General features: G+C 46.4%; 1 protein-coding gene across 1 annotated transcript; it reads right to left on the reverse strand.

The window, feature by feature from the left end:
- Window positions 1-36,535: 36,535 nt before the first annotated feature.
- Window positions 36,536-37,728, reverse strand: LOC123185912 (zingipain-2-like). The gene is made up of 2 exons (XM_044597721.1): window positions 37,222-37,728; window positions 36,536-37,131 (listed from the first exon to the last, which is right to left on the reverse strand). Exons 1-2 carry the CDS (start codon window positions 37,673-37,675, stop codon window positions 36,536-36,538), a joined length of 1,050 nt encoding a protein of 349 aa, XP_044453656.1. The 5' UTR covers window positions 37,676-37,728.
- Between the last annotated feature and the right edge of the window lie 34,361 nt (window positions 37,729-72,089).

The raw sequence follows: 72,089 nt of genomic DNA on the forward strand, positions 1-72,089 counted from the left end.
AAGTGAAAAACCCAAGTCTGGACCTAAGCCTGAAACTGAGTGCTTCTACTTCAAAGGGACTGGTCACTGGAAGCGGAACTACCCCAAGTAATTGGCGGATAAGAAGGATGGCAAAGTGAACATAGGTATATTTGATATACATGTTATTGATGTGTACTTTACTAGTGTTTATAGCAACCCCTTAGTATTTGATACTAGTTCAGTTGCTAAGAGTAGTAACTCGAAACGGAGTTGCAAAATGAACAGAGACTAGTTAAGGGTGAAGTGACGATGTGTGTTGGAAGTGGTTCCAAGATTGATATGATCATCATCGCACACTCCCTACACTTTCGGGATTAGTGTTGAACCTAAATAAGTGTTATTTGGTGTTTGCGTTGAGCATAAATATGATTGGATCATCTTTATTGAAATACGGTTATTCATGTAAGTTAGAGAATAATTGGTGTTCTATTTACATGAATAAAACCTTCTATGGTCATACACCCAAAGAAAATGGTTTGTTGGATCTCGATCGTGGTGATACACATATTCATAATATTGAAGCCAAAAGATGCAAAGTTAATAATGATAGTGCAACTTATTTGTGGCACTGCCATTTAGGTCATATTGGTGTAAAGTGCATGAAGAAAATCCATGCTGATGGGTTTTTGGAATCACTTGATTATGAATCAGTTGATGCTTGCGAACCATGCCTCATGGACAAGATGACTAAGACTCTGTTCTCTGGAACAATGGAGCGAGCAACAGATTTGGTGGAATTCGTACATACTGATGTATGTGGTCCGATGAATATTGAGGCTCATGGCAGGTATCATTATTTTCTGATCTTCACAGATGATTTGAGCAGATATGAGTATATCTACTTGATGAAACACAAGTCTGAAATATTTGAAGAGTTCAAAGAATTTCAGAGTGATGTGGAGAATCATCGTAACAAAAATAGAAGTTTCTACGATATGATCGCAGAAGTAAAATATTTGAGTTACGAGTTTGGCCTTCAGTTAAAACAATGTGAAATAGTTTCACTACTCATGCCACCTGGAACACCACAGTGTAATGGTGTGTCCGAATGTCATAACCGTACTTTATTAGATATAGTGCGATCTATGATGTCTCTTACCGATCTACCACTGTCGTTTTGGGGTTATGCATTAGAGACAGCTACATTCACGTTAAAAAGGGCACCATCTAATCCGTCGAGACGACACCGTATGAACTGTGGTTTGGCGAGAAACCTAAGCTGTCATTTCTTAAAGTTTGGGACTGCAATGCTTATGTGAAAATGTTTCAACATGATAAGTTCGAACCCAAATCAGAGAAGTAAATCTTCATAGGATACCCAAAAGGACATGTTGGGTACACCTTCTATCACAGATCCGAAGGCAAGTTATTCATTGCCGAGAATGGATCCTTTCTAGAGAAGGAGTTTCTCTCGAAAGAAGTGAGTGGGAGGAAAGTAGAACTTGATGAGGTAACTGTACCTGCTCCCTTATTGGAAAGTAGTTCATCACATATATCTGTTCCTGTGACTACTACACCGATTAGTGAGGAAGCTAATGATGATGATCATGTAACTTCATATCAAGTTACTACCGAACCTCATAGGTAAAATAGAGTGAGATCCGCACCAGAGTGGTACTGTAATCCTGTTCTGGAGGTCATGTTCCTTGACCATGACGAGCCTACGAACTATGAGGAAGCGATGATGAGCCCAGATTCCGCGAAATGGCTTGAGGCCATGAAATCTGAGATGAGATCCATGTATGAGAACAAAGTATGGACTTTGATTGACTTGCCCAATGATCGGTGAGCCATTGAGATTAAATGGATCTTCAAGAGGAAGACGGACGCTGATAGTAGTGTTACTATCTACAAAGCTAGAATTGTCGCAAAAAGTTTTTCGACAAGTTCAAGGTGTTGACTACGATGAGAGTTTCTCACTCGTATTTATGCTTAAGTCTGTCCAAATCATGTTAGCAATTGCCGCATTTTATGAAATCTGGCAAATGGATATACAAAACTGCATTCTTAATGGATTTATTAAAGAAGAGTTGTATATGATACAACCGGAAGGTTTTGCCAATCCTAAAGGTACTAACAAAATATGCAAGCTCCAGCGATCCATCTATGGACTGGTGCAAGCATCTCGGAGTTGGAATATACGCTTTGATAAGTTAATCAAAGCATATAGTTTTATACAGACTTGCGGTGAAGCCTGTATTTACAAGAAAGTGAGTGGGAGCACTACAGCATTTCTGATAAGTATATGTGAAAGACATATTGTTGATCGGAGATAATGTAGAATTATTCTGCAAAGCATAAAGGAATATTTGAAAGGATTTTTTCAAAGAAAGACCTCGGTGAAGCTGCTTACATATTGAGCATCAAGATCTATAGAGATAGATGAAGATGCTTGATAAGTTTTTCAATGAGTACATACCTTGACAAGATTTTGAAGTAGTTCAAAATGGAACAGTCAAAGAATAAGTTCTTGCCTGTGTTACAAGGTGTGAAGTTGAGTAAGACTCAAAACCCGACCACGACAGAAGATAGAGAGAGAATGAAAGTCATTCCCTATGCCTTAGCCATAGGTTCTATAAAGTATGCCATGCTGTGTACCAGACCTATTGTATACCCTGCCCTGAGTTTGGCAAGGGAGTACAATAGTGATCTAGGAGTAGATCACTGGACATTGGCCAAAATTATCCTTAGTGGAATAAGGATATGTTTCTCGATTATGGAGGTGACGAAAGGTTCGTCGTAAAGGGTTACGTCGATGCAAGTTTTGACACTGATCCAGATGACTCTAAGTCTCAATCTGGATACATATTGAAAGTGGGAGCAATTAGCTAGAATAGCTCCATGAAGAGCATTGTTGACATAGAAATTTGCAAAATACTTACGGATCTGAATGTGGCAGACCCGTTGACTAAACTTCTCTCACAAGCAAAACATGATCACACCTCAGTACTCTTTGGGTGTTAATCACATAGCGATGTGAACTAGATTATTGACTCTAGTAAACCCTTTGGGTGTTGGTCACATGTCGATGTGAACTATGGGTGTTAATCACATGGTGATGTGGACTATTGATGTTAAATCACATGGCGATGTGAACTAGATTATTGACTCTAGTGCAAGTGGGAGACTGAAGGAAATATGCCCTAGAGGCAATAATAAAGCTATTATTTATTTCCTTATATCATGATAAATGTTTATTATTCATGCTAGAATTGTATTAACCGGAAACATAATACATGTGTGAATACATAGACAAACAGAGTGTCACTGGTATGCCTCTACTTGACTAGCTCGTTGATCAAAGATGGTTATGTTTCCTAACCATAGACATGAGTTGTCATTTCATTAACGGGATCACATCATTAGGAGAATGATGTGATTGACTTGACCCATTCCGTTAGCATAGCACTTGATCGTTTAGTTTGTTGCTATTGCTTTCTTCATGACTTATACATGTTCCTATGACTATGAGATTATGCAACTCCCGTTTACCGGAGGAACACTTTGTGTGCCACCAAACGTCACAACGTAACTGGGTGATTATAAAGGTGCTCTAGAGGTGTCTTCGAAGGTACTTGTTGGGTTGGCGTATTTCGAGATTAGGATTTGTCACTCCGATTGTCGGAGAGGTATCTCTGGGCCCTCTCGGTAATGCACATCACTTAAGCCTTGCAAGCATTGCAACTAATGAGTTAGTTGCAGGATGATGTATTACGGAACGAGTAAAGAGACTTGCTGGTAACGAGATTGAACTAGGTATTGAGATACCGACGATCGAATCTCAGGCAAGTAACATACCGATGACAAAGGGAACAACGTATGTTGTTATGCGGTCTAACCGATAAAGATCTTCATAGAATATGTAGGAGCCAATATGAGCATCCAGGTTCCGCTATTGGTTATTGACCGGAGACGTGCCTCGGTCATGTCTACATAGTTCTCGAACCCGTAGGGTCCGCATGCTTAAAGTTCGGTGACGATCGTAATTAGGGTTTTTGTGTTTTGATGTACCGAAGGTTTTTCGGAGTCTCGGATGTGATCACGGACATGACGAGGAGTCTTGAAATGGTCGAGACATAAAGATTGATATATTGCAAGCCTATATTTGGATATCGGAAACGTTCCGGGTGAAATCGGGATTTTACCGGAGTACCGGGGGGTTACCGGAACCCTCCCGGGGGTTATTGGGCCTACATGGGACATAAGGGAGAAGAGGAGGGCCGGCCAGGGCAGGCTGCGCGCCCCCTCCCCCCTAGTCCGAATAGGACAAGGAAGGGGGGGCAGCTCCCCCCTTTCCTCTTTCTCCCTTCCTCCTTCCTTTTCCAACAAGGCAAGAGGGGGGAGTCCTACTCCCGGTTGGAGTAGGACTCCTCCAGGCGCACCCATAGGGCCGGCCGCACCTCCCCCTCTCCCTCCTTTATATACTGAGGCAAGGGGGCACCCCATGACACACAAGTTGATCCTCGTGATCGTTCCTTAGCCGTGTGCGGTGCCCCCTTCCACCATATTCCACCTCGGTCATATCGTAGCGGTGCTTATGCGAAGCCCTGCGTCGGTAGAACATCATCACCGTCATCACGCCATTGTGCTGACGAAACTCTCCCTCAACGTTTTGCTGGATTGGAACTTGAGGGACGTCACCGAGTTGAACGTGTGCAGAACTCGAAGGTGTCGTACGTTCGGTACTTGGATCGGTCGGATCGGGAAGACGTATGACTACTTCCTCTACGTTGTGTCAACACTTCCGTTGCCGGTCTATGAGGGTACGTAGACAACACTCTCCCCTCTCGTTGCTATGCATCACCATGATCTTGCGTGTGCGTAGGAAATTTTTGAAACTACTACGTTCCCCAACAGTGGCATCCGAGCCTAGGTTTTATGCGTTGATGTTATGCACCAGTAGAACTCAAGTGAGTTGTGGGCGATATAAGTCATACTGCTTACCAGCATGTCATACTTTGGTTCGGCGGTATTGTTGGATGAAGCGGCCCGGACCGACATTACGCGTACGCTTACGCGAGACTGGTTCTACCAACGTCCTTTGCACACAGGTGGCTGGCAGGTGTCAGTTTCTCCAACTTTAGTTGAACCAAGTGTGGCTACGCCCGGTCCTTGCGAAGGTTAAAACAGAACCAACTTGACAAACTATCGTTGTGGTTTTGATGGGTAGGTAAGAACGGTTCTTGCTAAGCCCGTAGCAGCCACGTAAAACTTGCAACAACAAAGTAGAGGACGTCTAACTTGTTTTTGCAGGGCATGTTGTGATGTGATATGGTCAAGACATGATGCTAAATTTTATTGTATGAGATGATCATGTTTTGTAACCGAGTTATCGGCAACTAGCAGGAGCCATATGGTTGTCGCTTTATTGTATGCAATGCAATTGCGCTGTAATGCTTTACTTTATCACTAAGCGGTAGCGATAGTCGTGGCAGCATAAGATTGGCGAGACGACAACGATGCTACGATGGTGATCAAGGTGTCGTGCCGGTGACGATGGTGATCATGACGGTGCTTCGAAGATGGAGATCACAAGCACAAGATGATGATGGCCATATCATATCACTTATATTGATTGCATGTGATGTTTATCTTTTATGCATCTTATCTTGCTTTGATTGACGGTAGCATTATAATATGATCCCTCACTAAATTATCAAAGTATAAGTGTTCTCCCTGAGTATGCACCGTTGCGAAAGTTCTTCGTGCTGAGACACCACGTGATGATCGGGTGTGATATGCTCTACGTTCAAATACAACAGGTGCAAAACAGTTGCACATGCGGAATACTCCGGTTTAATTGACGAGCCTAGCATATAATAGACATGGCCTCGGAACACGGAGACCGAAAGGTCGAGCGTGAATCATATAGTAGATATGATCAACATAGTGATGTTCACCATTGAAACTACTCCATCTCACGTGATGATCGGACATGGTTTAGTTGATTTGGATCACATGATCACTTAGAGGATTAGAGGGATGTCTATCTAAGTGGGAGTTCTTAAGTAATATGATTAATTGAACTTTAATTTATCATGAACTTAGTCCTGGTAGTATTAGCATATCTATGTTATAGATCAATAGCTCGCGTTTAGCTCCCCTGTTTTATTTTTAATATGTTCCTAGAGAAAACTAAGTTGAAAGATGTTAGTAGCAATGATGCGGATTGGATCCATGATCTGAGGTTTATCCTCATTGCTGCACAGAAGAATTATGTCTTTGATGCACCGCTAGGTGACAAACCTATTGCAGGAGCAGATGTAGATGTTATGAACATTTGGCTAGCTCAATATGATGACTACTTGATAGTTTAGTGCACCATGCTTAAACGGCTTAGAATCGGGACTTCAAAGACGTTTTGAACGTCATGGACCATATGAGATGTTCCAGGAGATGAAGTTAATATTTCAAGCAAATACCCGAGTTGAGAGATATGAAGTCTCCAACAAGTTCTATAGCTAAAAGATGGAGGAGAATAGCTCAAGCAGTGAGCATGTGCTCAGATTGTCTGGGTACTACAATCGCTTGAATCAAGTGGGAGTTAATCTTCCAGATAAAATAGTGATTGATAGAATTCTCTAGTCACCATCACCAAGTTAGTAGAACTTCGTGATGAGCTATAATATGCAAGGGATAACGGAAACGATTCCAAGCTCTTCGTGATGCTGAAATCAACGAAGGTAGAAATCAAGAAAAGCATCAAGTGTTGATGGTAAACAAAACCACTAGTTTCAAGTAAAGGGACAAAGGGAAGAAAGGGGAACTTCAAGAAGAAGGGCAAGCAAGTTGCTGCTCAAGTGAAAAACCCAAGTCTGGACCTAAGCCTGAAACTGAGTGCTTCTACTGCAAAGGGACTGGTCACTGGAAGCGGAACTACCCCAAGTAATTGGCGGATAAGAAGGATGGCAAAGTAAACATAGGTATATTTGATATACATGTTATTGATGTGTACTTTACTAGTGTTTATAGCAACCCCTCAGTATTTGATACTAGTTCAGTTGCTAAGACTAGTAACTCGAAACGGAGTTGCAGAATGAATAGAGACTAGTTAAGGGTGAAGTGACGATGTGTGTTGGAAGTGGTTCCAAGATTGATATGATCATCATCGCACACTCCCTACACTTTCGGGATTAGTGTTGAACCTAAATAAGTGTTATTTGGTGTTTGCGTTGAACATAAATATGATTGGATCATGTTTATTGCAATACGGTTATTCATGTAAGTTAGAGAATAATTGTTGTTCTCTTTACATGAATAAAACCTTCTATGGTCATACACCCAATGAAAATGGTTTGTTGGATCTCGATCATGGTGATACACATATTCATAATATTGAAGCCAAAAGATGCAAAGTTAATGATGATAGTGCAACTTATTTGTGGCACTGCCGTTTAGGTCATATTGGTGTAAAGCGCATGAAGAAAATCCATGTTGATGGGTTTTTGGAATCACTTGATTATGAATCAGTTGATGCTTGCAAACCATGCCTCATGGGCAAGATGACTAAGACTCTGTTCTCCGGAACAATGGAGCGAGCAACAGATTTGTTGGAAATCATACATACTGATGTATGTGGTTCGATGAATATTGAGGCTCATGGCAGGTATCATTATTTTCTGATCTTCATAGATGATTTGAGCAGATATGAGTATATCTACTTGATGAAACACAAGTCTGAAATATTTGAAGAGTTCAAAGAATTTCAGAGTGATGTGGAGAATCATCGTAACAAAAATAGAAGTTTCTACGATATGATCGCAGAAGTAAAATATTTGAGTTACGAGTTTGGCCTTCAGTTAAAACAATGTGAAATAGTTTCACTACTCAGGCCACCTCGAACACCACAGTGTAATGGTGTGTCCGAACGTCATAAGCGTACTTTATTAGATATAGTGCGATCTATGATGTCTCTTACCGATCTACCACTGTCGTTTTGGGGTTATGCATTAGAGACAGCTACATTCACGTTAAAAAGGGCACCATCTAAATCCGTCGAGACGACACCGTATGAACTGTGGTTTGGCGAGAAACCTAAGCTGTCATTTCTTAAAGTTTGGGACTGCAATGCTTATGTGAAAAAGTTTCAACATGATAAGCTCGAACCCAAATCAGAGAAGTAAATCTTCATAGGATACCCAAAAGGAAATGTTGGGTACACCTTCTATCACAGATCCGAAGGCAAGTTATTCATTACTGAGAATGGATCCTTTCTAGAGAAGGAGTTTCTCTCAAAAGAAGTGAGTGGGAGGAAAGTAGAACTTGATGAGGTAACTGTACCTGCTCCCTTATTGGAAAGTAGTTCATCACATAAATTTGTTCCTGTGACTACTACACCGATTAGTGAGGAAGCTAATGATGATGATCATGTAACTTCATATCAAGTTACTACCGAACCTCATAGGTAAAACAGAGTGAGATCTGCACCAGAGTGGTACTGTAATCCTGTTCTGGAGGTCATGTTCCTTGACCATGACGAGCCTACGAACTATGAGGAAGCGATGATGAGCCCAGATTCCGCGAAATGGCTTGAGGCCATGAAATCTGAGATGAGATCCATGTATGAGAACAAAGTATGGACTTTGATTGACTTGCCCAATGATCGGTGAGCCATTGAGATTAAATGGATCTTAAAGAGGAAGACGAACGCTGATAGTAGTGTTACTATCTACAAAGCTAGAATTGTTGCAAAAAGTTTTTCGACAAGTTCAAGGTGTTGACTACGATGAGAGTTTCTCACTCGTATTTATGCTTAAGTCTGTCCAAATCATGTTAGCAATTGCCGCATTTTATGAAATCTGGCAAATGGATATACAAAACTGCATTCTTAATGGATTTATTAAAGAAGAGTTGTATATGATACAACCGGAAGGTTTTGCCAATCCTAAAGGTACTAACAAAATATGCAAGCTCCAGCGATCCATCTATGGACTGGTGCAAGCATCTCGGAGTTGGAATATACGCTTTGATAAGTTGATCAAAGCATATAGTTTTATACAGACTTGCGGTGAAGCCTGTATTTACAAGAAAGTGAGTGGGAGCACTACAGCATTTCTGATAAGTATATGTGAAAGACATATTGTTGATCGGAGATAATGTAGAATTATTCTACAAAGCATAAAGGAATATTTGAAAGGAGTTTTTCAAAGAAAGACCTCGGTGAAGCTGCTTACATATTGAGCATCAAGATCTATAGAGATAGATGAAGATGCTTGATAAGTTTTTCAATGAGTACATACCTTGACAAGATTTTGAAGTAGTTCAAAATGGAACAGTCAAAGAATAAGTTCTTGCCTGTGTTACAAGGTGTGAAGTTGAGTAAGACTCAAAACCCGACCACGACAGAAGATAGAGAGAGAATGAAAGTCATTCCCTATGCCTTAGCCATAGGTTCTATAAAGTATGCCATGCTGTGTACCAGACCTATTGTATACCCTGCCCTGAGTTTGGCAAGGGAGTACAATAGTGATCTAGGAGTAGATCACTGGACATTGGTCAAAATTATCCTTAGTGGAATAAGGATATGTTTCTCGATTATGGAGGTGACAAAAGGTTCGTCGTAAAGGGTTACGTCGATGCAAGTTTTGACACTGATCCAGATGACTCTAAGTCTCAATCTGGATACATATTGAAAGTGGGAGCAATTAGCTAGAATAGCTCCATGCAGAGCATTGTTGACATAGAAATTTGCAAAATACTTACGGATCTGAATGTGGCAGACCCGTTGACTAAACTTCTCTCACAAGCAAAACATGATCACACCTCAGTACTCTTTGGGTGTTAATCACATAGCGATGTGAACTAGATTATTGACTCTAGTAAACCCTTTGGGTGTTGGTTGTTGGGGAACGTTGCAGAAAACAAAAATTTTCCTACTCGTTTCACCAAGATCATCTAGGAGTTCATCTAGCAACGAGTGATTGTATGCATCTACATACCTTTGTAGATCGCGCACGGAACCGTTCAAAAGAACGGTGATGATGTAGTCGTACTCGACGTGATCCAAATCACCGATGACCAGCGCCGAACGGACGGCACCTCCGCGTTCAACACACGTACGGGACGGGAGACGTCTCCTCCTTCTTGATCCCGCAAGGGGGAAGGAGAGGTTGATGAAGATCCAGCAGCACGACGGCGTGGTGGTGGATGCAGGGCGTCACAGCAGCAGGGCTTCGCCGAGACTACGAGGGAGAGACGTAACGGGGGGAGATGGAGGCGCCAGGGGCTGGTGTAAAATCCCTCCTCTCCCCCCCACTATATATAGGAGTGCCAGGGGGCGCCGGCCCTAGTAGATGGCATCTACTAGGGGGGGCGGCGGCCAAGGGGAGGTTTCCCTCCCCCCCAAGGCACCTAGGGGTGCCTTCCACCACATGGACTCTTCCATGGTGGAAACCCTAGGCGCATGGGCCTATAGGGGCTGGTGCCCTTGGCCCATCTAGGCCAAGGCGCACCCCCTACAGCCCATGTGGCCCCCCGGGACAGGTGGCCCCACCCGGTGGACCCCCGGGACCCTTCCGGTGGTCCCGGTACAATACTGATAACCCCGAAACTTGTCCCGATGCCCGAAATAGCACTTCCTATATATAATTCTTTACCTCCGGACCATTCCGGAACTCCTCGTGACGTCCGGGATCTCATCCGGGACTCCGAACAACATTCGGGTTTCTGCATATACATATCTTCATAACCCTAGCGTTACCGAACCTTAAGTGTGTAGACCCTACGGGTTCGGGAGACAAGCAGACATGACCGAGACGACTCTCCGGTCAATAACCAACAGCGGGATCTGGATACCCATGTTGGCTCCCACATGCTCCACGATGATCTTCATCGGATGAACCACGATGTCGAGGATTTAATCAATCCCGTACGCTATTCCCTTTGTCTATCGATATGTTACTTGCCCGAGATTCGATCGTCGGTATCCCAATACCTCGTTCAATCTCGTTACCGGCAAGTCACTTTACTCGTACCGTAATGCATGATCCCGTGACCAGACACTTGGTCACTTTGAGCTCATTATGATGATGCATTACCGAGTGGGCCCAGTGATACCTCTCCGTCATACGGAGTGACAAATCCTAGTCTTGATCCATGTCACCCAACAGACACTTTCGGAGATACCCGTAGTCTACCTTTATAGTCACCTAGTTACGTTGTGACGTTTGGCATACCCAAAGCACTCCTACGGTATCCGGGAGTTACACGATCTCATGGTCTAAGGAAAAGATACTTTGACATTGGAAAACTCTAGCAAACGAACTATACGATCTTGTGCTATGTTTAGGATTGGGTCTTGTCCATCACATCATTCTCCCAATGATGTGATCTCGTTATCAATGACATCCAGTGTCCATAGTCAGGAAACCATGACTATCTGTTGATCAACGAGCTAGTCAACTAGAGGCTCACTAGGGACATGTTGGTGTCTGTTATTCACACATGTATTACGATTTCCGAATAAACACAATTATAGCATGAATAAAGACAATTATCATGAACAAGGAAATATAATAATGATGCTTTTATTATTGCCTCTAGGGCATATTTCCAACAGTCTCCCACTTGCACTAGAGTCAATAATCTAGTTACATTGTGATGAATCGAACACCCATGGAATTCTGGTGTTGATCATGTTTTGCTCTAGGGAGAGGTTTAGTCAACGGATCTGCTACATTCAGGTCCGTATGTACTTTACAAATCTCTATGTCTCCATCTTGAACATTTTCACGAATGGAGTTGAAGCGACGCTTGATGTGCCTTGTCTTCTTGTGAAACCTGGGCTCCTTGGCAAGTGCAATAGCTCCAGTGTTGTCACAGAAGAGCTTGATCGGCCCCGACGCATTGGGTATGACTCCTAGGTCGGTGATGAACTCCTTCACCCATATTGCTTCATGTGCTGCCTCCGAGGCTGCCATGTACTCCGCTTCACATGTAGATCCCGCCACGACGCTTTGCTTGCAACTGCACCAGCTTACTGCCCCACCATTCAAAATATACACGTATCCGGTTTGTGACTTAGAGTCATCCAGATCTGTGTCAAAGCTAGCGTCGACGTAACCCTTTACGACGAGCTCTTCGTCACCTCCATAAACGAGAAACATTTCCTTAGTCCTTTTCAGGTACTTCAGGATATTCTTGACCGCTATCCAGTGTTCCTTGCCGGGATTACTTTGGTACCTTCCTACCAAACTGACGGCAAGGTTAACATCAGGTCTGGTACACAGCATGGCATACATAATAGAACCTATGGCTGAGGCATAGGGGATGACGCTCATCTCTTCTATATCTTCTGCCGTGGTCGGACATTGAGCTGAGCTCAATTTCATACCTTGTAACACAGGCAAGAACCCCTTCTTGGATTGATCCATATTGAACTTCTTCAATATCTTATCAAGGTATGTGCTTTGTGAAAGACCTATGAGGCGTCTCGATCTATCTCTATAGATTTTGATGCCTAATATATAAGCAGCTTCTCCAAGGTCCTTCATTGAAAAACTTTTATTCAAGTAGGCCTTGATGCTGTCCAAGAGTTCTATATCATTTCCCATCAAAACTATATCATCTACATATAATATGAGAAATGCTACAGAGCTCCCACTCACTTTCTTGTAAACGCAGGCTTCTCCATAAGTCTGTGTAAACCCAAACGCTTTGATCATCTCATCAAAGCGAATGTTCCAACTCCGAGATGCTTGCACCAGCCCATAAATCGAGCGTTGGAGCTTGCACACTTTGTCAGCATTCTTAGGATCGACAAAACCTTCCGGCTGCATCATATACAATTCTTCCTTAAGGAAACCATTAAGGAATGCCGTTTTGACGTCCATTTGCCATATTTCGTAATCATAGAATGCGGCAATTGCTAACATGATTCGGACGGACTTCAGCTTCGCTACTGGTGAGAAAGTCTCATCGTAGTCAACCCCTTGAACTTGTCGATAACCCTTAGCGACAAACCGAGCTTTATAGATGGTCACATTACCATCCGCGTCTGTCTTCCTCTTAAAGATCCATTTATTTTCTATGGCTCGCCGCTCAACGGGCAAGTCAGTCAAAGTCCATACTTTGTTTTCATACATGGATCCTATCTCTGATTTCATGGCTTCTAGCCATTTGTCGGAATCCGGGCCCGCCATCGCTTCTTCATAGTTCGAAGGTTCACCGTTGTCTAACAGCATGATTTCCAAGACAGGGTTGCCGTACCACTCTGGTGCGGAACGTGTCCTTGTGGACCTTCGAATTTCAGTAGGGGCTTGATCAGAAGTATCTTGATCATTTACTTCCTCTCTAGTCAGTGCAGGCACCTCAGGAACATTTTCTTGAGTTGCGCCATTTTCCGGTTCAAGAGGTAATACTTCATCAAGCTCTACTTTCCTCCCACTTACTTCTTTCGAGAGAAACTCTTTCTCCAGAAAGGACCCATTCTTGGCAACAAAGATCTTGCCTTCGGATCTGAGGTAGAAGGTGTACCCAATAATTTCTTTTGGGTATCCTATGAAGACGCATTTTTCCGACTTGGGTTCGAGCTTTTCAGGTTGAAGTTTCTTGACATAAGCATCGCATCCCCAAACTTTTAGAAACGACAGCTTAGGTTTCTTCCCAAACCATAATTCATACGGTGTCGTCTCAATGGATTTCGACGGAGCCCTATTTAAAGTGAATGCGGCAGTCTCTAAAGCATAGCCCCAAAAGGAAAGCGGTAAATCGGTAAGAGACATCATAGATCGCACCATATCTAATAGAGTGTGATTACGACGTTCGGACACACCATTACGCTGAGGTGTTCCAGGCGGCGTGAGTTGTGAAACTATTCCACATTTTCTTAAGTGTGCCCCAAACTCGTGACTCAAGTATTCTCCTCCACGATCTGATCGTAGAAACTTGATTTTCCTGTCACGTTGATTTTCAACCTCACTCTGAAATTCCTTGAACTTTTCAAAGGTTTCAGACTTGTGTTTCATTAAGTAGATATACCCATACCTACTTAAATCATCAGTGAGGGTGAGAACATAACGATAGCCACCGCAAGCCTCAACACTCATCGGACCGCACACATCAGTATGTATGATTTCCAATAAGTCGGTTGCTCGCTCCATTGTTCCTGAGAACGGAGTCTTGGTCATTTTACCCATAAGGCATGGTTCGCACATGTCAAATGATTCATAATCAAGAGACTCTAAAAGTCCATCAGCATGGAGCTTCTTCATGCGTTTGACACCTATGTGACCAAGGCGGCAGTGCCACAAGTATGTGGGACTATCATTATCAACCTTACTTCTTTTGGTACTCACATTATGAACATGTGTAGCATCACGTTCGAGATTCATTAAGAATAAACCATTCACCATAGGAGGCATGACCATAAAACATATCTCTCATAAAAATGGAACAACCATTATTCTCAGATTTAAAAGAGTAGCCATCTCGAATTAAACGAGATCCTGATACGATGTTCATGCTCAAAGCTGGCACTAAATAACAATTATTAAGGATTAAAACTAATCCCGAAGGGAGATGCAGAGGTAGCATGCCGACGGCGATCACATTGACCTTGGAACCATTCCCGACGCGCATCGTCACCTCGTCCTTTGCCAGTTTCCGCTTATTCCGCAGCCCCTGCTTTGAGTTACAAATGTGAGCAACTGCACCGGTATCAAATACCCAGGAGCTACTACGGGCACTAGTAAGGTACACATCAATTACATGTATATCACATATACCTTTTGTTTTGCCGGCCTTCTTATCCGCTAAGTACTTAGGGCAGTTCCGCTTCCAGTGACCGCTTTCCTTGCAATAAAAGCACTCAGTCTCGGGCTTGGGTCCATTCTTTGGCTTCTTCCCGGCAGCTTGCTTGCCGGGCGCGGCAACCTCCTTGCCGTCCTTCTTGAAGTTCTTTTTACCCTTGCCTTTCTTGAACTTAGTGGTTTTATTGACCATCAACACTTGATGTTCCTTCCTGACTTCTACCTCTGCTGATTTCAGCATAGCAAATACTTTAGGAAAGGTCTTTTCCATCCCCTGCATATTGAAGTTCATCACAAAGCTCTTGTAGCTTGGTGGAAGCGACTGGAGGATTCTGTCAATGACCGCATCATCCGGGAGATTAACTCCCAGCTGAGTCAAGCGGTTATGCAACCCAGACATAGTGAGTATGTGCTCACTGACAGAACTGTTTTCCTCCATCTTACAGCTTGAAGAATTTGTCGGAGACTTCGTATCTCTCGACCCGGGCATGAGCTTGGAAAACCATTTTCAGCTCTTCGAACATCTCATATGCTCCATGTCTCTCAAAACGCTTTTGGAGCCCCGGCTCTAGGCTGTAAAGCATGCCGCACTGAACGAGGGAGTAGTCATCGAAACGTGCCTGCCAAGCGTTCATAACATCTTGTTCTGCAGGGAGAACGGGTGCGTCACCAAGCGGTGCTTGTAGGACATAATCTTTCTTGGCAGCTATGAGGATGATCCTCAGGTTCCGGACCCAGTCCGTATAGTTGCTGCCATCATCTTTCAGCTTGGTTTTCTCGAGGAACGCGTTGAAGTTGAGGACTACGTTGGCCATTTAATCTACAAGACATATTGTAACATATTTAGACTAAGTTCATGATAATTAAGTTCAACTAATCAAATTATTAATGAACTCCCACTTAGATTAGACATCCCTCTAGTCATCTAAGTATTACATGATCCGAGTTAAACTAGACCGTGTCCGATCATCACGTGAGATGGACTAGTCAACATCGGTGAACATCTTCATGTTGATCGTATCTTCTATACGACTCATGCTCGACCTTTCGGTCTTCTGTGTTCCGAGGCCATGTCTGTACATGCTAGGCTCGTCAAGTCAACCTAAGTGTTTGCATGTGTAAATCTGTCTTACACCCGTTGTATGTGAACGTCTGAATAAAACACCCGATCATCACGTGGTGTTTTGAAACAGCGAACTGTCGCAACGGTGCACAGTTAGGGGGAACACTTCTTGAAATTATTGTGAGGGATCATCTTATTTACTACCGTCGTTCTAAGTAAACAAGATGCAAAACATGATAAACATCACATGCAATCAAATAATAAACGTGACATGATATGGCCAATATCACATAGCTCCTTTGATCTCCATCTTGGGGCTCCATGATCATCTTGTCACCGGCTTGACACCATGATCTCCATCATCATGATCTCCATCATCGTGTCTCCATGAAGTTGCTCGCCAACTATTACTTCTACTACTATGGCTAACGCGTTTAGCAATAAAGTAAAGTAATTTACATGGCGTTTCTTGATGACACGCAGGTCATATAAAAGAATAAAGACAACTCCTATGGCTCCTGCCGGTTGTCATACTCATCGACATGCAAGTCATGAATCCTATTACAATAGCATGAACATCTCATACATCACATATAGATCATTCATCATTCATCACAACTTTGGCCATATCATATCACAAACCACTTGCTGCAAAAACAAGTTAGACGTCCTCTAATTGTTGTTGCAAGTTTTACGTGGCTGAATCAGGGTTCTAGCAAGAACGTTTTCTTACCTACGTTAAAGCCACAACGTGATTTGTCAACTTCTATTTACCCTTCATAAGGACCCTGTTCATCGATTCCGCTCCAACTAAAGTAGGAGAGACAGACACCCGCCAGCCACCTTATGCAACTAGTGCATGTTAGTCGGTGGAACCGGTCTCACGTAAGCGTACGTGTAAGGTTGGTCCGGGCCGCTTCATCCCACAATACCGCTGAAGCAAGAAAGGACTAGTAACGGCAAGAAAGTTGACAAATCTACGCCCACAACAAATTGTGTTCTACTCGCGCAAGAAGAACTACGCATAGACCTAGCTCATGATGCCACTGTTGGGGAATGTTGCAGAAAACAAAAATTTTCCTACTCGTTTCACCAAGATCATCTAGGAGTTCATCTAGCAACGAGTGATTGGATGCATCTACATACCTTTGTAGATCGCGCACGGAAGCGTTCAAAAGAACGGTGATGATGTAGTCGTACTCGACGTGATCCAAATCACCGATGACCAGCGCCGAACGGACGGCACCTCCGCGTTCAACACACGTACGGGACGGGAGACGTCTCCTCCTTCTTGATCCAGCAAGGGGGAAGGAGAGGTTGATGAAGATCCAGCAGCACGACGGCGTGGTGGTGGATGCAGGGCGTCACAGCAGCAGGGCTTCGCCGAGACTACGAGGGAGAGACGTAACGGGGGGAGATGGAGGCGCCAGGGGCTGGTGTAAAATCCCTCCTCTCCCCCCACTATATATAGGGGTGCCAGGGGGGCGCCGGCCCTAGTAGATGGCATCTACTAGGGGGGGCGGCGGCCAAGGGGAGGTTTCCCTCCCCCCCAAGGCACCTAGGGGTGCCTTCCACCACATGGACTCTTCCATGGTGGAAACCCTAGGCGCATGGGCCTATAGGGGCTGGTGCCCTTGGCCCATCTAGGCCAAGGCGCACCCCCTACAGCCCATGTGGCCCCCCGGGACAGGTGGCCCCACCCGGTGGACCCCCGGGACCCTTCCGGTGGTCCCGGTACAATACCGATAACCCCGAAACTTGTCCCGATGCCCGAAATAGCACTTCCTATATATAATTCTTTACCTCCGGACCATTCCGGAACTCCTCGTGATGTCCGGGATCTCATCCGGGACTCCGAACAACATTCGGGTTTCTGCATATACATATCTTCATAACCCTAGCGTTACCGAACCTTAAGTGTGTAGACCCTATGGGTTCGGGAGACAAGCAGACATGACCGAGACGACTCTCCGGTCAATAACCAACAGCGGGATCTGGATACCCATGTTGGCTCCCACATGCTTCACGATGATCTTCATCGGATGAACCACGATGTCGAGGATTTAATCAATCTCGTACGCTATTCCCTTTGTCTATCGATATGTTACTTGCCCGAGATTCGATCGTCGGTATCCCAATACCTCGTTCAATCTCGTTACCGGCAAGTCACTTTACTCGTACCGTAATGCATGATCCCGTGACCAGACACTTGGTCACTTTGAGCTCATTATGATGATGCATTACCGAGTGGGCCCAGTGATACCTCTCCGTCATACGGAGTGACAAATCCCAGTCTTGATCCATGTCACCCAACAGACACTTTCGGAGATACCCGTAGTCTACCTTTATAGTCACCCAATTATGTTGTGACGTTTGGCATACCCAAAGCACTCCTACGGTATCCGGGAGTTACACGATCTCATGGTCTAAGGAAAAGATACTTTGACATTGGAAAACTCTAGCAAACGAACTATACGATCTTGTGCTATGTTTAGGATTGGGTCTTGTCCATCACATCATTCTCCCAATGATGTGATCTCGTTATCAATGACATCCAGTGTCGATAGTCAGGAAACCATGACTATCTGTTGATCAACGAGCTAGTCAACTAGAGGCTCACTAGGGACATGTTGGTGTCTGTTATTCACACATGTATTACGATTTCCGGATAACACAATTATAGCATGAATAAAGACAATTATCATGAACAAGGAAATATTATAATAATGCTTTTATTATTGCCTCTAGGGCATATTTCCAACATTGGTCACATGTCAATGTGAACTATGGGTGTTAATCACATGGTGATGTGGACTATTGATGTTAAATCACATGGCGATGTGAACTGGATTATTGACTCTAGTGCAAGTGGGAGACTGAAGGAAATATGCCCTAGAGGCAATAATAAAGCTATTATTTATTTCCTTATATCATGATAAATGTTTATTATTCATGCTAGAATTGTATTAACCGGAAACATAATACATGTGTGAATACATAGACAAACAGAGTGTCACTAGTATGCCTCTACTTGACTAGCTCGTTGATCAAAGATGGTTATGTTTCCTAACCATAGACATGAGTTGTCATTTGATTAACGGGATCACATCATTAGGAGAATGATGTGATTGACTTGACCCATTCCGTTAGCATAGCACTTGATCGTTTAGTTTGTTGTTATTGCTTTCTTCATGACTTATACATGTTCCTATGACTATGAGATTATGCAACTCCCGTTTACCGGAGGAACACTTTGTGTGCCACCAAACATCACAACGTAACTGGGTGATTATAAAGGTGCTCTACAGGTGTCTCTGAAGGTACTTGTTGGGTTGGCGTATTTCGAGATTAGGATTTGTCACTCCGATTGTCGGAGAGGTATCTTTGGGCCCTCTCGGTAATGCACATCACTTAAGCCTTGCAAGCATTGCAACTAATGAGTTAGTTGGAGGATGATGTATTACGGAACGAGTAAAGAGACTTGCTGGTAACGAGATTGAACTAGGTATTGAGATACCGACGATCGAATCTCAGGCAAGTAACATACCGATGACAAAGGGAACAACGTATGTTGTTATGCGGTCTGGCCGATAAAAATCTTCGTAGAATATGTAAGAACCAATATGAGCATCCAGGTTCCGGTATTGGTTATTGACCGGAGACGTGTCTCGGTCATGTCTACATAGTTCTCGAACCCGTAGGGTCCGCACGCTTAAAGTTCGGTGACGATCGTAATTAGGGTTTTTGTGTTTTGATGTACCGACGGTTGTTCGGAGTCCCAGATATGATCACGGACATGACGAGGAGTCTTGAAATGGTCGAGACATAAAGATTGATATATAGGAAGCCTATATTTGGATATCGGAAACATTCCGGGTGAAATCGGGATTTTACCGGAGTACCGGGGGGTTACCGGAACCCCCCGGGGGTTATTGGGCCTACATGGGCCATAAGGGAGAAGAGGAGGGCCGGACAGGGCAGGCCGTGCGCCCCCTCCCCCCTAGTCCGAATAGGACAAGGAAGGGGGGGCGGTGCCCCCCTTTCCTCTTTCTCCCTTCCTCCTTCCTTTTCCAACAAGGCAAGAGAGGGGACTCCTACTCCCGGTTGGAGTAGTACTCCTCCAGGCGCACCCATAGGGCCGGCCGCACCTCCCCCTCTCCCTCCTTTATATACTGAGGCAAGGGGGCACCGCATGACACACAAGTTGATCCTCGTGATCGTTCCTTAGCCGTGTGCGGTGCCGCCTTCCACCATATTCCACCTCGGTCATATCGTAGCGGTGCTTAGGCGAAGCCCTGCGTCGGTAGAACATCATCACCGTCATCACGCCGTCGTGCTGACGAAACTCTCCCTCAATGTTTTGCTGGATCGGAACTCGAGGGACGTCACCAAGTTGAACGTGTGCAGAACTTGAAGGTGTCGTACGTTCGGTACTTGGATCGGTCGGATCGGGAAGACGTACGACTACTTCCTCTATGTTGTGTCAACACTTCCGTTGCCGGTCTACGAGGGTACATAGACAACACTCTCCCCTCTCGTTGCTATGCATCACCATGATCTTGCGTGTGCGTAGGAAATTTTTTAAATTACTACGTTCCCCAACAACCCTCGTAGACCATAAGCGGAAGCATTATAACAACGCGGTTGATGTAGTCGTACGTCTTCACGATCTGACCGATCCTAGTACTGAAAGTACGACACCTCCGCGATCTGCACACATTCGGCTCGGTGACGTCCCACGAACTCTCGATCCAGCTGAGTGTCAAGGCAGAGCTTCGTCAGCACGACGACGTGATGACGATGATGATGAAGCTACCGGCGCAGGGCTTCGCCTAAGCACTACGACGATGTGACCGAGGTGGATTATGGTGGAGGGGGTACCGCACATGGCTAAGGGATCAATGATCAACTTGTGTGTTCTAGGGTGCCCCCCTGTCCCCGTATATAAAGGAGCAAGGGGGGGCGGCCGGCCCTTGGGGCGCACCAGGAGAGGAGGAATCCTGCTCCAAGTATGAGTAGGACTCCCCTTTCCTACTCCTACTAGGATGGGGAAAGGAAGGAGGAGAAGGGAGAAGGAAAGGGGCCCCATAGTCCAATTCGGACTAGAGGGGGAGGGGGCACGTGGCCTGCCCTAGCCGGCCCTCTCTCTCTCAACTATGGCCCATGTGGCCCAATAGTTCCCCCAGGGGGGTCCAGTAACCCTCTGGCACTCCGGTTTACTCCAAAATCACTCGGAACACTTCCGGTGTCCAAATATAGTTGTCCAATATATCAATCTTTATGTCTTGACCATTTCGAGACTCCTCGTCATGTCTGTGATCATATCCGAGACTCCGAACTACCTTTGGTACATCAAAACACATAAACTCATAATACCGATCGTCACCGAACATTAAGCGTGCGGACCCTACGGGTTCGAGAACTATGTAGACATGACCGAGACACGTCTCCGTTCAATAACCAATAGCGGAATATGGATGCTCATATTGGTTCCTACATATTCTACGAAGATCTTTATCGGTCAAACCGCATAACGATATACGTCGTTCCCTTTGTCATTGGTATATTACTTGCCCGAGATTCAATCGCCGGTATCTCAATACCTAGTTCAATCTCGTTACCGGCAAGTCTCTTTACTCGTTCCGTAATACATCATCCCGCAACTAACTCATTAGTCACATTGCTTGCAAGGCTTATAGTGATGTGTATTACCGAGAGGGCCCAGAGATACCTCTCCGATACTTGGAGTGACAAATCCTAATCTCGATCTATGCCAACTCAACAAACACCATCGGAGACACCTGTAGAGCATCTTTATAGTCACCCAGTTACGTTGTGACGTTTGATAGCATACTAAGCGTTCCTCCGGTATTCGGGAGTTGCATGATCTCATAGTCATAGGAACATGTATAAGTTATGGAGAAAGCAATAGCAACAAACTAAACGATCATCGTGCTAAGCTAACGGATGGGTCAAGTCAATCACATCATTCTCTAATGATGTGATCCCGTTAATCAAATGATAACTCATGTCTATGGTTAGGAAACATAACCATCATTGATTCAACGAGCTAGTCAAGTAGAGGCATACTAGTGACATTCTATTTTTCTATGTATTCACACATGTACTAAGTTTCCGGTTAATACAATTCTAACATGAATAATAAACATTTATCATGATATAAGGAAATATAAATAACAACTTTATTAATGCCTCTAGGGCATATTTCCTTCAGTCCATGCCCCTATATCCCGACCAAGCTGCACGGAGGAGCTCTCCCCTGCACGGTGCGTGCTGTCCAAATTGAATCTTGGTTTACTTGTCTATCCGTATATGAGAAAGGCTGGCATATTTTTTTTTTCTTTATAGCTTTTGAGTTTTTTTTCTTGTAGACATTTTGGACAATTTTTCTAATATAATGTTGCAATGTAGAAAATCCTACTGTTTTCGGTAAAAACATTGCTCTAATAATAAAGTAACTAGAACATGAAGACGCGCGTTGCCGCGCCCGCCAGTGTTGATGCAGTAAAGTGATGAAACGAACTACGATGATTATGCTTTTACTTTTCAATATAAAGAATTAAAAGATGTTCTATAAACAAATATAACATTCAGACACATGCTTAACTGGATAAAAAGGATGAGCAGATAAACATTGATTCATTTAATTTCTTTAGCATATCGCACTTTTCTTTTCTTTTGAAAAAAAGGCATCTACCTTATTATATATTCAAAAGCGACCGATGGTGAGGAACACCAACCACTGAAGTTTTTTTCCTCACTAACATAAAAGAACAAATCAAAGGCCTAATGTGGTTGGAACAATCAAGCATGTAAGAGATAACTGAGCGGTAAAAAGGTTTAATTTCTCTATTATAGACATTAACGTTACATAGATGGTAACTTCGTAAAAGAAGCTAGAACTATATAAATATCACCTAAATAGTGAAGTGCATTATAGCTCCCGTAATCTCTCTTTTTCATTGATAGGTTACAAATTGTTGAGGAGTAGCAAGTGAGAAAATACCGAGCAAACAGAAGTTACACAAAGCTGGACTGTATTTAAAACACCACTTCTTTCCTGGACACAAACATCGCATATATGAAATCCGCCATAATTAGCTACAATTCTTCAGAGTGATCGAACAAACATGCTAACTGGAGCAAATTGACACCTGCGATTATAGTAATATGATCAAACCTGTTGGAAGGCCTGATGGACTATAGCATGTATTGAGCTCTTCTTTCTACCACAAGAAGATTAGCTAATACAGAACCATTGGGCCAAGTTACTTACCATGATAAATTGTCCACAAGATGTCCATAAAAAAATGTTAAGTTGTACACTCTCGACCATCAACGTGTGATTTGCAAGCACAGAGGAATAAAAGAAGAGGGTTGATATACAACGAACCTGTTTCTTCGCTCAAGAAAGTAGTAGCTTCTTATTTTAGCTAGTAATTGATTCTCAGTTTGGTATTGTATTAACTTGTTGTGTGTAAGTTCATTTTGTGAACTCTCCTTTAATGATTGGCGGAGCTCATGCCCATGATTAAAACAAATTCATTATATATTTTGAAAATAACATGCAAATGAATAGTATCCTTCGAGTATAGTGTGGAAATTTTGAATCCCTTGATGTTTACACTTCTACATCAAAGGGGGGGGGAGATATCTGGATTTCAGTTTTAGTGAGGAAGTGCAAAAACATAGAAAACGATCATCTCAATAGTGCTTATGATGCTGTTTAGACAATGAATCATGTTCATGGTTGTAGCATTTAGCTCTTTGCAAATGCCCACCCATAAAACACAAGAAAAGATGGACATATCTTCACGCCTAAGAAAATAAACAGTACCTACAATTTCATTAACAAACTGCAGTTATATATCAATGTCCTGGCTTGCCAATATAATCAAATGCAAATACTAAGCAGTCTAGATTCTGCAACCTTATACTGTGTTGTAGTACCATCAGATAAGGGAGCATTTGGTTCTAGTCTATCCATCAAGAATTTTATTTCTTTTAACTGCAGATATCCAACAATAAAAAAATAGGATTGGTGGAATTTGAAAACATAAAACAATGAAGAATTAGGATGAAGAATGGTTATTAATTCATCTAGCCCTAATTAAAATTTTCATCTAGTCAACCATATCTCTAACAGCCACATCAGACTAAAATGTTCACCAATTTGAGACTACCCTGGAAGACAAACCCATGATAAAATTATCTCAAGAGATCAAGCAAATTTTGGTTATCCGAGCAGGGAATTTTTTTTTGAAACAGAGTAGCAGCTTACAATCCATGGAAGGTTGACACACTTCAAATCATCAAAGGATCATGGAATTGGATCCGCATCCAGTAAAGTGCTCCAAATTGAGAGTTGCTAGGTTTTGGAGATCAACTCCTTGCCTGAGTACCAGGAGAGGCAGATAATGGAAGGGCCAGAGTCTGCTGCCAGCCTGAACGTGGGGGCCCATCTACTCCCTCAATCTTCATTCTTACCTCCTCTCCTCTGGTTCATCCATCCTGCCAACAAGGGGATCTGACCTGCCCGGCTGTGATGGGGTACGGCGATGTAGAACCTGAAGGTTAGGTCGCACGCACCCGTCGCTGTCGTATCAGTGAAGTCCCGCCTTTGTTGTGGCCGTCTCTCTCGTACGCCCGTGGCCATTGCCGTCGCCTGCAGAGAGAGAGAGAGAGAGAGAGAGAGAGAGAGAGGGACGACAGCCGCCATGGACAAACACTCTAAGAGACAGAAACCGTAGTGCGTGGCCATGTACCTGGGCATGGGCCTTTCAAGGCCCGAACACTGACAGGAGCTGGAGCTCGTTCCGCGGAGTAGAGGCCCGCGAGACGGTAAATGGAACGTCTGAACGACCTGGTAATGATCTACATCGCACGTTAGAGTGATCCGACGGTTTACAGCTCCAAATCATCGTGGAAGCTCATAGCTGGCTCAGTTTTACTGTTTCTCAATAGGAGACGAGTATTACTCAAAAAAAATAGGAGACGAGTATAGATGATGCAGAGCTGTGTCAGGTCATGTGAGGAAAAATGAATTAGAAATTTGTATTTGAATATACAGGCGTCCAATACATATTATTCAAATACATATATAGGTAAATGCATCCTTCTACGGGACGATGCATGCATGCATTCAATGTTAATTTTGTATTCAAAATCCATCTATATATTCGGGTCCGTCTAGGACGCATCTATATGTAACATAACTATGTTACATCTACGTTAAAATCATCATATGTTTATAACCTTTTGTTTGTTTGTTTGTTGTTTTTCCTTTTTGTTATTGGATCGCTAGGGCCTTGTCTTTTTTTGTGTGTGACCAGCGTGACCATAGCAGGCTCGCATGGGCAAGGCCCAGCGTGCCTCACACGCTTGCTCACTTGTGTAGCTGTAGCCGATCGTATGTAGTAACGATTTGTGCTTTCTATTCCTTTTGTTTCTTTTATTTTCAATTTTTTTCCTTTTTTTTCTTTCAGGTGTAGTTTTCTTTCAGTTCTAATATATGTAAAAAAATCAAAATACACAACCCCTAGTTGCGAGTCCATGTTCGTCATGCAACTGGGGACCCTCGACAAACACACACCCCTTTGTTGCGAATTTGATGGTTGGCTTACAACTGGGGACCCTCGACAAACATACACACTTTTAGTTGTGAGTCGATGGTTGACGGTGTCCTGGACTAGGGGGTACTCAACACGTTATCTCCCGATCTGATAGATTGGGCCGAGGACCCCGTGGCCGTATACACATGGACCAGTTCGGACAGCTGCCGCATACAAGGAATATTCCACAAGATTTGGCGATCAAGACAAGGAATTCTCCCCACCAGCGTATTCGGCTAGGACTCTTGTTAACCTAGGCCTCTGATGCATTATATAAACCAGGGCCAGGCTAGTCGATAGACAACATACAATCAACTCCATATACAACAATCATACCATAGGCTAGCTTTTAGAGTTTAGCCTCCTTGATCTCGTGGTAGATCTACTCTTGTACTACCCATGTCATCAATATTAATTAAGCAGGACGTAGGGTTTTACCTCCATCAAGAGGGCCCGAACCTGGGTAAACATCGTGTCCCATGCCTCCTATTACCATCGATCCTAGACACACAGTTCGGGACCCCCTACCCGGGATCCGCCGGTTTTGACACTGACATTGGTGCTTTCATTGAGAGTTCCGCTGTGTGATCGACAAAAGGATCGATGGCTCGCCTGCAGATCAACTGCGACTTCGGCATCTTCGTCACCAGCTCGACTGGTCACCTTGTTTCGACCAAGAACTGCGCCCCGTGTCCGGATCACCATGTTCGGACGAGGGCCTTCATCAACACCAACTCCGATCTCTATCAAGATCATGTAGGAATCGTCCATGGAGCTCGGGGGCTCAACGTCAACATTGCCCTCGGGCGACCGTGCTGTTTTTCCAGACAGCGAACGCGTATCCGCCACCATCGCCTCCTCGAGCGTCGCTTTAACGATCGCTTCGGTGGAATTGTGCGGAATCGAGTCTACAACAACCCTGGAAAATTTCGTCGAGTTCCGGTGGAGGAATCTCCGGCAATCTATGATATACCGGAGCCCTGTCAAATCTGGACGGGAATCCGGACGAGTTTAGGGCGTGGTGTCCAGCTTCTAGCTCGGACGTCCTTTGAAAGATCCAACCGTTGATCGGCTGCGGAATTCCTATATCTACCACCTCTCAAAATTTCAGCTCGATCCGACCGTCCAAACTCCGGAAACCTTCCGATTAGTGCACCACTTTTTGGATCTGTTTTCTACGCGAAAACGAATCCGACCCGAGTTCGTCTTTTTTATGAACAGGATTTCGGACATCCCTTTTGAAGGAAGTTTTGTATGGGGTATTGTGTTTTGTTTCCGAACACATCCCACTAACTTTAAGATCTTTTGAACATGATCTTTAACATCATGCTGGTGTCAAACCAGTCCGGCAATATTGCTCCACGGCCGCCGACCTGCGCTAGACACGTCGTCACTTTGTTGAGCCGAGCTCAACTTTTTCGGATCATCATCTCGGCAAGCCGAACAAGAGTCCGGCATCGCGAAGGATAAATCATCACCAACATCGCCGCCCCACGGATTACACGGAGCGGGCATACCGGCATCACTGCACGGTCGCTTCATCAAGCCGGCATCGACCACGTCACGACCTGCATCGGCAGGGCCCCACTATTGCTTCTTCAAGTTGGTGTCCATCACGTCGACCTACTTCGACTCATCGGCTGACATCGAGGCTTCGACATCTCGGCTGGACCGGGGGCTTCGCCATCTCTTCTTCAACCTACTCCGGACACTACGGCGTCACTAGCTGACCAGCTCCGTCACGTTAGCTGGGCCGAGGGCTTTGCCTCGGCGAGCCAACCTTTGCCAGCATTGCCATGCCGTCGTTTTATCGCCCATCAGGCAATGGGTGTGCGGATCGAGTCTCAATTTTGGGAATCACCTTCCTTCAGATTGCTACAACAAATAAACCAGGTGCTATTAATCCCAGTAATTTTTGCTTGTTTGGGTTCATTTTTCCAATGAATTATTACTCTGGTTTGTCCATCATATGTACATAGGTCTATCAAATGGTGGCCGCATTGACGATAATCGCATGGTGGTTCGGTCAGTTTCCGTACATAGTCCGGCGAACGCCGCATCCGGAGCTCGGGCCGACCTGCGAATTTAGGCTTTGCCACGCCTTTACCGCATCACGCTGATGCCCTGCATCGACATTGACTTCGGCGCCAGGCCATATTTCTTTTATTACTCACTTTGCATAAATTATTTATTATGAAACGATTTTCTTAATTATCATTATTACTATTATCTCCGGTTTGCACTATTTTTTGTGCACAGGAAAATGATCCGGGGACTTTGGTGTCACTCTGCCGGTCTGCATTGACCGTGCTATGTCACCACTTCGTCGTGTTGAGTTCTCCGCTCCGCCACCTCGGGACCGGCTTGGGGGATGGAACCTTGCCCCGCATCAAGCTCAGACCGCGTCATCAATACCGAACACATTAGCTAGCTAAGTCGCTTTCATGCTCAAAGCTTTAATTTCTAACTTGTGTTCGGTTCGACCAAGCATTATACTTTTTTGGAAAAAAGTTGTTTGTAAAAATTTTTCCTTGTCCAAACTTTGTTTGTGACACACAAATTCAAGGACCCAATTCACTTGGGGGCTTCCTTTATGAAGCCTTTTCCTCTTGCATATGATTATACTTGTACGGCTTCGTTCCTTGTTCGTGTATTATGCCACAATATGCACCATATTGACTTAAGCGATTTGCAAGCTGGGTTGCCTCGCTCCTGTGTTTGCCCCTACGTTCCCGATTGTTCGGCTAGGGAGTAAAGGGAGCACCTCTGCGATTGTCACAATCGGGTCACCCTAGTCGGACCTCAGACTGGGTGAAGCCGAAAGCTAGCGCTCTTATAGTTTTCAATGATGGTCGGCACACAACGGAACTCATGAGTACAAAAAATCTATTGCACAAGTCTCATAATAACAATGAGCACCGAAGAAAGGTATCGGTGGGGGTACTATTTTCTTCGAAGATGCTTCTTACACTTCACGGTAATATAGCATAAGTTCCCTGAGCGCGCTTTGTCTGTTACAGCCTTATGGCCTGATTGCCTGGTTATTGGAAACACCGTCGATATTCTCGACCGATGGAGTACATAACACTTTTCGGTCCTTGACCGAAGAGGGAGAAGCTGACGGTCGGTTAAGACGCGTTTAAAGTTCGGTTGAACATAGATATGATATAAGTACTTCGGTACATGCAATCATTCTTCTACCCAAGTCACTTGGGGGCTCTTAAAATTTATGTGAGCCGTTTCATAATAAGTGTTCTTCTTCTTAGTCGTTGCAAAGTTTTATTATTATTATTTATCACTCCTTTTTTTGACATGAGTGTGCGGTCACTAGCCGGGGAGCCTAATTTCTCTCTCAAAGCCGCTAGAGTTTAGTTTGCTAAACTGGCCTGATGAGAAGTACTCCGCCCTCGGGATAGGAGGTTGAAGCTGTAGGCTGACCCGCTCGAAGTCTTGAGATAGGATGTATCATGTTAAAACACGACAGAACCACTTCTTTTTTCTAAGACCAACTTTCGGATTGGCACCGAACACTTGATATTGTTCGGACGTCATGTTTTACTGACGTTTCTTGGTTTTCCAAGCTTTTTGGCACTTTTAAACTACTTGTGTTTTTCCAGCATTAGTCTCGCAGTGCAACGCCGGACACCTTTAGGGATTCGGCAAAAACATTCTCAGATATTGCTATATATGCATCGGTTTCGAATTGTGTCTTCGGTCAATAGTTGGGTTGCCCGGCTCCTGCACTTCCTTCCTACGTTCCATTTTGTTCGGCTAGGCGTGCAAAGGGAGAACCACTGCGGTTGTGCTTCCAGCTCACATGGTTAAGCACCTCAGTGGAGAAAGCCGAAAACTGACTTTCACAATAAGCGTAAACTGGTCAGCGATCCGATGACTATGTTAAATGATGGGCCATTCATAACATTGGCCGAAGCGTTTACGGCTTGACCCCGACTGTCGCCGAACCCTACTAGGGGTATTAACTGGCCTCCCAAACTAAATTCTCAATATTTTGCTCTTACATTAGAGCTGAGGTTTAATGATCATGCTTAGCATGACAACCCAAAGAAAGGAACCGATAGCGGGACTATTTTCTTTGGAAGACATTTCTTCTGTTAAACAGTAATATAACTCTCTGCGTACCTTTGTTTATAAAACCGTATGGCCAGATTGCCTTGTTTGTTGTAAATCTTTGCCCTCATAAAGGCTTTATAAAGTAGGACAAACACTCCTCGGCTACTAGCCGAGGAGGTGGAAGCCGATGGTCGGTCAACAAAGTTTTGTACAATGCGGATCCGAGCATTAATGACGTAAAGTACTTGGATACATAGAGTCATTACACATAATTTGTGATTTTACTATGGATATTGATCCTTAATTCGGCCACCCGTGCCCGCATTAAGGCTCGGGGGCTACTGGGCTTCGGGCTTATTATTTACAAATATTAAAGGGGCACATTGATCCCCTGATCTGGTGTTATCACCTGACCAGTGTCTCGGCGACTACTGGGATCAGCGGTCTTACGTCATCCTTCAGGTGCATCTCGGGTTTTAGACCGATACACACCTTGAGGGCTACTGGCTATATATCTCGGTAGAGAATAAATTGCACCAATAAAAAATATTCACACAAATCGGCCCACATTCGGGGTGGTGCACCACCTCGGAAGCAGCCCAGCATAAAGCTCGGGCGCTAGTGGCTGGCTCCATAGAGGGCATTTCCGGCATTAAGCTCGGCTAAAACTCCTTCAAACTTCTTTGAACCAAGGTGATTTATGACACCTCGGATATATAGTCCGGCGTTGGAGCTCGGATACAGTCCGGCATTGGAGCTCGGATATACAGTCCGGCGTTGGAGCTCGGATACATAGTCCGGCGTTGGAGCTCGGATACATTCCGGCGTTAGAGCTGGGAAGCGGTCCGGCGTTGGTGCTCGGTTGCAAAAGATATCTCGAATACAGTCCGGCGTTGGAGTTCGGACGCAAGAGGACACTGCCTCCCGGGAACAACTTCAAACCCGAGGTGTGGCATAAAAATAACAAGGCATTGATAAAGGCCGGAAACTTAAAGGAGCTCCTCGGATACCCGACGTGTAAACTCGTCGAGTGCATTTCGGCGATCCTCAAGATCGAAGATGGGAAGATTTATTGAACCAATTTTCAAGACCGACGACCGAAGATGAAGAACAGTTCGAAAGAATCGAGGAGCGTCCCTAACTTGAAGACCGGTTCAGGGGGCTACTGACGGTGTCCTGGACTAGGGGGTACTCAACACGTCATCTCCCGATCTGATAGATTGGGCCGAGGACCCCCGTGGCCGTATACTCATGGGCTAGTTCGGACAGCTGCCGCATACAAGGAATATTCCACAAGACTTGGCGATCAAGACAAGGACTTCTCCCCACCGGCGTATTCGGCTAGGACTCTTATTAACCTAGGCCTCTGGTGCATTATATAAACCAGGGCCAGGCTAGTCGATAGACAACATACAATCAATTCCATATACAACAATCATACCATAGGCTAGCTTTTAGGGTTTAGCCTCCTTGATCTCGTGGTAGATCTACTCTTGTACTACCCATGTCATCAATATTAATCAAGAAGGACGTAGGGTTTTACCTCCATCAAGAGGGCCCGAACCTGGGTAAACATCGTGTCCCATGCCTCCTATTACCATCGATCCTAGACACACAGTTCGGGACCCCCTACCCGAGATCCGCCGGTTTTGACACCGACAATGGTCGACATGCGACCGGGGACCCTCGACAAAGACACATCCCTGTAGTTGCGAGTCGATAATTTACATGCAACTGGGGACCCTCGATAAGCACACACACCCTTAGTTCTGAGTTGATGGTATACATGCAATTGGAGACCCTCTACACACACACATACACCCTTAGTTGCGAGTCGATGGTCGGCATGAAACTGGGAAGCCTCGAAAAAATACTGACTCACCTAGTTGCGAGTCCATGGTGTGCTTGCAACTGGCCGGGACCCTCGACAAACACACATCGACACACACACACACACACACAGACACTTAGTTACCTGTCGATGGTCGACATGCAAATGGGGATTCATGACAAAACACACACCCCCTAGTTGCGAGTCGATGGCCGGCATATAGCTGGGGACTCTCGACAAAACACACATCCCTAGTTGTGAGTCCATGGTCGTCATGCAACTGGGGACCCTCGACAAACACACACACCCTCTAGTTGCGAGTCGATGGTCAGCTTGCAACTGGGGACCCTCGACAAACACACACACACACACCCTTAGTTGTGAGTCGATGGTCGACATGCAACTGGGGACCCACGACAAAACACACACACACACACCCCTAGTAGCAAGTCGATGGTCGTCATGCAACTGTGGACCACGACAAACACAAAAAAAGCGCCCTTAGTTGTGAGTCGATGGTCGACATGAAACTAGGGAGCCTCGACAAAACACAGACTCGCCTAGTTGCGAGTCGATGGTCTGCTTGCAACCGGGGACCCTCGACAAACACACACACGCCCCTAGTTGCGAGTCGATGGTCTGCTTGCAACTGGGGACCCTCGACAAACACACACATCCTTAGTTGCGAGTCAATGGTCCACGTGTAATTGGGGACCAACGACAAAACACACACCCCCTAGCTGTGACTGGATGTCGGCATACAGATGGGGACCGTCGACAAACACACACACACACACCTAGTTATGAGTCCATGGGCGTCATGCAACTGGGGACCCTCGACAAACACACACACCCTCTAGTTGCGAGTCGATGGTCGGCTTGCAACTGGGGACCCTCGACAAACACACACACACACACACACACACACACACACACACACACACTTAGTTGCGTGTCGATGGCCAACATGCAACTGGGGACTTGCGACAAAACAAACACACACCCTTAGTGCAAGTCGATGGTCGTCATTCAACTGGGGACCACGACAAACACACAAAAAGCACCCATAGTTGTGAGTCGATGGTCGACATGAAACTGGGGAGCCTCGTCAAAACACAGACTCGCCTAGTTGTGAGTCGATGGTCTGCTTGCAACTGGGGACCCTCGACAAACACTCACACCCCTAGTTATGAGTCGATGGTCATCATGCAACTGGGGACCCTCGACAAACACACACACCCTCTAGTTGTGAGTCGATGGTCGGCTTGCAACTGAGGACCCTCGACAAACACACACACACACACACACACACACACCCTTAGTTGCGAGTCGATGGTCGACATGCAACTGGGGACCCACGACAAAACACACACACACACACCCTAGTTGCAAGTCGATGGTCATCATGCAACTGGGGACCATGACAAACACACAAAAACCACCCTTAGTTGTGAGTCGATGGTCGACATGAAACTGGGGAGCCTCGACAAAACATAGACTCACCTAGTTGTGAGTCGATGGTCTGCTTGCAAACGGGGGCCCCCAACAAACACACACACCCTTAGTTGTGAGTCGATGGTTGACATGCAACTGGACCCATAGAAACATAGTCCCCTTCCCCTTCCCGAGTAGTGAGTCAATGGTTGGCTTGCAACTGGGAGCCCTCGACAAACACACATTGACAATGCCCCCCCCCCCGTTGCGAGTTGATGGTTGACTTGCAATTGGGGGCCCTCGACAAGCACACACATCCTTAGTCACGAGTCGATGGGTGACATGCAATTGGGGACCGCGACAAACACACACAAACACCCCCCCCCCAGTTGTGGGTTGATGGTACAACTTCAGTCGCGAGTTGATTATGGAGTTGTAACTAGGGCCATCGATAAACACACATACACTACCCCCTCCTTCTATAGTTGCGAGTCGATGTTCTTCTTCAGATTTTGAAACAAAAACAAATGAAAAAAATGGAAGAACAAGGGAGGGGAACGGGACAACAGCGTGAAGGGAACAGGCGAAAGGAGAGTGAAAAACTCGGTGGAGGCTGCCGTATCGATTTAATGTACTCTGGGGCTAGACTCTTCGTATTCTAAAACAGCCCATATCAAACCAAGGTGATGGCGGCCCAACAAAAAAATAGTCGCACTCCGTTGCAGGCCTCCCAGTCCGACAAGACAATACGACGAGACACAGATCGATCGCGACGCGTGCGATCACTCGAGCATGAAAAAAAGCACAAACAGATTAGACTAGCATGTAACTAGGGGTCGTCAACAAACACACACACACCTCCTAGTTGCGAGTCGATGCTTGACATGCAACTGGAGACCCCTTGACAAAATGACAAACACGCACACACTCTAGTTGCAAGTCGGTTATCGACATGCAATTGGAGACCCTCGACACACACACACATCCCCTAGTTGCGAGTTGATGGTCAACTTGCAACTAGGGGCCACAAATAAAACACACATGTAGACACACAATCCCTAGTTGCGAGTTGATGGTCAACTTGCAACTGGGGGCCACGAATAAAGACACACACGCACACATACACACACACACCCTAGTTGCGAGTCGATGGTCAACTTGCAACTAGGGGTCATCAACAAACACACATATCCCCCTAGTTGCGAGTCGATGCTTGGCATGCAATTGGGGACCCCTTGACAAAATGATAAACACACACACACACACACACACACTCTCTAGTTGCAAGTCGGTTATCGACATGCAATTGGGGACCCTCGACACACACACACATCCCCTAGTTGCGAGTTGATGGTCAACTTGCAACTGGGGGCCACAAATAAAACACACATACATACACACAACCCCTAGTTTCGAGTTGATGGGCAACTTGCAACTGGGGGTCCTCAACAAACACACACACTCTAGTTGCGAGTCGATGCTTGACATGCAACTGGGGACCCCTTGAAAAAATGACAAACACGCACACACTCTAGTTGCAAGTTGGTTTTCGACATGCAATTGGGGATCTCTCGACACACACACACACACACACATCCCCTAGTTGCGAGTTGATGGTCAAGTTCCAACTGGGGGGGCCACAAATAAAACACACATACATACACACAACCCCTAGTTGCGAGTTGATGGGCAACTTGCAACTGGGGGTCCTCAACAAACACGCACACCCTAGTTGCGAGTCGATGCTTGACATGCAACTGGGGACCCCTTGACAAAATGACAAACAACACACACTGTAGTTGCAAGTCGGTTATCAACATGCAATTGGGGACTCTCGACACACACACATCCCCTAGTTGCGAGTTGATGGTCAACTTGCAACTGGGGGCCACAAATAAAACACACATACAGACACACACACACCCCCTAGTTGCAGTCAGTGGTTCGACATGCAACTGGGGACCCACGACAAAACACATACACACACATTCCTAGTTGCGAGTCGATGGTTAGCTTGTAACTAGGGGTCATCAACAAACACACACATCCCCCTAGTTGCGAGTCGATGCTTGACATGCAACTGGGACCCCTTGACAAAATGACAAACACGCACACACTCTAGTTGCAAGTCGATTATCGACATGCAACTGGGGACCCTCGACACACACACACGTCCCCTATTTGCGAGTTGATGGTCAACTTGCAACTGGGGGGCCACAAACAAAACACACATATAGACACACAACCCCTAGTTGCGAGTTGATGGTCAAGTTGTAGCTGGGGGCCACGAATAAAGACACACACACACACATACACACACACACCCCTAGTTGCGAGTCGATGGTCAACTTGCAACTAGGGGTCGTCAACAAACACACACATCCCCCTAGTTGCGAGTCGATGCTTGACATGCAACTGGGGACCCCTTGACAAAATGACAAACACGCACACACTCTAGTTGCAAGTCGGTTATCAACATGCAATTGGGGACCCTCGACACACACACACACATCCCCTAGTTGTGAGTTGATGGTCAACTTGCAACTTGGGGGCCACAAAATAAAACACACATACAAACACACACACCCTAGTTGTAAGTCGATGCTGGACATGCAACTCGGGACCCCTTGACAAAAAAGGCGCGCACACACACACACCCCTAGTTGCAAGTCATTTATCGACATGCAATTGGAGACCCTGGACACACATCCCCTAGTTGCGAGTTGGTGGTCAGCTTGCAACTGGGGGCCACGAATAAAACACACACACACATACACTTTAGTCATAAGTCGGTTATCGACATGCAATAATTAGGGACCCTCGACACACATACACATGTCCCATAATTGCGAGTTGATAGTGAATTTGCAACTGGGGGGCCACAAATAAAACACACATACAAACACACACACACACACACACCCTAGTTGTGAGTCGATGCTTGACATGCAACAGGGGACCCATTGACTAGATGAAGCCTAGACATCCCTTTTTTGACGATGTTCAAGCTTGTAGCAACCCTATCTGGCATTTTATGTATCCACGAAAAAAATAGAAAAACAAAAAATGAGTAAAAAAGGTAACTATTTTTAAAAAATGTCTCATGTGTTGTATGCAAAAAAGAATATCCAAAAATAAAAAAATGTCCTCAAAATGAAAACTAACGACCAGCAAAAGACGCGGCCAAAAAAAAACAGCCCGCAACAAGCGCGACCCAAAAAGAAAGAAAGCCCGCAAAACAGGCGCGGCCCAAAAACAAAAAATGTAAAGCTAGCAACAGACTCGGCCCAAAACAACAAAAAAAAGCCCACCCCGCAACAGGGCAGCGCTGCGAGCGAGCGATGCCGGATGCGATCGCTGTGCTGCGAGCTAGCGATGCCGGATGGGATCGCTGTACCTGCGTTGAAGAAAAAAAAACAGTTAGATGTGACATCCTTAAAAAACATCTAGATGTAAATTAGTCATTCTGTAGGCTATATATCATCGTTAGCTAGCTCATAAACCATGCTCGATGTTGCATGCACTGATCACTGCTGTAGTACTAGTAGTGTTTGTTTTCATATACAAGTTTATATATATATATATATATATATATATATATATATATATATATATATATTACATAGGCAAATGGATCATTTCTAGACGATCCATGCTTTATTCAAAAAAAAATCCATATATACGGTATTGTACGTAGCTTAGCATGGAACGACTACTGATGTAGTGGTACCGGTGTTTAAGAGCTGTCCATGGTGGGGTAGTAGGCGTAGGTGGCCATGCCGCAGTTGCCGCCGTTCCCGCGCGTGAGGCGCATGTAGCCCCCCTCGCCCCACCCCGTCCCCCACTGGTTCTTCACCAACCAGTACTCCTGCCCGCCGCCGTCCGTCCCGTAGCCGACCACCGTCACGGCGTGGTTCAGGTTCTGCCCGCACGACGAGCTGCCGGTGTACACACCGCTCGTGTAGTGGTGGAAGTCAAGGTCGGCCTCCACGCCCACGGCCACCGGCTGGCTGGCGACGAGCTCCTGCAACGCGCCCTCGTCGCCGTTCAGGTTCACCCACCGGGGTGCGCCGACGGCGGCGGCCGAATTTGGGCTGACGTCGCCGCCGCGGCACGCGCCCTGCTGGCCGATATACGGGTAGGCTGCCTCCTGCTGCAGGCCGCCGCTCTTGGCGATGTAGCTTAAGGCGTCGTTGACGTAGCCACTATCGCAGTTGCTGGGGTCGCCGGTGCAGTCGAGCACCTGCTGCTCTGACATGGAGATGAGGTTGCTGGTGGCGATCTGTACGAGCCCTTCCGTCGCCGCCACCGCCGCGAATGCCCAGCAACAACCTGTACGTGTGTAAACATTTACATTCATTAGCAAACTTTGGCCCTTGTTAAATTAAATAAGCATGCATTGCAGGAGCTGCAGATTCTTACTGCAGGCAGCCTGGTCCTTGATTTGGGTGACGGCGCCCTGGGCCCTCCAGTCCACGCTGTCCGGCGTGGACTCGAACTGAGCCATGGACATGTTCACCGCGGCCATCGGCGTGCTTTCCTCGCCGCGCTGGTGACGGTACCCGAGGTGCTTCTCCACGAACTCTTCGTTGGTGAGGTCGGAGAACTGGTTGAGCCCGAGAGTGTACGTCAGGTTGCCCGCCCGGTTGACAGCATCTATGTGCCGCGCGCTGGCCGCGAACACCTCCTGCCGGCGCAATTTCTCGGCAGCGTCCGTGTACACGCGCCCGTACTTGGCCATCCACCGCTCGTGCCGGGCGGCCAGCGCGTCCCCTCGCGCCGCGGCCGCGCTGACAAAGGCAGTGGCGGCCACGAGCACGAGCAGAAGCGCAAGCAGTGTGCCGTCGAGGCGGCGTGAGCTGTGAATCGGCGCCATTTAGCTAGCTGGTTTGCTTGCTTCTTCTTGCGATGCTTCACGAACTAGGGAGGGAGGTACTAAGCACGTAGGAACCATGCTGCCTGCGCTTCTATTTATACACGCGCGTACATGGCGAGCAAGCCAGGGCACACGAGCAGGCTCGACGGATCCGCGTTCGTTCATAAGCCGTAGTCGAACGTATTGACTGGGAGTCCATGGATGTCTGTATCTGACGGTGCTGTGCTTGCTCTCGTCTCTCCATATCTTCTTCTACTTCTGGAAGATTTTTCTTGTTTGTAACCGAAGGTGGTCGCTCTCGTCTCTCGCCTATATTCTTCTTCGTCGTCGTCTTCTTCTGCTTCTTCGAAGATTTTTTCTCGTTTCCCGGATGGTGCATATACCGTCGCACACGCACAGAGAGAGCTGAAGTAGCACGCCGGTGCTTGCATGTCCACTGGCACAAGCATATACAGCTAGTTTGGCCGATGTATGTGGTCTGGGTTGCATGCTCCTCTCATTTTCTTCATAAGAATGGAAAAACATGCAACTTCTCATTCTATTAAAAATTTGTGATACATACGTCAAAAAAATATATTTGTGATACATACATCAAAACTTTAGCTATATGTAAGTCGTCTGAATTTTCAATTTGGGTCAGTCAATTTTTTTGACCGTTGATTCCTGCTCTGAAATTCATGCTATGTTTTTTCGGGTATGTTCTGTGAGCTGGTTTGGGCTTTTTTTTTTGACTGGCCACATATTTGGGTCAGTCGATTTGCTACTCGGCTAAAGCCCATTACCTATACCGCCCAGCCCATCCTTCTTTTTGTTTTTTCTTCTGTTTTTCTGTTTTTATGTGCTTCTTCTTATGTTTCTGTTTTTCTTTATTATTTTGTGTTACGTTTTTCTTTTGTAGGTATTTTTGGGATGTTGGATGAGTGTAAATATATACACACAAATACTAAGCAAATATTTGTAAATTACACTCTTGTATTATCGTTGTTGGCATACTACAAAAGTGTAATTTTAGTGCAAAGTTATGTGCAAGTTTATTTAATGGATAAAGACAATGAAAAAGAAAAACTTCATTTTTAATTAGTGTCATTGGTACTACTCTTTAAGAATAAAAAATAAAGAATTAAGAATTAAAGATGATATGCAGGCTCAGTCTATCAAGGTGCTCATAGGGGTAGGGTGTGCATGTGTGTATTCATAGGGATGAGTGTATGCGTGTATATGAGCGCATACGTTTGTACCGTGTTCAAAAAAAGAATTAAGAATTAAGAATGAATTTTCGTGTTCCATGTAAAATTTATTAATTTGATTTTGATTTAGTTTTTGATTTTTTGTTTTCTTTCTTCTCTAAAGGTAATTCCAATGCCACGAATACATTCCTTCTTAGAAAACCTTTTTTCTGATATCACTATTCTATGCTTATTCTTGCATAGTTTCAAAAGAACACAAATTTTTTATTGTTTGCAAATTTGTCATTGTTTGTTTTAGATTTATTTGATTTCTTCTGAAAGGGTAATACCAATACCATCAATTCATTATTTCTAAGAGAACCTCACTATTTAGATTTTGCTTCATTTTTATTTCATTTCCTTTCTTCTTAAAGGGTAATACAGATGCAACCAATTCATTTTTTTCTTATAATTTTTTATTTTGATTTTAATTATTATTTTATTTTATTTCTTCTTTAGAGTAAGACCTATGCTACTAACACATCCCTTCTTGTGAAATTCCTTTTTGTGAAAATTCCACTATTGTATGCTTATTCGTGCACATTATAGAAAAATGCATATTTTGTGTATATTTTTTGCAAATTTTGTCATTGTTTGATGTCACACCCTAGCTAGTTCATGCATTAGAGTGCTGCATCATGTTTAATTTTCCAGAAAACTGAAATAGGGATGACAGAACCCCCAGCACACCCCCCCCCCCCCCCCCCGGAACAACTAGGGTTTACTAAAAACTTTTTCAATGAACCTGAAATGCCCTTCTAAAAGGTCCATCCTTTTTGTTTTGGGTTAAAACCTTTGACAAAAATGGTGCACACTTTTCTAGGACATCTTAGGGTCATTGGATTAATTCATATAGTATTTGCATTTGGGCATTTAAATGCTATAAAATAATTTAAATACTCAAATAATCATAAACTAAAATGTTTACTGTTGGATATATTCTAAGCAATAGCCATGATTAGTTTTATGATTTTTGGAAATGCCCTGGCATTTTTAATAAAGCCCTGAAGTTATAGAAATAATAGAAAACAGAAAAAAAAGGAGAGAGAGAAAGGATCCAGCCACTTACCTGGCATAGCCCATCTGGCAGCCCACTGGCCGGCCCAGCACTGTGCTGGTCCACGCCAATCATCGCCTACCTCTGCCAGTAGGCAGAGGAGGGACACGGCGCACGCGCCCGAGCTCGCCACGCCACCACCCTGCTCGTGTGCTTCGCCTGGCCACCACCTCGAAGCGGCGAACGCCTCCTCGGTGTCGCCCCGGTCTGCCCGACACCTCACACTCCCCCCCCCCCTTGGCTCTCTCCCTCGCTCCCTCGACGCCATGGCCGACGCAGCCGCGCCCGCGCCGTCGTGAAACCCGCAGCCACCGCCGTCCACTCGTCGCCTCACCGTGCCAACAAGCTTCGTCGTCGTCCACTGCTTCGCCTCGACCGATCCTCGAGCGCTCGCTCGCCCCGGAGACGCTGCACCGAGCTCGTCCCGATCCGCCATCGCCGGAGATCCCCCTTGCTACCTCGACCGCTCCAGCTCTTCCCCGAGCTCGCCGTTTGCTCCCCTGCACTCGCAGTGAGCCATTGATCCTTCTCCCCCTCTCCGTTCTAGCTCTCGTGCACCGTACGCGCCACCTCGAGTTCGCCCGCACGCACCGCCGCCTGTGCTCGCCGCCGACGAGTCTCCGGCCATCTAATGGTCCGGTCGTCGTGCCCAGTTTACTCCCCGCGCCGCGTAGAGCACGTACATGCCCCGCATGAGCCACCACGACCGTCACAACGACGACCCCGAGCTCACCCGAGCTCCGGCGACCGCCAAGGTCGACGCCGGCGATGACTCCGGCCACCCCAGGCCCAACCACCTACACCACTCGACGCGGACGAGTGCCCGCGTCACGTAGATGCCCTCCGTCGGCCAATTGGTCGCCAGAGGAGGAAACCCGCACCCCTCCGCTGTCCCTGGCCTTGCCGGCGATGAGCCCCAGGTCAACTCCAGCGAGTTTGACCCGGGTTGACCCTAGTTTGACCTCCCCGCCTGAGTCAATGACATGTGGGGCCGGCCCCTAACAAAAATAGGTTAATCTTCAGTTAGTGCTAATCACACTGTTAGGAGTTAATGACCTCGCTAACTAACTCTGTGTCACTGACATGTGGCCCCAGGCCCTTAACTAACCAAGGTTAGGATTAGATTAATGTTAATTAAATTGGTTAGTTAGGTTAGTCACTGACCAGTGGGTCCCACTGCTCAGGTTTGACCTGAGCCGCCTATTGACCTGCTGACGTCGGCATGACCTAGTGCTGACGCAATAAATCATTTACTGGAATTATTCTTATATAGGAAATTCCAGAAAATATTACAAACTTCAAAAATTCATAACTTTTAATCTGTAACTCCAAATGCAAAGATTTATATATGAAATTTGATCAGAAAAATTCAATCTTTCCATCTGTAATGGTTTCATGCATGACAAAATACTTTAACCTTGCTGTTTAGGTGAAACAAGCTAATACACTTATAATGCTTAAGAACATAAGCTTCCATTTGAATCTTTGATTCAAATGGACCCAAACCAACTTGTTTCACATTGCATTAGGCAGGACACCTCATATTGCCATGTCATAGCATGCATCATATTGTTGCATATTGCCATGTGATGATTGTGTTTTGTGGTGTCTTTCGTGGTAGGTTCTGCCTCTGAGGATATCTCCGAGTATCCAACTGAAGGGCAGTACCCTACTACTACTCCATCAGGCAAGCAGGCCCATTGATCATATGGATACAATCCCATGTTCTCGCTTCTGCTCTCCTTTACTGCATTAAGACAACAACGTTTCAAACTGCTGTGTGCTGCGGTAGTTGAACCCTTATCCTCTGCATGACCTGTCATTGCCACAGTAACTAGATGAAACCCACTAGCATGTGTAGGAGTTGATTGAGACATGTATGTGTTTCCTACCTTGCTATGCCTGCTATGCTTAGATTTGTGTCAGGTCTGGTTCATCTGGGTGATGGGCTTGAGTGAAATGATTACGTCGGTAATGTGAAGGTTGTGTTGAACATGATTTGGTAAAGGTATCGATGAGAGGCCATGTAGGAGTACATGGTGTCTTGTTTCATTGAGGCCGTCCCTAAGAACTGAGATCTGTATGTGTGATTTAAGAATCAGCTACTACCATGCATTGGGATCCTTAATTGACCCTCTCGGCTTCTTAACCACTCTAGTACTCTGTCCAGGAGTTGCAACTAGTTTCTGGTGTTTGTAGGTTATGTGTTGGCGGCCGTGCGTAGCGCTGACCCTAGGGGTGGGCTATGATGCGGTAGATACATCATGGCCGGGTATGCCGGGCGCCCGTTTGGCGTCTCGGGACCCTGTACACATCGCTCGGGGCCGTATGTGGAAACCTTGGACGGACTCCTTGCGGATGGAACCTGGATAGGTGATAAACCTGGACTAGAGACTTGAGTGTTTAGGTAGGCCGTGGCCGACACCCTTGTTGGTCTTCCGCTTGAAGGTTGCCGAGTACACGCCGTGTAAATGACGATAAGTGGTGAGAGCGTGTATGAAGAAGTACACCCCTGCAGGGTTAACATCATCTATTTGAATAGCCGCGTCCACGGTAAAGGACTACTTGGTTGCCTATACAGTTCATAGGCAAGATAATGGTTACTACTAAAAGACTCGAGATAAGTGTGAGTACCGAGGATGGCCCTCTCGTAGGATGATAAGGGAGGATCCCCGGTGGAGTATTGTGTTGGTGATTAGTGGACTCGTGTGCGAAAACTATTTTGCAGTGGTGTCTCGTAGGATAGCTTAGCCAAGAGTCAAAGGTGGCTTGCTGCAATAACTCCACCACCTTCTTGAGAATGAGCATGTATAGTAGGATCTGTTGTAAGACTTGCTAAGTACCTTTGTACTCATGTTGCTTTAATTACTGTTTTCAGACGACAACACCGCCCCCTCCGATGGGTTTTATGTAGACCTTGACGTCGATGAGTAACTTGCCACCCAGGTGGTGATTCTGGCCATGAGTAACTTCGACATGCCTTCTTTCTTTCTAGTGTCTTTACTCAGACTTATTTGCTTCCGCATGTGCTTGTATGCTTGTATGACTTGAGTGTCGGGTCTTGTGACCCCTACCTGTATGAACATGTTATGTATGGCTCTCCGGAGCCTTTAAATAAAGTACTTGAGTTGTAGAGTTTTGTTGTGATGCCATGTTGTATTTACACATATCGAGCATATTGTGTGTATGATTGAAATGCTTGGTATGTGTGGGATCCGACAATCTAGTTGTTTATCCTTGGCAGCCTCTCTTATGGGGAAATGTAGTCTAGTGCTCCTTGAGCCATAGTAGTCCGCTACAGCCCGGTTCACCGGAGTCCTGCTAGCCCAGCACTACTGCTCAGGACACTTGACTGGCCGGCATGTGTTTCACTTCGTTCCTATGTCTGTCCCTTCGGGGAAATGTCACAAGGTGACTTCCGGAGTCCTTCCTAGCCTGCTACAGCCCGGGTTCCCCGGAGTCCTGTTAGCCCAGTGCTATAGCCCGGATTCACATGCTGTTGACCGACATGCTCGATGTGATTCATGTATGCCTGTCCCCATAGGTCTGTGTCGCTTTGGGTTCACGACTAGCCATGTCGGCCCGGGTTCTCTGTCATACGGATGCTAGCGACACTATCATATACGTGAGCCAAAAGGCACAAACGGTCACGGGCCATGGTAAGGCGACACCCGTGAGGATACCGTGCGTGAGGCCGCAAAGTGATATGAGGTGTTACAGGCTAGATCGGTGTGACTTGGAATCGGGGTCCTGACAGCGTTGGCATCAGAGCCGGACTGCCTGTAGATTCGTTGAGCCAAACTGGTCGATGTCAAGTCTAGAAATGCTTTAGTTATATGTAGGGGAATTGATTGTGGGGGGGAACATAAGGCTCTTTTACTCCTTTACCTTATGCCCTCTGATCTGAGTCGTTCTCTTCTCATTCTACGTGGTCTAAGGACTAGGCTCTCTTCTCTCTATCAAGTTCATGTGTTACTAATCCGTAGTAGCTTATAGGATTGTTGTTACCAGCCTCAGTACAGTTTCTACTACTTTTAGTATGTTGTCAGTTGAATCAGAACCTTGATATGATGTTGTTGAGTGGTTTTGCAAATTGTTGTGAATGTCTCAAATCTTTTTCTGAGCATTTACAGCCGTTATGTTGTCCGATTCTCCTAGAAAATTCTAATGCCTTTGCATTATTCTGTGCTTTTAGATGGCCAACCGTTCCCAGAACCAAGTGGTTCGTCTGACCCGGTGCCTCGATGTACCCGGTCACACGGCCATGTTGGTTCGAGTGATGGTCGAGTCAGACTATCGATGGTATCCGTAATATACCGTCGAGGAGCAGTTCTAAGACTTCAACCAGAGCCAGTACCTTTGTACCGTCAGGATATATCCCTCTTATCCTGGAGCCACTGAACACCTTCACTGCTCCTATGGACTTGGGGTCACTATTGAGATGTCTGTGCAGGATGCAGCTTACTCAATGATGACTATCATTCGAGCCAGGACTGCCTTGCTTCAGAACACCGATTTTCGCTACATGCCAGCCTCACTCCCTGGAGCACAGGGGTACTATCAGGCTTTGTACTATGACTCTACACATGAGGAGTCACTACTCTGCACCACTGCTGAGATGCTCGAGGATAAGGACCGCGAAAATCGGGCCTTGCGTATGGAGCTTTTCAACTCTCGTGCTGATCACTGGGCCACTTTGACTCGGTTTGCACCTGCGGTGCAGGCAGGATACATGGACCTGAGGGACCTGTACCCTGTGCGGTCTGGATTGCCAGATTGTATGGAGTGGCGTGATGTAGGAGGCATCACCCCTCCTCGTGGTCCCCGTCTGCCACCGTCTGTGGGACCAAGGCCACATCCGAGTCCCTATGGTCCGCAGGCTCCGCAGGACCGTCTGTTCCCAGATGATCATGTTCCACTTCCAGGGTTTGGTGGTGACTTTTATGAGGATTACTACGGAGCCGTCTGAGCTAGTAGTAGTTTCACTAGTACTGTAATAGTTGTATTCTCCACAGTCCTGCGTGACCGTGGGATACGACTTGGTGTGTATCACGCTCCGGAGGTGTAGAAAAATAATGTATAGGAGCTTCGAATGCCTTCGATGAGATGTAATGTCTTTCACCGTAGTTGTACTCTAGCCTGGGCTTGTACTAAACTATGTACGGTGTGTATGACCAATGGTATATATATGGCAGTTTCTATATTACCATGTCGTGCAATGAACATCTTAGCATTCCATGTTATCCATTACATTCTGCACTTCCTTGCCAAGTTTGTGCCATCCTTGTCTAAACCGTTGTCTTGTTTTTCCTAGGATGGTCAACACCCGCAGCAACCCTGCTGCCCCGGAGCAGGGGGAAGCCAGTGCAGCTAGGGGTGAAAATCTGCCTCACCCGCCTTCTCTGGCCGAAGTTATGCTGGAGGCAGAAAGAAACAAGCGTGAGACCAACCGCTTGCTGGAGCGGATTGAGAAGAACACTGCACGTCAACAGCGAAACGACTTGGTGTCAATCAATGACTTTATCAAGTTGTACCCACCAAAGTTTAATCATTCCATCGAGCCCCTCGACGCGGATGACTGGCTTCGCAACATCACCCACAAGCTACGTTCTGCCAACGTAGCCGAAGCTGATAAGGTTACCTATGCTGCCTATCACCTCGAAGGCCCTGCTAGCCTTTGGTGGGAAAACTTTGAGGCTATGCGCCCGGTCAGCCAAATCACTACTTGGGCTGAATTCAGTGAGGCTTTCCGTGAGCATCACATCCCGGAAGGTCTCATAGATCGTAAGAGGGAAGAGTTCTGCAATTTCACCCAAGGCAGACTGACTGTGGATGCATATAGTCGTGAATTTGGGAATCTGGCACGATATGCTCCTGAGGAGGTATCCACCGACGCTAAGAAGCAGGTAAGGTTCCGCAAGGGACTTAGCCCCGAGCTTCGTCGCGATCTTCGTCTGCACGAGTGCACCTCCTTCCAGAAGTTGGTCAATAAAGCCATCAGTGCTGAGACAGGCCAGTCTGACTATGACGCTTCACGCAAGCACTCTCGTGATTTTGGTTCTTCATCCGGCTCTGGATCTCAGAAGCGCCAGGTGTGGATTCCAAGCACAGCGCTGCCACCCAGGTTCATTCTGAGGCCATCCTTTGAGGCGCCTCGCCCCAACCAGCAGTTTGCACCGTCTAAGCCCTATGGTGGCCCCGCTACTAATGCTTCTCCACGCCCCAATGTTGTGACATGTTTCAAGTGTGGAGAGCCGGGTCACTACAGCCGAGAGTGTCCCCAGAACAACAACCCCAACCAGTCTGGAAAGTCTGTTGGTCGTGGTAAGCCAGCGGGAAAGACCTTCTACGCCAAGCCAGCCACCACTGCACGTGGCCATGTCAACTATGTCTCAGTTGAGGAGGCTCATGAGGATCCTAACGTCGTCCTTGGTATGCTCCTTGTTAATTGCCATCCGACATCTGTTCTTTTCGATACTGGAGCATCTCATTCATTCATATCTGAGAGCTATGCTCGATTGCATAACACGACATTCTGTGACATGCACACTACCATGGAAATTCAAACCCCTGGCTCTAGATGGCAAACCTCTAGAGTAAGCCATGGGAATGAAATTCTTGTCTATAGACTTGTCTTCCTTGCATCTTTAATAGCTCTCAAGTCCTCGGACATAAACATCATCTTGGGTATGGACTGGATGTCAGTCCATTATGCTAAGATTGATTGTTCTACTAGAACTGTTCAACTTACTCACCCATCGGGCAAGACAGTCAATGTCTTAACTCGAGTGGCCAAGTGCCAGCTTTACTCCCTAAATGCCAACCCCCTTCCAGACCTTGAAGATATTCCGGTAGTCCGAGACTTTACGGATGTCTTTCCAGAAGAACTTCCAGGTGTTCCACCTGACAGGGATGTCGAGTTTGTGATAGACCTTGTTCCAGGAACCGTCCCAATTTCTAGAAGACCCTATAAGATGGCACCCTTAGAACTAGCCGAGCTTAAGAACCAACTCGATGAGTCCTTGAAAAAGGGTTTCATCGATCCTAGTTCCTCTCCTTGGGCTTGCCCCGTCCTCTTCGTTAAGAAGAAGGATGGAACCGATCAGATGGTTGTAGATTACCGACCTGTCAACTTGGTCACTATCAAGAACAAGTATCCACTCCCCAGGATCAACGATCTGTATGATCAACTCGCTGGATCCTCAGTCTTTTCCAAGATGGATTTGAGGTTGGGCTACCATCAAATCAAAATTAGAAACGGGGACATTCCCAAAACGGCCTTTGTTACTCGCTATGGCCAATACGAGTACACCGTCATGTCCTTCGGTTTAACCAATGCCCCAGCCACCTTCTCTTGGTTAATGAACTCGGTCTTCATGGAGTATTTGGATAAATTCGTCGTGGTATACCTTGATGATATACTCATCTACTCCAAGAGCGAGGAAGAACATGTCGAACATCTAAGGCTGGTATTGACGAAACTTTGAGAGCATCGCCTTTATGCCAAATTCTCCAAGTGTGAATTTTGGTTGCCAGAAGTGACCTATCTAGGCCATTTAATCTCTGGTAAGGGTATTTCTGTCAATCCCGAGCGAGTTCAAGCCGTCCTTGATTGGACTCCACCTGAAACGGTCAAGCAAGTTCGGAGCTTCCTTGGCTTAGCGAGCTATTGTCGCCGCTTCGTCAAGAATTTATCCAAGGTTGCTAAACCTCTAACTGAACTCCTCAAGAAAGATAAAAAGTTCAAGTGGACCCCATAGTGCGAGTTCAGCTTTCAGGAACTGAAAAGACGCCTGACAACTGCTCCCGTACTGGTACAACCTGACGACTTTATTATCTATTGCGACGCCTCGCGACAAGGGCTAGGTTGCATACTCATGCAAGATCGTCAGGTAATTGCCTATGCTTCACGGCAATTACACCCCCATGAGGAAAACTATCCCACACATGATCTAGAGCTTGCAGCTGTAGTCCATGCACTTAAAACCTGGCGACATTACCTTCTCGGTAATCGTTGCGAGATCTTCACTGATCACCAAAGTTTGAAATATATCTTCACCCAACCGGATTTGAATCTCAGGCAAAGACGTTGGGTCGAGTTGATCTCAGATTACGACTTAGGAATAACTTACACCCCGGGCAAAACCAATGTCATGGCTGATGCGCTAAGTCGTAAATCTTATTGTAACAACCTGATGTTACAACAAAGTCAACCACTTCTCCACGAGGAATTTCGTAAGCTTAACCTTCACATTGTTCCTCAAGGATTCATATCCACCCTGGTGGCGAAGCCGACCCTTATGGATCAGATCATAACCGCCCAGCGGTATGACAAGGGTATATCTCGGATCAAGCAGAACATTGCTAGCGAAGCTGCTACGTGTTTCTCTGTGAATGATCAAGGTGTTGTCTTCTTTGAGAACCGCCTGGTGGTTCCCAAGAAATAACAACTACGACAACTGATCCTTAAGTAAGCTCATGAATCCCCTCTCACTATTCATCTCGGTAGTACTAAAATGTATCAAGACCTACGCCAGAGGTTTTGGTGGACTAGGATGAAGAGAGAAATTGCTCAATACATTGCTAGTTGCGACGTTTGTCGTCGTGTTAAAGCAGAGCATCAACGGCCTGCTAGCACCCTTCAACCTTTGGCTATTCCCGAATGGAAATGGGATAAAATCAGTATGGATTTCATTACTGGGTTTCCCAGGACCAAGAGAGGGAATAATGCTATCTTCGTCGTGATCGATCGTCTTTCCAAAGTAGCCCATTTCCTACATGTTCGTGAGAGTATCACCGCTAGCCATCTAGCTGACCTATACATCTCCCGAATAGTGTCTATTCATGGTGTCCCATTGGAAATTAACTCAGACCGTGGGAGTCTCTTCACGTCTCGATTTTGGGAAAGTTTCCAAAATGCTATGGGAACTCGTCTCTCTTTTAGCACCGCGTTTCACCCCCAATCAAGTGGTCAAGTAGAACGAGTCAATCAAATCCTGGAGCATATGCTCCAAGCTTCGGTCATCTCATTCGGAATGGATTGGGAGAAATGCCTTCCATTCGCGGAGTTTGCTTATAACAATAGTTATCAAGCTAGCTTGGGCAAAGCTCCTTTCGAAGTTCTCTATGGACGAAAATGCCGAACGCCTCTTAACTAGTCAGAAATCGGGGAAAGACAACTCTTTGGCCTGGATATGATTCAGGAAGCAGAAGAGCAGGTTCGCGTTATTCGTGAGAAATTGAAAACAACCCAATCTCGTCAAAAGAGCCAATATGATCGTAAACATAAGCTCATGACTTATGAAGTCGGCGAGAAGGCTTACCTTCGGGTTACTCCGTTAAAGGGAACCCGTCATTTCGGTATCAAAGGAAAATTGGCTCCTCGTTACATTGGACCCTTTCGCATTCTTGCCAAACGAGGAGAAGTTAACTACCAATTGGAACTACCTCCGCATCTTTCCAGAGTTCATGATGTCTTCCACGTTTCTCAACTCAGGCGTTGCTTCGCGGATCCTATCCGTGGAGTGGACCACGAAACGCTTGATCTACAAGATAATCTCTCATATCGGGATGTTCGTATCCTTGATCAAGCCAAGCGTACCACTCGATGCCATAACGTCAAGTTTCTTAAGGTTCAATGGTCACACCACACTGAAAGGGAAGCCACTTGGGAAAGGGAGGATCGTCTTCGACTCGAGTGCCCCACCTTCTTCCCAACGGATCCTAAATCTCGGGACGAGATTCTTTTGAGTGGGGGTGAGTTGTCACACCCTAGCTAGTTCATGCATTAGAGTGCTTCATCATGTTTAATTTTCCAGAAAACTGAAATGGGATGACAGAACCCCCAGCACCCCCCCTGGAACAACTAGGGTTTACTAAAAACTTTTTCAATGAACCTGAAATGCCCTTCTAAAAGGTCCACCCTTTTTGTTTTGGGTTAGAACCTTTGACAAAAAATGGTGCACACTTTTCTAGGACATCTTAGGGTCAATGGATTAATTCATATAGTATTTGCATTTGGGCATTTAAATGCTATAAAATAATTTAAATGCTCAAATAATCATAAACTAAAATGTTTACTGTTGGATATATTCTAAGCAGTAGCCATGATTAGTTTTATGGTTTTTGGAAATGCCCTGGCATTTTTAATAAAGCCCTGAAGTTACAGAAATAATAGAAAACAGAAAAAAGGAGAGAGAGAAAGGATCCAGCCACTTATCTGGAGCAGCCCATCTGGCAGCCCACTGGCCGGCCCAGCACTGTGCTGGCCCGCGCCAGTCATCGCCTACCTCTGCCAGTAGGCAGAGGAGGGACACGCGCCCGAGCTCGCCACGCCACCACCCTGCTCATCTGCTTCGCCTGGCCACCGCCTCGACGCCGCGAACGCCTCCTCGGTGTCGCCCTGGTCTGCCCGACACCTCGCACTCCCTCCTCCTCACTCCCTCACTCCCTCGACGCCATGGCTGATGCTGCCGCGCCCGCGCCGTCGTGAAACCCGCAGCCACCACCGTCCACTCGTCGCCTCGCTGTGCCAACAAGCTTCGCCGTGATCCACTGCTTCGCCTCGACCGATCCCCGATCGCTCGCTCGCCCCGGAGACACTGCACCGAGCTCGTCCCGATCCGCCATCGCCGGATATCCCCCTCGCTACCTCGACCGCTCTAGCTTTTCCCCGAGCTCGCCGTTTGCTCCCCTGCACTCGCAGTGAACCACTGATCCTTCTCCCCTCCCCGTTCTAGCTCTCGTGCACCGTACGCGCCGCCTCAAGTTCGCCCGCATGCACCGCCACCTGTGCTCGCCGCCAACGAGTCTCCGGCCATCTAATGGCCCGACTGTCGTGCCTAGTTTCCTCCCCGCGCCGCGTAGAGTACGTATATGCCCCGCATGAGCCACCACGACCATCACAACGACGACCCCGAGCTCACCCGAGCTCCGACGACCTCCAAGGTCGACGCCGGCGACGACTCCGGCCACCCCAGGCCCAACCACCTACGCCACTCGACGCAGACGAGTGCCCGCGTCACGTAGATGCCCTTCGCCGGCCAATTGGTCGCCGGAGGAGGAAACCCGCACCCCTCCGCCGTCCCTGGCCTTGCCGGCGACGAGCCCCGGGTCAACTCCGACGAGTTTGACCCGGGTTGACCCTAGTTTGACCTCCCCGCCTAAGTCAATGACATGTGGGGCCGGCCCCTAACTAAAATAGTTTAATCTTTAGTTAGTGCTAATCACACTGTTAGGGGTTAATGACCTCGCTAACTAACTCTGTGTCAGTGACATGTGGCCCCAGTCCCTTAACTAACCTAGGTTAGGATTAGATTAATGTTAATTAACTTGGTTAGTTAGGTTAGTCACTGACCAGTGGGTCCCACTGGTCAGGTTTGACCCGAGCAGCCTGTTGACCTGTTGATGTCGGCATGATCTAGTGCTGACGCAATAAATCATTTACTAGAATTATTCTTATATAGGAAATTCCAGAAAATATTACAAACTTCAAAAATTTATAACTTTTAATCTGTAACTCCAAATGCAAAGATTTATATATAAAATTTGATCATAAAAATTCAATCTTTCCATCTGTAATGGTTTCATGCATGACAAAACACTTTAACCTTGCTGTTTAGGTGAAACAAGCTAATACACTTATAATGCTTAAGAACGTAAGCTTCCATTTGAATCTTTGATTCAAATGGACCCAAACCAACTTGTTTCACATTGCATTAGGCAGGACACCTCATATTGCCATGTCATAGCATGCATCATATTGTTGCATATTTCCATGTGATGATTGTGTTCTGTGGTGTCTTTTGTGGTAGGTTCTGCCTCCGAGTATCCAACTGAAGGGCAGTACCCTACTACTACTCCATCAGGCAAGCAGGACCATTGATCATATGGATACAATCCCATGTTCTCGCTTCTGCTCTCCTTTACTGCATTAAGACAACAACGTTTCAAACTGCTGTGTGTTGCGGTAGTTGAACCCTTATCCTCTTCATGATCTGTCATTGCCACAGTAACTAGATGAAACCCACTAGCATGTGTAGGAGTTGATTGAGCCATGTATGTGTTTCCTACCTTGTTATGCCTGCTATGCTTAGAGTTGTGTCAGGTCTGGTTCATCTAGGTGATGGGCTAGAGTGAAATGATTTGGTAAAGGTTTTGATGAGAGGCCATGTAGGAGTACATGGTGGCTTGTTTCATTGAGGCCGTCCCTAAGAACTGAGATCTGTATGTGTGATTTAAGAATCAGCTACTACCAGGCATTGGGATCCTTAATTGACACTCTCGGCTTCTTAACCACTCTAGTACTCTGTCCAGGAGTTGCAACTAGTTTCTGGTGTTTGTAGGTTATGTTTTGGCGGCCGTGCGTAGCGCTGACCCTAGGGGTGGGCTATGATGCGGTAGATACACCGTGGCCGGGCATGCCGGGCGCCCGTTTGGCGTCTCGGGACCCTGTACACATCGTTCGGGGCCATATGTGGAAACCTTGGCCGGACTCCCTGCGGATGGAACCTGGATAGGCGATAAACCTGGACTAGAGAGTTGAGTGTTTAGGTAGGCCATGGCCGACACCCTCGTTGGGCTTCCGCTTGAAGGTTGCCGAGTACACGTCATGTAAACGACGATAAGTGCTGAGAGCGTGTATGAAGAAGTATACCCCTGCAGTGTTGGAAATATGCCCTAGAGGCAATAATAAAAGCATTATTATTATATTTCCTTGTTCATGATAATTGTCTTTATTCATGCTATAATTGTGTTATCCGGAAATCGTAATACATGTGTGAATAATAGACACCAACATGTCCCTAGTAAGCCTCTAGTTGACTAGCTCGTTGATCAACAGATAGTCATGGTTTCCTGACTATGGACATTGGATGTCATTGATAACGAGATCACATCATTAGGAGAATGATGTGATGGGCAAGACCCAATCCTAAACATAGCACAAGATCGTATAGTTCGTTTGCTAGAGTTTTCCAATGTCAAGTATCTTTTCCTTAGACCATGAGATCGTGTAACTCCCGGATACCGTAGGAGTGCTTTGGGTGTACCAAACGTCACAACGTAACTGGGTGACTATAAAGGTATACTACGGGTATGTCCGAAAGTGTCTGTTGGGTTGACACGGATCAAGACTGTGATTTGTCACTCCGTATGACGGAGAGGTATCACTGGGCCCACTCGGTAATGCATCATCATAATGAGCTCAAAGTGACCAAGTGTCTGGTCACGGGATCATGCATTACGGTACGAGTAAAGTGACTTGCCGGTAACGAGATTGAACGAGGTATTGGGATACCGATGATCGGATCTCGGGCAAGTAACATACCGATTGACAAAGGGAATTGTATACGGGGTTGCTTGAATCCTCGACATCGTGGTTCATCCGATGACATCATCGAGGAGCATGTGGGAGCCAACATGGGTATCCAGATCCCGCTGTTGGTTATTGACCGGAGAGCGATCTCGGTCATGTCTACATGTCTCCCGAACCCGTAGGGTCTACACACTTAAGGTTCAGTGACGCTAGGGTTATAGGGATATGTATATGCAGTAACCCGAATGTTGTTCGGAGTCCCGGATGAGATCCTGAACGTCACGAGGAGTTCCGGAATGGTCCGGAGGTAAATAATTATATATAGGAAGTTCTATTTCGGCCATCGGGACAAGTTTCGGGGTCACCGGTATTGTACCGGGACCACCGGAAGGGTCCCGGGGGTCCACCGGGTGGGGCCACCTGTCTCGGGGGGGCACATGGGCTGTAGGGGGTGCGCCTTGTCCTACATGGGCCAAGGGCACCAGCCCCAAGAGGCCCATGCGCCTAGGGTTTCAAGGAGGGAAGAGTCCCAAAGGGGGAAGGCACCCCTAGGTGCCTTGGGGAGGAGGGATTCCTCCCCTTGGCCGCACCCCCCTAGGAGATTAGATCTCCTAGGGCTGGTGCCCCCCCCCCTTGGCCCTCCTATATATAGTGGGGAGATGGAGGACTTCTTACCTTGATCTTTGGTGCCTCCCTCTCCCTCTCCAACACCTCCTCCTCCTCCATAGTGCTTGGCGAAGCCCTGCCGGAGTACTGCAGCTCCATCAACACCACGCCGTCGTGCTGCTGCTGGAGCCATCTCCCTCAACCTCTCCTTCCCCCTTGCTGGATCAAGAAGAAGGAGACGTTACGCTGACCGTACGTGTGTTGAACGCGGAGGTGCCATCCGTTCGGCGCTAGTATCTTCGGTGATTTGGATCACGTCGAGTATGCCTTCCTCATCTCCGTTCTTTGAACGCTTCCGCGCGTGATCTACAAAGGTATGTAGATGCAATCCGATCACTCGTTGCTAGATGAACTCCTAGATGGATCTTGGTGAAACCGTAGGAAATTTTTTGTTTTCTGCAACGTTCCCCAACAGTGGCATCATGAGCTAGGTCTATGCGTAGTTCTCTTGCACGAGTAGAACACAATTTGTTGTGGGCGTTGATGTTGTCAACTTTCTTGCCGCTACTAGTCTTATCTTGCTTCAACGGTATTGTGGGATGAAGCGGCTCGGACCAACCTTACACGTACGCTTACGTGAGATCGGTTCCACCGACTAACATGCACAAGTTGCATAAGGTGGCTGGCGGGTGTCTGTCTCTCCTACTTTAGTTGGAGCGGATTCGATGAAAAGGGTCCTTATGAAGGGTAAATAGAAGTTGACAAATCACGTTGTGGCTTTCAGTAGGTAAGAAAACGTTCTTGCTAGAACCCTACTTCAGCCACGTAAAACTTGCAACAACAATTAGAGGACGTCTAACTTGTTTTTGCAGCAAGTGCTTTGTGATATGATATGGCCAAAGTTGTGATGAATGATGAATGATCTATATGTGATGTATGAGATGTTCATGCTATTGTAATAGGAATCATGACTTGCATGTCGATGAGTATGACAACCGGCAGGAGCCATAGGAGTTGTCTATATTTTTTGTATGACCTGCGTGTCATTGAGAAACGCCATGTAAATTACTTTACTCTATTGCTAAACGCGTTAGCCATAGTAGTAGAAGTAATAGTTGGCGAGCAACTTCATGGAGACACGATGATGGAGATCATGATGATGGAGATCATGGTGTCATGCCGGTGACAAGATGATCATGGACCCCCAAGATGGAGATCAAAGGAGCTATGTGATATTGGCCATATCATGTCACTATTATTATTTGATTGCATGTGATGTTTATCATGTTTTTGCATCTTGTTTGCTTAGAACGACGGTAGTAAATAAGATGATCCCTCATAATAATTTCAAGAAAGTGTTCCCCCTAACTGTGCACTGTTGCGACAGTTTGTTGTTTCGAAGCACCACGTGATGATCGGGTGTGATAGATTCTAACGTTCACATACAACGGGTGTAAGACAGATTTACACATGCAAAACACTTAGGTTGACTTGACGAGCCTATCATGTACAGACATGGCCTCGGTACACAGAAGACCGAAAGGTCGAGCATGAGTCGTATAGAAGATACGATCAACATGAAGATGTTCACCGACGTTGACTAGTCCGTCTCACGTGATGATCGGACACGGCCTAGTTAACTCGGATCATGTTATACTTAGATGACTAGAGGGATGTCTATCTAAGTGGGAGTTCATTATAATTTGATTAGATGAACTTAGTCTAAAATCTTTACAATATGTCTTGTAGATCAAATGGCCAACATAGTCCTCAACTTCAACGCGTTCCTAGAGAAAACCAAGCTGAAAGACGATGGCAGCAACTACATGGACTGGGTCCGGAACCTGAGGATCATCCTCATAGCTGCCAAGAAAGATTATGTCCTACAAGCACCGCTAGGTGACGCACCTGTTCTCCCTGCAGAACAAGACGTTATGAATGCTTGGCAGGCACATACCGATGACTACTCCCTCATTCAGTGCGGCATGCTTTACAGTTTAGAGCCGGGGCTCCAAAAGCATTTTGAGAGACACGGAGCATATGAGATGTTCGAAGAGCTGAAAATGGTTTTCCAAGCTCATGCCCGGGTCGAGAGATATGAAGTCTCCGACAAATTCTTCAGCTGTAAGATGGAGGAAAATAGTTCTGTCAGTGAGCACATACTCACAATGTCTGGGTTACATAACCGCTTGACTCAGCTGGGAGTTAATCTCCCGGATGACGCGGTCATTGACAGAATCCTTCAGTCGCTTCTACCGAGCTACAAGAGCTTTGTGATGAACTTCAATATGCAGGGGATGGAAAAGACCATTCCTGAAGTATTTGCAATGCTGAAATCAGCAGAGGTAGAACTCAAAAAGGAACATCAAGTGTTGATGGTGAATAAAACCACTAAGTTTAAGAAGGGCAAGGGTAAGAAAGCCTTCAAGAAAGACGGCAAGGGAGTTGCCGCGCCCGGCAAGCAAGCTGCCGGGAAGAAGCCAAAGAATGGACCCAAGCCCGAGACTGAGTGCTTTTATTGCAAGGAAAGTGGTCACTGGAAGCGGAACTGCCCCAAATACTTAGCGGACAAGAAGGCCGGCAAAACAAAAGGTATATGTGATATACATGTAATTGATGTGTACCTTACCAGTACTCGTAGTAGCTCCTGGGTATTTGATACCGGTGCAGTTGCTCACATTTGTAACTCAAAGCAGGAGCTGCGGAATAAGTGGAGACTGGCGAAGGACGAGGTGATGATGCGCGTCGGGAATGGTTCCAAGGTCGATGTGATCGCCGTCGGCACGCTACCTCTACATTTACCTACGGGATTAGTTTTGAACCTCAATAATTGTTATTTAGTGCCAAGTTTGAGCATGAACATTGTATTAGGATCTCGTCTAATACGAGATGGCTACTCATTTAAATCCGAGAATAATGGTTGTTCTATTTATATGAGAGATATGTTTTATGGTCATGCTCCGATGGTGAATGATTTATTCTTAATGAATCTCGAGCGTAATGCTACACATATTCATAGTGTGAATACCAAAAGATGTAAGATTGATAATGATAGTCCCACATACTTGTGGCACTGCCGCCTTGGTCACATAGGTGTCAAACGCATGAAGAAGCTCCATGCTGATGGACTTTTAGAGTCTCTTGATTACGAATCATTTGACACGTGCGAACCATGCCTCATGGGTAAAATTACCAAGACTCCGTTCTCAGGAACAATGGAGCGAGCAACCAACTTATTGGAAATCATACATACTGATGTGTGCGGTCCAATGAGTGTTGAGGCTCGCGGGGGCTATCGTTATGTTCTCACCCTCACTGATGACTTGAGTAGATATGGGTATGTCTACTTAATGAAACACAAGTCTGAAACCTTTGAAAAGTTCAAGGAATTTCAGAGTGAGGTTGAGAATCAACGTGACAGGAAAATCAAGTTCCTGCGATCAGATCGTGGAGGAGAATACTTGAGTCATGAGTTTGGCACACACTTAAGAAAATGTGGAATAGTTTCACAACTCACGCCGCCTGGAACACCTCAGCGTAATGGTGTGTCCGAACGTCATAATCGCACTCTATTAGATATGGTGTGATCTATGATGTCTCTTACCGATTTACCGCTATCTTTTTGGGGCTATGCTTTAGAGACTGCCGCATTCACTTTAAATAGGGCTCCATCGAAATCCGTTGAGACGACACCGTTTGAATTATGGTTTGGGAAGAAACCTAAGCTATCGTTTCTAAAAGTTTGGGGATGCGATGCTTATGTTAGGAAACTTCAACCTGAAAAGCTCGAACCCAAGTCGGAAAAATGCGTCTTCATAGGATACCCTAAAGAAACTATTGGGTATACCTTCTACCTCAGATCCGAAGGCAAGATCTTTGTTTCCAAGAATGGATCCATTCTAGAGAAGGAGTTTCTCTCGAAAGAAGTAAGTGGGAGGAAAGTAGAACTTGATGAAGTATTACCTCTTGAACCGGAAAATGGCGCAACTCAAGAAAATGTTCCTGAGGTGCCTGCACCGACTAGAGAGGAAGTTAATGATGATGATCAAGATACTTCTGATCAAGCTCCTACTGAAATTCGAAGGTCCACAAGGACACGTTCCGCACCAGAGTGGTACGGCAACCCTGTCTTGGAAATCATGTTGTTAGACAACGGTGAACCTTCGAACTATGAAGAAGCAATGGCGGGCCCGGATTCCGACAAATGGCTAGAAGCCATGAAATCCGAGATAGGATCCATGTATGAAAACGAAGTATGGACTTTGACTGACTTGCCCGTTGAGCGGCGAGCCATAGAAAATAAATGGATGTTTAAGAAGAAGACAGACGCGGATGGTAATGTGACCATCTATAAAGCTCGGCTTGTCGCTAAGGGTTATCGACAAGTTCAAGGGGTTGACTACGATGAGAATTTCTCACCGGTAGCGAAGCTGAAGTCCGTCCGAATCATGTTAGCGATTGCTGCATTCTATGATTATGAGATATGGCAAATGGACGTCAAAACGGCATTCCTTAATGGTTTCCTTAAGGAAGAATTGTATATGATGCAGCCGGAAGGTTTTGTCGATCCTAAGAATGCTGACAAGGTGTGCAAGCTCCAACGCTCGATTTATGGGCTGGTGCAAGCATCTCGGAGTTGGAACATTCGCTTTGATGAGATGATCAAAGTGTTTGGGTTTACACAGACTTATGGAGAAGCCTGCGTTTACAAGAAAGTGAGTGGGAGCTCTGTAGCATTCCTAATATTATATGTAGATGACATACTTTTGATGGGAAATGATATAGAACTCTTGGACAGCATCAAGGCCTACTTGAATAAGAGTTTTTCAATGAAGGACCTTGGAGAAGCTGCTTATATATTAGGCATCAAGATCTATAGAGACAGATTAAGACGCCTCATAGGTCTTTCGCAAAGCACATACCTTTATAAGATATTGAAGAAGTTCAATATGGATCAGTCTAAGAAGGGGTTCTTGCCTGTGTTACAAGGTGTGAAATTGAGCTCGGCTCAATGTCCGACCACGGCAGAAGATATAGAAGAGATGAGTGTCATCCCCTATGCCTCAGCCATAGGTTCTATTATGTATGCCATGCTGTGTACCAGACCTGATGTAAACCTTGCCGTAAGTTTGGTAGGAAGGTACCAAAGTAATCCCGGCAAGGAACACTGGACAGCGGTCAAGAATATCCTGAAGTACCTGAAAAGGACTAAGGAAATGTTTCTCGTCTATGGAGGTGACGAAGAGCTCGTCGTAAAGGGTTACGTCGATGCTAGCTTCGACATAGATCTGGATGACTCTAAGTCACAAACCGGATACGTGTATATTTTGAATGGTGGGGCAGTAAGCTGGTGCAGTTGCAAGCAGAGCGTCATGGCGGGATCTACATGTGAAGCGGAGTACATGGCAGCCTCGGAGGCAGCACATGAAGCAATTTGGGTGAAGGAGTTCATCACCGACCTAGGAGTCATACCCAATGCGCCGGGGCCGATCAAGCTCTTCTATGACAACACTGGAGCTATTTCTCTTGCCAAGGAGCCCAGGTTTCACAAGAAGACAAGGCACATCAAGCGTCGCTTCAACTCCATTCGTGAAAATGTTCAAGATGGAGACAAAGATATTTGTAAAGTACACACGGACCTGAATGTAGCAGATCCGTTGACTAAACCTCTCCCTAGAGCAAAACATGATCAACACCAAAATTCCATGGGTGTTCGATTCATCACAATGTAACTAGATTATTGACTCTAGTGCAAGTGGGAGACTGTTGGAAATATGCCCTAGAGGCAATAATAAAAGCATTATTATTATATTTCCTTGTTCATGATAATTGTCTTTATTCATGCTATAATTGTGTTATCCGGAAATCGTAATACATGTGTGAATAATAGACACCAACATGTCCCTAGTAAGCCTCTAGTTGACTAGCTCGTTGATCAATAGATAGTCAAGGTTTCCTGACTATGGACATTGGATGTCATTGATAACGAGATCACGTCATTAGGAGAATGATGTGATGGACAAGACCCAATCCTAAACATAGCACAAGATCGTATAGTTCGTTTGCTAGACTTTTCCAATGTCAAGTATCTTTTCCTTAGACGATGAGATCGTGTAACTCCCGGATACCGTAGGAGTGCTTTGGGTGTACCAAACATCACAATGTAACTGGGTGACTATAAAGGTATACTACGGGTATCTCCGAAAGTGTTTGTTGGGTTGACATGGATCAAGACTGGGATTTGTCACTCCGTATGACGGAGAGGTATCACTGGGCCCACTCGGTAATGCATCATCATAATGAGCTCAAAGTGACCAAGTGTCTGGTCACGGGATCATGCATTACGGTACGAGTAAAGTGACTTGCCGGTAACGAGATTGAACGAGGTATTGGGATACCGACGATCGGATCTCGGGCAAGTAACATACCGATTGACAAAGGGAATTGTATACGGGGTTGCTTGAATCCTCGACATCATTGTTCATCCGATGAGATCATCGAGGAGCATGTGGGAGCCAACATGGGTATCCAGATCCCGCTGTTGGTTATTGACCAGAGAGCGATCTCGGTCATGTCTACATGTCTCCCGAACCCGTAGGGTCTACACACTTAAGGTTCGGTGACGCTAGGGTTATAGGGATATGTATATGTAGTAACCCGAATGTTGTTCGGAGTCCCGGATGAGATCCCGGACGTCACGAGGAGTTCCGGAATGGTCCGGAGGTAAAGAATTATATATAGGAAGTTCTATTTCGGCCATCGGGACAAGTTTCGGGGTCACCGGTATTGTACCGGGACCACCGGAAGGGTCCCGGGGGTCCACCGAGTGGGGCCACCTGTCCCGGGGGGCCACATGGGCTGTAGGGGGTGCGCCTTGGCCTACATGGGCCAAGGGCACCAGCCCTAAGAGGCCCATGCGCCTAGGGTTTCAAGGAGGGAAGAGTCCCAAAGGGGGAAGGCACCCCTAGGTGCCTTGGGGAGGAGGGATTCCTCCCCTTGGCCGCACCCCCTAGGAGATTAGATCTCCTAGGGCCGGCGCCCCCCCTGGCCCTCCTATATATAGTGGGTAGATGGAGGACTTCTTACCTTGATCTTTGGTGCCTCCCTCTCCCTCTCCAACACCTCCTCCTCCTCCATAGTGCTTGGCGAAGCCCTACCGGAGTACTGCAGCTCCATCAACACCACGCCGTCGTGCTGCTGCTGGAGCCATCTCCCTCAACCTCTCCTTCCCCCTTGCTGGATCAAGAAGAAGGAGACGTTACGCTGACCGTACGTGTGTTGAACGCGGAGGTGTCGTCCGTTCGGCGCTAGGATCTCCGGTGATTTGGATCACGTCGAGTACGCCTTCCTCATCCCCGTTCTTTGAACGCTTCCGCGCGTGATCTACAAAGGTATGTAGATGCAATCCGATCAATCGTTGCTAGATGAACTCCTAGATGGATCTTGGTGAAACCGTAGGAAAATTTTTGTTTTCTGCAACGTTCCCCAACAGGGTTAACATCATCTATTCGAATAGCCGCGTCTGCGGTAAAGGACTACTTGGTTGCGTATACAGTTCATAGACAAGATAATGGTTACTACTAAAAGACTCAAGATAAGTGTGAGTACCGAGGATGGCCCTCTCGTAGGATGACGAGGGAGGATCCCCGGTGGAGTATTGTGTTGGTGATTAGTGGACTCGTGTGCAAAAACTATTTTACAGTGGTGTCTCGTAGGATAGCTTAGCCAAGAGTCAAAGCTGGCTTGCTGCAATAACTCCACCACCTTCTTGAGAATGAGCATGTATAGTAGGATCTGTTGTAAGACTTGCTGAGTACCTTTGTACTCATGTTGCTTTAATTATTGTTTTCAGACGACAACACCGCCCCCTCCGATGGGTTTTATGTAGACCTCGATGTCGATGAGTAACTTGCCACCCAGGTGGTGATTCTGGCCATGGAGGGGCCTATGTAGATAGTCAGGCTTTGACAAGCCTTCTTTCTTTCTAGTGTCTGTACCCAGACTTATTTGCTTCCGCATGTGCTTGTATGCTTGTATGACTTGAGTGTCGGGTCTTGTGACCCCTACCTGTATGAACATGTTATGTGTGGCTCTCCAGAGCCTTTAAATAAAGTACTTGAGTTGTAGAGTTCTGTTGTGATGCCATGTTGTATTTACACATATCGAGCATATTGTGTGTATGATTGAAATGCTTGGTATGTGTGGGATCCGACAATCTAGTTGTTTATCCTCGGGGAAATGTCACGCGGTGACTTCCGGAGTCCTTCCTAGCCTGCTACAGCCCGGGTTCCCCGGAGTCCTGTTAGCCCAGTGCTACAGCCCAGATTCACACGCTGTTGACCGACATGCTCGATGTGATTCATGTATGCCTGTCCCCATAGGTCTGTGTCGCTTTGGGTTCACGACTAGCCATGTCGGCCCGGGTTCTCTGTCATATGGATGCTAGCGACACTATCATATACGTGAGCCAAAAGGCGCAAACGGTCCCGGGCCATGGTAAGGCGACACCCGTGGGGATACCGTGCGTGAGGCCGCAAAGTGATATGAGGTGTTACCGGCTAAATCGATGTGACTTGGAATCGAGGTCCTGACATTTGATTTGTTTTTTATAAAAATACTTAAAGGGTGATACCAACACCACTAGTTTATTTTTAATTACTAAACTTCATTATTTTGATTTTGTTTTAGCTTTTATTTTCTTTCTTGTTAAAGGGTATTACCAATGCCACTAATTCATTCTTTCTTAGAAACTTCATTATGTTGAATTTTTTTATTCTTTAAGGGTAATACCAATGCCACTAATTTATTCCTTCTTAGAAAACTTATTTTTGCAAAAACAAATCCACCATTATATGCTTATTCTTGCATATTATAAAATAGCACAAATTTTGCCACTATTCTTTGTAGTTTCTTATTTTATTCTTTCTTAAAGGGTAATACCAATGCCACTAATTCTTTCTTGCCTAGAAAACTTTTTTGGGGGGGTAGTATTAGTATAGGGGAAAGAAGGCTAGAGAAAGAAGAAGGCTGGGCCTTTGGATCTTGATTGGGTGGTGGAGACGATTTGACAGAATGCCCCAAAAAACTAGGCGCCTATCAAATAATAGCCCCCATAACATCTTTTATGCAATGTGTGTACAATTCATACCACTGTCTAAAAATTGCACTACTATATGCTTATTTTTGCATATTATGAAAAGCTGCACTTTCCATGCGAATTGTGTGCAATTTTCTGTCATTGTTTGTTTTATGTGCTTCTAGGAACTACTATGGGAGCAGGACTTTGTAGAGTACTTGTGTTAATCAGTGTGAGAAAGTCTAAGTCATCTAAGCGTGAAAAAGGGATGGGCCAGTTAGCTTGGAGGCTCCAAGTTGGAGTTGTGGGCGTGCATGGCTTTCACTTGCTCTCGACGCGATAAGTGCAGCTGCATGCAGCCAGCGCAGTTGGCAAAATTTAAGCCGTAGGATGCCATGCAACATGCACATGCATGAGTATGAAGCTCGATAAGTGCACTGTGCACGACTGAAACAAGTTTGGGTCAGGCCACTGACCTAAATTTTATTTTCAGTCAACTGACCGGTAGCCGGTCCCATACGTCAATGCATAAAGCAAGAAAATGTACATGGCTAACTCCTGAAAATGTTAGTATGACCTAGCTAACTTTCATGCATTTTCCTGCATGTCAGCCCTAACTTTCTTTAGCGCCCAAGCACAAATATCAGCTTTATTAGTTTTGGGAGACTTTACTCAAATCAACCAATGGTATATAGAGTTATTTACCCAAAACCACCGCACTTGGGGCTAGGGTAACAAGTCAGTACTAGATTTGAGCCAGGTCACAAAAAACCATCAACTATGTGCCTAATGACTAACGAAGAGCACTGATTGTCTAATAAGCTCATGAAAACAATGAAACTGACAAGTTGGGCCCACCTGCCAGGCTGACGTGGCGTGCTTGTGTGGACAATATGCTGAGTCGGACGAGGGTCCCACCTGTAAATGACTCAGGTGTTTATCTTTTTTCCATTTTCCTTTTTCTCCTAGGCATTTTCCTCCTGGACATTTCAACAAACAGGTAATGTGCGCTGATTGACATCTGCACACCGCACGTCACCAGCGCCGCTCGCCGCCCTTGCTAGCCGACAGTCACCCGAGACCTGGCCGCGCCCGTGCTCGCGGCGCCCGCCGGGAGGCCTTAGTCGCGCTCGTGCTCGCGGCGCCCGCCCATTGGCCTTGGTCGCGCTCGTGCTCGCGCAGCCCGCCGGGAGGCCCTAGCCGCGCTCGTGCTCGCGGCGCTCGCCCATTGGCCTTGGCCGTGCCCATGCTCGCATGCACTATGGTGGAGCGCCATGGTCGCGCCCGTGCTCACGGTGACCGCCAGAGGCCTTGGTCAGTGGTGCACCGTGGTGGAGCGTGCTAGTCATGCCCATGCTCGCGGCGCGGCCCTTGCCGCGTGCGCCGTCGTGGAGCGCCAAGGCCACGGCCACACTCGCGGCGGTGTCCATGGTGGCTTCCCAGACCAAAGCGCGCCGACGACCTTTGGCCCCGAAGAGGTGCTTGGCATCGAGACACCTCCTAGCACGCGTGGCCACGCCTTTGACTCTGACAACGGTGAAGCCCTCCGCGTGGCGGCGCGGCCCTAGACGGCTAGCCACAGCGGCTCGGGAGTGGTTTGGGTGGCGGGGCGGACAAGAGCTGGAGGTGCGGCTGGGGTTGGATCCTGCCCGGGGTAGTGGCTTGTGACCGCGGGTTGTAGGTGGCTGGGACGGCGAATTAGGTGGCTAGGGCGGCGGGGAGGCTCTCTGGTGGTGGGGTGGCTCGCCGGGGTAAGGCTCCGGCGGCGGCGATGGATATGGCTAGGTTGGTGGGGAAGAAGGTGCTTGGGGAGAGAGAGAGAGAGAGAGAGAGAGAGAGAGAGAGAGAGAGAGAGGCCGACAGGTGGGCCTTAGGCATGCCACATCGTTCTGACAGGTGGGTCCCATTTGTCGGTTTCGCTGTTTTCGCGACCAAATCAGCCCGTCAGTGCTCCGCGTTACGTATTAGGCTCGGAACTGGTGGTTTTTTGTGACCTGGCTCAAATCTGATACTGACTTGTTACCCTAGCCCCAAGTGTGATGGTTTTGGGTAAATAACTCCAGCATATACATACATGAAAATTTTGCATTAACTAGTTTGCCGTGTAATTCAGATTGAAATTTTCAGCCGGGCCTATATAAGGTAAAAAAGAGGACATGAGATCAAGAAACCTAGCCTCTTTTTCTTTTGGAGAAATCACCCGAGCTTTATTAATAGTTATAGAAGAGTTTACCTAGCTCGGGGCCTGGGTCGAAAAGCCTTACACATGGCGACCTGGTACTTGGTCTAGAGAATTTTTAGCAATATTGTGAGCATTGAAGTTCGCTTCTCGGCCCTCAAGCTTTATTCTTCATGCGCCTATAATCTTCTCAATCAACATGGCATTTTCTCCATGGGCCATCCTCGCCTCTTGAGCCGTGCGCTATGCATCAGGGGAGCAGGGTATCAAGAAGCTTCCATAACCTTCCCAAGGCCGATGGAGAAAAAGAAGCATTAGGCTAGCCCAATAGTTTCTAGGGTTGCACATTTGGTTCACCCTCTTCCATCCAATTTTGTTTTAATTTTGTCCACACTCGACACACATTACGCCCACGGAATAGGGAAACGCTATACCACCAGGCACCGCCATGTATGTAGTTGTGTCGAGGAGAGACCTGTGGCAAAGTATCGTCGGAACACATGAGACATTACCATTCTATTATAAGTACTTCCTTTTTTTGCAAAAATGTCTTATATTAAATAAAAATTCATCAGATGTACAAAACATCTCATACATAATAAAATTATATTGAACTCCCTGGACCACTATGCAACCACTACCATCGTCAGAAAAAGCCACATATGCGTCGTTGTCGCTGCTCCATACTGAAGTTGACATGACCTTGTCGATGACAACCGAGAACTCTTCCAGTACATGCCCCTAAGGGTCGGTGCATGTCCTGAATCTGCAGTCATCGACGTTGAACCCTTGAATCAATCTGTAGCACTTGACAACAGATCTTGTCACTACACATGTACGGCGAGAAATCCTAACCTAGCCGCCCCAAAAAGATGGCATTTATCCACGCCGAACCTTCGTCGACTCCATCCTAAGGGGTGAATTCGAGGAGGATAGAAACCCAAAAGCCCAACTTGATGATGAAGCGCCGCCATCCGTCCGAGCGCTGCTCCTGCAAGGACTAAAAACCCTAACCTAAACCATAGCCGAGGTGGCGAGCTTCCACTCCTAGCCAACGGTGTGGCGGATCCATGGCTTCTCAAGCATCTCACAACGACGACAGTTATCGGAGTAGATACTCTCACTGTCCATACCGAAATTATCCATCTGTCCTCACTATGCACCATCCCTATGCTTCTCTAGAAAATATATCTTCACACTAATGCCGTGTGTATCAAAAATCCATAAATATTACCCTTTTATGGAGGAAATCCGGTACTCCTTGTAGGTTTATAATGCAATGAATGTGATTACCTTGAGACAGGACCTAGCCCAATGCACTTTTGGTTGAATACGCAAAAGCATTGTGTATCATTGCATTAATACAAAGATTAAAATGTACATTCTCTATAAATTAATATAGGGTTAATTATCCTTTTGCCCTCGGTAGTATCCATGTGCTCAGTTTTGCCCTCAGATGCGAATTGTACTCAGTTTTGCCCCTAGTCCGAGCACAACAACTATGACGAGGCCAAACGGCCATATTTGAGTCCATTTCATCCGCCGGTGTTAGTGGTTGTGGGTCTGGAGCTTACACGTGGGACCGCGTGGACGTGGGTCCGGAGCTGACATGTAGGCCCGTGCAACTAAATCCCCAAATCATTCTAGCTCACACCCATCCGCCCGGCCGGCTGTCCTGTGCCGCCGCCGCCACCTGCGCTGCGGCCAGCACCTGCCCCGCCACCAGCTGCACGGCCTGCTCCGCTGCTACCGCACTGCGCCTACGCTCCACGGCTACCTGTGACGCCCACCACCTTCCTGTGACGCCATGGGTGGGGCGCCCACCACCTGCTCGATCCGCGGCGCGGCCTCCTTCCGTGCGCCCGGCCGGAGCGCTCAAAGGTGGGGGGCTGTTGGAGCTATTTGAACTAGGAGGAAGAACCCTAGGGAGAAATGGTGAGCAACGGCGACCCCGGAGTAATTGGCGAGGCAGGAATTGGGCCCAAGATCTGCCGCGTCCACGACTAGGTTCCCGAGGGGTAAGTCTCGCCTCTTGTTTAGATTGAGCTTAGTTATGCATTTGAACACTCGATTCGAGTAGGTTTGCCCAATTAATGTGCTGATTGCGTGTCTGTTTTTCGCCGGTTAGGATGGAGTTGCGGTTTGCTTTCATGGTGCACATTAGAAGGGACCGGTACATGTTCGATGCAAAGGATAAGAAGAAATACCAAGGAGGTTTTGATTATCGGTTGCCAATGGCTAGTAATTGGGGTTTTAGAAAATTTGGGGAGGTAATTTGTAGCCAATATCCTTGAGGTTTGCTTGATGAAGTGGTATACAAATACTATGATGGGGAAAAGAATTGGGTGACAGTTAGTAATGATGAAGAGCTAGCTACCATGTTTGTTAGGCATAAAGAGAAAGATAATTTTCATGTGAGGCCGCAAGTTGATGTGCTTGAGCAGGCATTTGGACCTAGGATGGCGGGTGCAACATCTCGGGGAGAACCAAGTCATCGTAATGGCATCTCTAGCCAGAACAATTCAATTGGTGCACGGCGACGTGGTGGCTCGACAAGTGTGGGCAACAGCAGTAGGGCCCCCCTTGAAGTGGAGCCTGATGGCTACAATTCTGGGGTTGATGAAGAGAAGCTATATTCTAATGTTATTCGGAATTTACGACGAGCACCTCGGACTGAAAACCAAGATGAGGCTCACAATGCAGTCCATGTGGATGATGACGCGATGGGTGAGGACGAAGACCTTGCAGCTGTTGAATGGGACCCTTTGAACCCTCATATGGAAGAAGGTATAGTTTTTGCATCCATGAATGAGTGTAGAAATGCACTTGTGACATACTGCATCAAGGTAGAACGTACTTTCAAAGTTGACAAGAGCGATCAAGTACGTTACAGAGTGCACTGTCCGACTGAGGGTTGTCCATGGAGGCTACTCGCATCTAAAATGTGGAATAGCACTAATGTTCAGGTCAAAGTGAACCATTTTAAGCACACATGCTAGGAATCAACCCTTAGGAAGGATACAATCAGTAGAGTCAAGTCAAGATGGGTGGCAGAAGAAGTAAAGAAGTGGGTGAAAGAAAACCAGCAAGTGGGTCCAAAGGAATTGCAGAAGAACATCAAAGATAAGTTCAAGATAGATTTACCATACATGAGGTTGTTCAATGGTAAAAAACATGCTATGGATTCTGTTTATGGTAACTGGCAGGAAAGTTTTCAATTGTTGTATTCATTCAAAGGTGAAGTGGAGAGGACAAGACCAGGTAGTATTGTAGATATTGATCACCACACCGTGGAGTGCACATTCAAGGAAGTGACAAAGACCAAGGAATGCTTTAGGAGGGTTTTTGTCTGCTTTGAGGTTTGTCGCCAGGGTTTTCTGGCAGGCTGCAGGCCTTATTTGGCTATTGATGCCACTTTTCTCACAGGGAGGTTTAAAGGACAGTTAGTAGCATCTTGTGCAGTTGATGCACACAGTTTTGTATTTCCAATTGCTTATGGTGTGCTGGAGACAGAGTCTGAGGAGAGCTGGACTTGGTTTTTGTATAATCTGCGCCGGGCTATTGCACATCCCAATGGGTTGGTCATTCATACAGATGCCTGTAAAGGTTTAGAAGTGGTCGTGAACAATGTGTTCCCTGGAGTAGAGCATAGGGAATGCATGTGTCACCTTGCTGCAAATTTCATGAAGAAATTCAAAGAAACTGTGTATACCGACAATTTATGGCCAGCATCTTTGACTTGCAGTGTGAAGAAGCACGACTACCATTTGAGGCAGTTATACATGAATCCCAAAGTGAAAGAATACTTGGAAACACACCACTCCAAGTTATGGGCCAGAAACCAATTCAGTGAAGTGGGCAAAGTTCACTATGTGCACAATAATCTAGCAGAGTCTTTCAACTCAACGATCCGGAAACTAAAGGGTCATTATGTGGTGGATTTGCTTGACAGGATAAGGATAGAATACATGCAAAAAATTTATTATCGTGCAGGAATAGCCGAGGCAAAATTCATGGGCCACATTATCATCCTTGCAGTGATGAATGAACTGAAGCAGAAGACAACAGGCTTGGAAATGAACACGACTCTTTGCTCGGGTACCACAACAGAGATATCATATTTGGATAAAGAGAAGAGAGAATGGTGATATCCAGTGGATTTAGAAGTTAGAACTTGCAGTTGTAGGCGATGGCAGATAACTGGGTTGCCATGCATTCATGCCTTGTTTTTCATCACTTCTCTCGCAGGTCCAGCAGGAAACATACAGCAGTATGTGCATGATTACTACTCTGTTGTAAGGTTCAAAGCCACATATGCTTATGCCTTGCCTGCTATGGAGGGAAAACAACAATGGGACATGGTGGACCCTGGATTCAAGCTTTGCGCTCCAGTTCTGAAGAGAGCAGCAGGTAGACCAAGGAAGAGTCGAATCAGACCTCGCAGTGAAGGAGCTGGACTTGGTGCGAGGAAGCGTAAGTGCACAAGGTGTGGTGGGTCTGGTCATTTTGGTAAGTATTGTAATTACACAGTAGATCCAGCGTTCGGAGGGAGTTTCGATGAAGGCTTCGATGAAAATGTTGGTCAGCAGCCGGTTGCCTCAATAGATGATGAAAATAATGGTCAACAGCCGGTTTCATCAGATGAGGATTTTGACGAGGTTCCAAATGATGATGGTCAACAGCCGCATGATTTTGACGATGATCCAAAATATCCTCCAAATAATGATTCAAGTGAGGCTCTAAATGATGATCCAAGTGAGGCTCCAAATGATGATCATGGTGATCCAAGTGAGGCTCCAAATGATGATTCAAGTGAGGCTTCAAATGGTGACCAACCTTTTGTTGTTGTGAGTTCTTCTAGGTATGTAAATCTTGCAAGGGTCAAATTTAGGACAGTATAACTGAACTTAAAGCGAGCCCTCTCAGCCTTTTGCATTTCTGATCGTCCATTTTACCGATTTGGATGTTTTTGGCCGTCAGATCTGATGTATACAGCCACCTCCAGCGCATCTTTCAATTGTTGGCCCAGCCCTAATGGCCTGCTGCTCCAGAGGCCGAAACCGTGGGCCCTGGTATATTGGGCCTGTTTTCTCGGCCCGTTTATGTAATGAAGGTCCAGAATAGCGATCTCTTCGCTGGATACAGAGGATGCGGCGGCCGCGTCGATCGAGCGGAGGGGAGGCGCGCGAGGGATTCAGTCGACGGCAGGCGCGCGAGGGGATCCACCGCAAGCATACCCACCCTTCTGGACCGAGCGAGGAAACACATCCCAGTGGGCGTGATCCAGTTCTTGTGTCGCGGGTCCACACGACGCGACGGTGATGCCACGGGACGGGGGCCGAGGCGTCGGTTGCAATTAGAATCCACCCGCCGGTGATTTAGGACGCAATCCATCGCAGTTGATGTGGCATTAATCGCAATTCATGTGCGCTACTGGCCGTCAACCGATTATTGCAGGTCGCTTACGATTCTGATTCAGTTTCTTCCTTTATTCGATTGATCTTCTTTCTTTAGTCGATGTGCATCTATATAATCTCCACCATGCTACTCCTCCTTCCCCTCCCTACCTGGCAATGTCACCTCTGCTAACCATGTTTCTCACCAGGTTGCCGCTGCAAAGTTATCACCTCTCCTTCCTCACATCTTCCATCCAGTTGCTACTACTACTGAGCTATATCCCTTCTGATTGATACTGCAGGTGTTCTCCCATCTCGGTTGAGGTATTGGAACTGCCGAACTGGTTCTTGTGGTTAGTTAGGTTGCCCCCCAGGTTAGTATAAATGTACTCACATATCTCATCTTATTATCCATGTATGTGTGCCCACGATTTTCCAGAGTCTCAAACACTGCTACTATTGACTATTGTTGAGAATAAGCTCTAAACAAGATATACGATTTACTGATTCACACTAATTACATGTGGCTGTAGGACTTACAGCACCTCTTCTTCCTTACATCAAGACACGTTGTTTCTTGGATGAAGCCGGTAGGAATAGCATAGGGCTGTAATTGAAAGTCACTTCAACAGTTAACATATTTGTATTGCTGAAACAAATCAGTATTAGTTGAATTTGGTCCATCCAATACTCCGTTACTGGAATTGGATCTGAAAATATAAGTTTAGCTCTAACAATTGGTTCATGTAAATTCATGGAGGATGGTGGAGTGATTGACAAAAAAACTACCACTTTAGGGGTTTGCGTCCCACTGAACTACCACTTTTTAAAAAGTGACCGAAAACTATCAAAAAAATTAATTTGGTGACTAAAAATTACCACTTTCAGATAATAGCCAGTTTAAATGATTTAAACATGTTGACCGTCCAGTTGACCGTTATTACAGGTGGGACCCACATGTCATTCTTCTTCCTCCTCTCTCTATCTTTCTTTGGCATTTTCACAAACAGCTTCTATGCATGGGAGGGAAGGAGGTCAAACTCCGGTGACGCTCCTGCCGGGGAGACGCCCCTGCTACTCCTGACCGAGGAAGATGGCCCACGAGACGCCCATCCTCGCGTGCCCAGAACGACCACCAAGGACGCCAGCGAGGTGCGCGCCTCCCCTGCCCGAGGTGCTTCGCCAAGGTGCTCGCGCTGCAGGAGCCGCTCGTCGTGGTGCTTGCACACTGCGGCCGAGCCTCGTGACGGGCGTGAGCCTCGATGTCCCGTTCGAGCGGATGGGAGGAGGGTGTTGCTGAGCTCCGACTCCTCGGCGGTCGTCGCCGGTGGCGAGAGAAAGGCCGGATCTGTGGTGCTGCTGCTCCTTGCCGCTGACCACAAGCTCCAGCTTGAAGGGAGGCCGACGAGGGCGACGGCAGCAGGGCCTAGAGCTCGCAGAACCTCGGCTTCGCGTGCGGCTGCGCGGGCTTCTCCTCCGAGGCCACCGGGCGGCAAACGCTACAGGAGCATGAGGAGGCGGCTGGGTGCCGGCTGGAGGCAGCATAGGGCGGCGGCGGG

The sequence above is a fragment of the Triticum aestivum genome, chromosome 2A (genome assembly GCF_018294505.1).
Source record: "Triticum aestivum cultivar Chinese Spring chromosome 2A, IWGSC CS RefSeq v2.1, whole genome shotgun sequence".
Classification (NCBI taxonomy): domain Eukaryota; kingdom Viridiplantae; phylum Streptophyta; class Magnoliopsida; order Poales; family Poaceae; genus Triticum; species Triticum aestivum.

Bases quoted from the DNA above. Each gene is read 5' to 3' on its own strand.
- LOC123185912 (XM_044597721.1), bottom strand. From the start codon at position 37,675: ATGGCGCCGATTCACAGCTCACGCCGCCTCGACGGCACACTGCTTGCG. The intron at 37,132-37,221 runs GTAAGAATCTGC...ACACACGTACAG, and splicing joins CAAGGACCAGGCTGCCTGCA to GTTGTTGCTGGGCATTCGCG.